Source organism: Zeus faber (genome assembly GCF_960531495.2).
Source record: "Zeus faber genome assembly, chromosome: 4".
Taxonomy (NCBI): Eukaryota; Metazoa; Chordata; class Actinopteri; order Zeiformes; family Zeidae; genus Zeus; species Zeus faber.
In genome coordinates, this window is record NC_137191.1 from 1,689,504 (window position 1) to 1,761,592 (window position 72,089).

The window sequence follows — 72,089 nt, forward strand, 5'->3', positions numbered from 1 at the left end:
CGCCACTACTGGTTGTGGTTGTGGCAGATCAAGTTGAAGCGGTGTGACTATCAAGTTGAGGCCGGTGTGACTTAATTTTTGCCATCATGTCACATACGTACTGCTGTGTCGGTTTTTCACCACAGAGCTGTAGATTGAATTGATCAGCTTGAGGATGGTATGGGTAGAAGATGGTAGGGGTAGAAGAGTTTGGTGTGATTCCTGCCTGCTCAGTGTGGTTCCCCTGGGAACTGCAAGGAATCAGTTCCTTCTTCGTCTGGATCGTCTGACGTCTTCCTCCTCTGAGGCGAAGAGTGACTGCCAGCTTTCCAAACTGCTCTGTCGTTGTTGCTCCTGGAGCCATGACCGCCATGTCACTATCTGATGGAAGGTTCATGGTGCCACGATTAAGGTCTCGGCGCCGCTTGTAAACAGTCACTCATTGGGGCAATCATTCTGGGCCACATAGTCAATGGCTGATTTAAACTGCTGCATGTATGGGTTGCACTTGTGAATGGTCTCTGTTGCTCTCGGCAAAAAGTGTTTATTCAGACTGCTGTTCGAGGTTTGGGTGCGACGGTACTGGAGCTCATGGGAAGGATCATTGAAGTGGGTACGACCCTGCTCTGAAAGGGGACCAGCAATGTAATTACAAACCTTACCTTGTATGCGCACCCCAGGATTGAAGCAAGATATAATTATCTCCATAACACCAATACTTGCCATTGCCAGCGTGTTGTTATACTGTTTGGCCTCTGATCAAGGAAAAGGTCCATAATAGTGCCTGGAGGCTAGTGGTGGTATTAAGCCAGTCTTGGGATTTGTGGGGTCATACCTAAGGTCAATGTTCCCTGAGTTGCAGCAGAATCCTTTCCTCCTCTTCTCATTTCATACAATGGCACCACAATGTGAACATTTTGGACCACTACAACAATTTGGTGTTTTAATAAATAATAAACAAATAGTAATTAAATAAACAAGCAATAGTCCATAATTTAAAGTTATCTCATATCCCACCTCTGTTTTGCTTAGTTGAAGGAAACAAAAATGTGTTCAATTGAAGTAAATTAGTCAACCTCATATCTCAATGTGTTTAATTGAAGTAAATCAGTCAACCATTATCTGAAGTATATGGTCCTTTTCTCTTTAAGTGATAACAGTATGTAGTTATGTTTTATCCAAAATACTTCATGAGAAAAGGGAAGGTAATGAAAAGAAAAATACAGAATAAAATAATTGAAAATAAAAAAAATTAATGGAAAATGAATTCTTCGCTGATTGGCAGTAATAGAGAGTGTCTGGTTATAGATATAATGAAAGGACCGGGCAACTGTAATTCTCAGTACTAAACGAAAGGTTTAATATCGTGTGTACACCAACTCTGATCACATGCAGGGCAGAAGGTATATTCTGCTGGTTGATCATGCCGAGGAGCATGCGCTCTGTTGGACAGCTGCTGGAAGCTCTGCAATGGCGCTTATCAGTTTCAAAACAATATTCTTCAATGGGAAGAAAAACTGTAGTGCAGGGTATGGTTAAGAAGAAAGGTAACGTTGTTGGGTCTTCCATTCTCCCTTTCCAGGCCGGTGTGAGGCGAAGTTGGAGTTAGTTAACACATCTGTAACGTCGCTGTGATCATATCCATACGATGGATGGGATTGGTTGGAGGATCTTTGGGCACGTAATCAGTTCATGGCAGGGGATCCGCGGGAAAGTCACACCTTTAATAGAAGAGGTGTGTGCGTGTGTGCGTGCGTGTGTTACCAATACAGAGGTTGTAGTGGCCTGCTGTGCCAGAGAGCGTTTTCAGCCTCGTTGTCTGCAGTGTGGTCTTTCATGTGTGTACTTGAATGTTCGTCGGGTTTAAACTTGCAAGAGGAGGGTATATTACTCTTCCTAGAGTTTGGGGTCAGTTAAGTGGTTTCACATCTGTCTGTTAATTGTCTTTATTGCTCTTTTGGTCTGTCAGCCGAGAAGGCCGGTTTGTGGGACCCCAGGGCACCCGTGTAGATCCACAGTGATTCATACATTTCTTATCCTTGCAAATGTGAGATGGGTTAATCCTTATACTGAACAGTATACTGAAAAGTCCAGTACAAAACAGTGAGGTCTTCCTCAGCGCCAGCCTGTAATCACTATGAAGCTCCTCTTAGAAGTCACTATCATCATACCACGTGAGGTGGTATGCTGGTGTACTTTCTGATGGCGCACCATTGCCAGGTGTTGACGTTGGAGTGACGTTGAAGGTCACTTGCCAAGGGCTCCACTCTTGCACAGGAGTGCCTGTGACATTGAAGGGCAGGATATGCATATTCATGGTAAGATATGCAAATTCATGAGGAATGTTTCCTTGGTGCGCCCGCAATGTGTGCGCCGTCCCCCCTCCCCCGTCCAAAATGCCTAGAACTGGAGCTGAGTCCTTGTAGCTTTTCTCTTTTTTTTCGAGCACCTGCATCTCTTAACGTTTCAGCACAGGCCTGCCTCTTGTCCTCATGTTAGCATTGCGTACATCATCGTTTGCCAGGCGACTGTCTCGTGCTCGGTCTTACTGAGCTGCATGTGTACAGAAGAAGATGAAATTATTGGCTTAAGTCATACACAGGGGAAAGACTTTTTGTGACTCAGTCGCAGCACCCTGAAGCCCCGCCCCCCACTGGCTCACATATTGGATGATGATGTAACAAATTGCCCCGCTTAGTGGACTCAAGATCAAGAGGTTTATTCGTCACATACATATACATACTTTCATACATGTATGCATTGAAATGTAAATGCGTTGTGAACACAATAGCTACCTAAAAATCTCGAATACTACAGAATAAAATAAAATATATAAAATAAAATAAAATAAAATGAGAACTCAAAGGTAATGCAGAGTGGGGGTACAAAATAGAATAAGGGTAATAGGCCTATGTTTGTGGGATAGAGTTATGTATATGGGATAGGCTATTTATGTATATACAGATACATGCACTAAAGTGGCATGTGAATAACGTGAGGTACTGTTTGTGAGATACAGCACAGTATACAACATTACGGCGCAGCAATACGGTAACACGGAACAACCCAGAACAGTGATACAGTATGCGGTACAGTATGCTACATACCGTACAGTAATGCAGTGGGGCCTATGTGTGTGGCTCGGTGAGGACCCCTGGTGAGGTCAGCATTGACAGTTCTAATGGTTTGCGGGAAGAAACTCTGTCTCAGTCTTGCCTGACCGCAGCAGCTGAAACAGTCCGTTTTTGGGGTGATGACGGGCTCTGCAGGGAGGGGAGTGTAGATCCAGTGGTACGTTCAGCTGAAAGGACCTCCCTCTACAGGGCCCTCCTGTCCTGAGCAGTACAGTTCTCAAAGCAGGCAGTGATGTTGCCTGCCAGGATGCTCTCCACTACTCCACAGTAAAAGGACTTGGGGATCCTCACCGAGACCCGGAATGTCCTGAACTGCCTGAGGTGGTAAAGACGCTGCCTTGCCTTTCTCACCAGAGCGTCTGTTTGTAAATCCTCTGTGATGTGGACTCCCAGGTACTTGAGGCTGCTCACCCTGTCGACAGAAGTGCCATTAATCAACAAAGGCGCTTGCGTCCTCGATTGTAATCCACGCCTAAAATGCACAATCAGCTCCTTGGTTTTGCTGACGTTCAGGTGGAAGCTGTTGTCCTGCAGGTCAGCCTCCTCCTCGTGGTAGGCCTTATCATTGCGGTGATCAGGCCCATGACAACGGTGTCGTCAGCAAACTTGATTATGGTGTTGGAGCTGGACCTGACCACACAGTCATGTGTGTACAAGGAGTACAGTAGGGGGCTGAGGACAAAGCCCTTAGTGGACTTGAATGATGTCATAAATCGCCCGCTTGTTTATGTTTATTTATTATAGGAGCTACTTAAGTTCGCATGGATGTTAACCAATGAGACTGCATTTATTGCGATCGAGAACACTTTTTCTGTGGTTTTAATGGTGTGTTGCCTGTTGCATTCCTCACTTGCACTGATGAAAGTCCCATGGATATATGGATATATTTTATTGTCGGCTTCCACCGACCTTGTCCTAACAGTTCAGTTAAAATGCATTTATGTAATGTAAGAGCTGTGTATCCATGAACCTCGACACATCCACTTTTCCTCCACCTCTCTCCCCTCTGACTCTTGAGTGTCAAACCAAACTGAGAAACGCCAATGCAGGGGAAAAAAATCAGCCGAGGCACAATTGTTTGTGCAACATTCCAAATAAATAACTGTCCGACTTTAGCCATCAATACATACATGGAAAACTAATCTCCAGGGGATCGTGTTTATGATTGGAGTCAATGTGTATGTAATGACAATGGTAAACACGTTAAGAACACATGCACACTTGGTCTGCCTCTAGACTGATCAGCCTTCTATGCTGTTTTATCTGATATGTTGGATTTAGCATTGTTTCTCAAATGGGGGTACTTGTGCACCTAGGGGTACTGCAGATGTACTCTGAAAATGTAAAAAACGTTTTAAAATATATTTGTTTTATATAATTTGTGTATGTGTTTAACAAAACACATATGACGCACAAACAGTACATCATTTATGTTGATTTTCTTTTTTTTTTTTTTTCTCCCACTGCAGTGATGGGGGGGGGTTACACTACTAAAAATGATTTTTGAGTTTGAGAAACACCGGTATCTAGCGATGGGCAAAGAATTTTGCGCAATACTTTATAGGGAGGTTTCATCGTAGGCCAACTGAGAACTGATAACATTTCCACTCATATTTCACGCTTATCCGCGAAAAGGGGGTGCTGTAGTGGGTGTGACCAACCACTGAACGGACTCAGGTAACACCACAAAACTTTGTAGAAAGGTTGGACATGGGCCAAGGAAAAAACTGATATAACTCTCCATCCAGATTCCTTGCGTACCCTTGGCATCATACACCAATTGGCCAAAAGGGGATGTGACGGTGGCTGGGCTTTGCAACACTTTATGGATTGCTTATTTGGTGCAGGTCTGCGCTCTGGTGAACGCCAATTTCTAGATTGTATTTGATATTTATATGAAACGTGTATGTATACTGACCATAAACGGTTGAAGCCTTTGACATTATAAACTCTTTGTTTAATGGCATGCCTCCAACGAAACATGGTACCAATAGGGTTGACTGCATAACCCTCTCACTTTGTCAGAGTGACTGACAAAATGTCCCAGACACTCACGGGGCTAATTTAGTTTTGTTCAATGTGGAAATCAAGCAAAAAAACTCCATTATTTCACAATTTTCCAACCCAGAAAAATCCCTCATTTTAATATAGGTAACAGTTAATTTCATTAGGGTGCCTGTCAATGGTGTCATATACCCTTTACCCTCTCTACTTCTATAACTTTCGAGGAAACACGTGATGATACAGCGGAACTTTTTTTGTAAAGTTTTTCTACTCCACTATTAGTTGTATTGCTCTACTATTTTTGATGGAGTACGATTATTTATTGCTGTTGGCATTGCGTTCATTTAGATTCAATTTTCAAACAATTATCACGCTACTCAGGACCTCATCAAATTCCTCATCAAATTCCATCTCTGTGTTATTGTTTTTGATGACCCCTGGCGGCAAAAAAGACATTGTGCCTTAAAGACCTCGTGGATCTGATTCCAACACTGAAGACCAGGAGTAGAGATAGGGCTTTTAGATTTACCCCGACATAACTTAGAACATATAAAAATCTTACCCAAGAGTTTCAAACGTCGGACATCGTCGGTAGAACACGCATGTGCTCCTCCAGTAGATGGTGGCCATGTTTCAGATCACCTATGTTTCTCATGTGCACAGTGTTTTCGGTGTCAAGTGAGTTTCACGGAAGCTCTTCTAAATATATTTGTAACATGTTCGAATAACATTGCGCAAATAAAAATAATAAACAAAGCCAAACTTTCATTGAGGTACACATATTAAAATTGTGTGAAACACTTCTCTACTTCTCTCCATCTATAGCTACAGTGCCTACTTCCATTTTCAGAGATGATTGAGTTTCTGTCCCACTGGCGCTATCCAGCTGGGTAGCACGCCATTTAGAATTAAACATGGCGGTTGAGTTGTGGTGGCGTTATTTATGGAGGTAAGCGGGGGAGTCTGACTGGAGCGGGGGAGTGAAATGAACTTGTGTATATTCGGCTTTGTGATACGTGAATGTTTGGATGAAGGAATCACTGGGTAGGACTCTCCAGTAGCGGGCGGGATCTGCACTGTCGAATAGACCTGCCAGTTGAGCTGGAGAGGGACAGCTCTTTCCAAAGGTGGAACGGACCGCAGGTGGAATTGGACATTGTGAAATGATCTGGAAAGTAGAGAAATGCTGGACGTGATGCTGAGTATTTACTGGGTAATTAGAGAACATGATCATAGCGTTTAACATGGCCTGCCGCACTTGGGTACGGCATCTGAAATGACAGAGTGGCTGTAAAAATACTGGCGGGGAGCCCAGGGATTGGCTCCTTCGTGGTTGTGGTTGGCTCTGATCGCATACCGGAGCCGATGAATTCCACATGCTGACAATTATGTAGTCTTCCTGACTGAACTTGCCATAAATCTCCATTTAAAAAACCTATGAATAAAACAATTGGACATCATCAGCCAGACTCATTACATTCTTCCACCTCTAGATGCTCTGCCGATCATCTGTCCTTCTCTTTCTCCTAGAGACGGCCTTCACATCCATACATTGACTTCCCACGACAGCTCCCTGCTCCGCCACCAAGACCAGGTCCTACAGCACCTGCCGCACCCCGCCTGCAACGCCGACTTGGCCGTGATGATCCAGGTAGAGAAGGATAAGGTTGACCACGAGGTGAACAGCTTCCCCAACGACAGCTACGAGGGGTCTGGGTCTGGCTGTAAGCCTCAGCTCCCTGGTGAGCTCCTCCAGCCACAGAAATTTGGATTTCCGATGTACGGAGTGGATGGATCAGACAACTAGTTTCCAAACCGAGACTACGCAGGGTGAAGGAGGCAGACTTGAAAAACAGCAGGGAAACATAGAGAAACTAGCCAAAAACATTGACTTGCATAAAAAGACATGAATTTGCCAAAACTCACACCAAAAACAGACATCTATTTTTTTTGCATTAGAAACGTGTTTTAATATTTAGCAAATTAATTACCTGTGCCATTTTGACACATTTTAAAAAATGTGTTTAAATTGCACATTAACCTTTATCTATTTCTAGATTTTCATTACAAACGAGGTTGGTCACTGTTTTCTGATATGTGAAAATTATGAGATGTTGGAGGTGATCTCACCTTTTTGACACCTTCAACTCTACGAATGTGATCCAATGTGGTCCATAGCAAGACAGCACATAATGGTCTCACTTGTTGTCTCTGAATTTTGATTATTTCTATATGCTTTAATTAGTGTGCTAGCTTCAGCAAGTCACACTACTATTCTCTTATTTACTTTTTTATTTATTTTTTCATTTTCTTCCGCCTGATTTTTGATATTCAGCTACTTCAACACTGTTTGAGCTATCAACGCTGTTCAAACATTAAAATGTTCAGCATACTCAGGAATAGTGCACTTTTTATCCAAATTTTTTAAAATGACTTTTACTTCACAAATTCAGTTTATTCAGGATCTGTTTGGCCCCATTCAAACAAACGAGTGTTTGGTTTCTAATGTGGTGGATGTTGGGGTTTAGAATATGCCCACACATTTGGTAAATTCAAACTGCTTTTACAAAGTGGTTATATAAACTGATGAAGTCAAACTGGTTATAAAACTTTTTAACCTTTCTAGTTCTTTGTTTTTATATAAAGTGTATTTGATGCCTTCTGATGTAAAGCATGTTGAATTTCTGTTTTGTTTGAAATTTGCTATATAAATAAAGTTTCCTTGCCTTTCATATTTTGTATGCCATTTTTTGTATGGGAGCTTATATGCTTCCGTTAATTGATGATGCTGTCATACTGTGCTTTCATTGAAACAACTCAACATGAACTAATAATAAAAACATTTAAACAATTTATTGAAGGGTTAGGGTGGATTGGTCATTGGCAGTGGCAGGTGTTGAGATCACATCGTATGTGACATTGCAGGTCACAATGATATGCAGCTGTTTTATCTTTTCCTTTGCAAAGTTCCACCCTGTTAAAGAAATAAAATAAAATACACATAAAAATGAACTGAGTATGAGTAGCCCATTTACGTGTTTCTTATACAAGAACTAAATACAAATTCAAGTTAAACAATGTAATGGGTGCATCAACAGAGTCGTGGCTCAGCAATCAAAAAGGCCGTCCAGGTGAAAGATTCCTGGGCCGCTATCTGGCTCACCGCTTCAGTCTTAATAAAGCAAAGTGTCCTCCAGAGCAGACCCTGAGAAACTGCTTGAAGCCCAGCCTTTTATCTTAAGTCTCAGCCTTGTAGAGTCTGGGTGTGGTGCTCTCCATTACGGCTGGAAGCAGCCAACGACTAGGGACATAGCAACCTTCTATTACTATACCCCTCAGCCCCTTACAATAACTCATTTATATTCATTTCTTATTTACAAAAACCCAATTGCCTGGCCAACTGATGGGAGCTGCATTCTCCAAAGAACAACTATTTTGGTTACTGCTACTATTGACCACGGCAAACATAATTGATATAATTGAATTTGTGGTTGCTTGAGGTTGGTTGTTACAATCTCAACTATAACTTTGGTAGTAAAATAGTAGGTGCATAAATATTTTACATGAATATATATTGCAGGCCATTATACTATTTATATTCCACCTCCTTGAGTGGTATGCACGATGGTGGGGTGGTGGAAAGCAATGTGGTCGGTTTTCCGTAGGGCGTGTGAAATGGCAGCCATGTGTCGTCCACATCCGGAGAGTCCATGTTCCGCTGTGTCGAGTTTGCAACTGTGGTAGGCCAGGATCGCACGCTCACCGTGTCAAGGCTGCCAGAGCACGGCGTTGACAATTCCGTGCTTTTCAGTAATGAAAAGACGAAGAGTAGCCTGGGGCGCACAGGTGTTCGGCCTTCCCCATGAGTTGTTTCAATCTTATGAACGCTTCCTTCGTTCCTTCGTAGTGTGGAGTTTCTGGTCAGCATTTCCCTTTGATGTTGACTCCAGGATCTTATCCACGTCTTCGTCCAACAGGAGCCACTCCTTCTTGTTGGCGGCAGGTCACTTCACACGACGCTATTCTGGCTTTCCGCTCTGTGGAAGGACTTGTGCTGCTTGGAGGTTCTGGGCACTGTGGGGTGACTCCGGGCCTGGCTCCTCCTCCGTCTGACCAGGTTCTGCAACCAGCACTCCAGAGCCTGTAGTACTGCCTGCTGCATCGGTGTGTTGCTGCACTCGTCTACCCCGTAGGCAGGCCATTTGTGTCTGGTGGATCTTCAGACCTCTCGGGTTTTTGCACACCTTGCTGCATATGCAGACTGTGCTCATTGTCAATTGTCCGTTTGCTTGGGTCGTTGTTTGAAGGTCTGTCCAATTGGGATTCTCCGATGATAGTATGTGAATACACCATGTGGTGCTACTTGGACACATCTTCAGTGACGTACCCGGGGTCATAGGGTGTTTCATGTCACAGGAATCATCTGGTTCTCATGGCACCTGTCAAGGGGTGGGAGATATTAGGCAGCTAGTCAACAGTAAGTTCTTGAAGTTGATGTGTTGGAGCAGGAAAAATGGGAAAGCGTAACCATATATAATGTTTATGTCTTTATGTCTTAACCAAAAATAAGGTCATGTCTTGTTTTTTGACAGACTCTAAATCTCTATAATATACTTTAAATTTCCTCAAAAACAATGAAATCCGAAATACTACTGTGACGAAAACACAACAGGAAGTTGTGTTTTATCTGGATAAAAAGCTCTGGGACGTTTACATTTGAATGAGTCATTTTTAATATTCAAGGTTTTATGATCTACCTGGAGTGGATTGCTTCGCCGTCCCCCATTTCCGCTGATGGCTGCTCATTGGTTGACGCACTTCCTGTCATGTATTGCCGTAAATCCATCATTTTCCCAGGGATTCGTTCCCCAGTCAGTCAGAATGCATATTGAAATCTAGGCTTAAGGGGGCCAATCTAAATACTGATGATGTCATTATTCTATCAATTACCTCATAATGACAAGTTAAAGCAAAACTATCGTCTCTTGCTCCTTAAAGAAGTTCTGTGTGTGTGTGTTTGGGGGTTATTTGTAGGAGCGGAGCACAGGGAGGCAAAGGAGCACAGTTCACGGGGGCCCCCATCACTGGCATGCTCATGGGATGGGGGCCCCGAGTAGCCCCTGGGCACTGGCAGCATCCTACACCACTGCATTGTGGGGATCCAAAGTCTGGATGGAGAGGCTGTCTCTAGAAAAGATAAAGAGAAGAACAGATTATTGGCAGAGCATCTAGAGGTGGAAGAATGTAATGATCCTGTCTGATGACATCTAATTGATTTATTTGGTTTTTTAATGAGTTGAACTGAAAAGCAAGTGCCTAATCTGTATAAAATACAGATTATATTCATATGCCATTCAAAATTAATGGCATATGAATATGGTATGTGTTGGGTTGAGATCATGCTTCTTTGCGTCCCATAACTAGAATATCAAGCTGCTTTCCTGTACTGTCTGACATATTTAGGATAATCGTTTAATTTCTCCCTGTGTGCAATATAATGCATGGCCACTGGAGGCAGTGAAGCATTTATTACGCACACACCCACACACAATAAAAGCGACTCCAACCACTGTGGCAGCAACAGCTACAGAAAACAACAACAGCAGCAACAGTAGCCACAGAAACAACAATGGCAGCAGCAACATTGACACAAGCAGCACAAACAGCTAAACAACATTAAAAACAAAAGCAGCAACGCACATGCAACGATGTCACCGGAACCGGAAGTGGTAGCTCTCACTGGAACCAGAAAGGTCACTCAGGTTAGAGACGGTTGAGTCGAGGTATAAGGTTATGTTAAGTTGAGGTAAGCGAGGGTTAAGTTAAGGTATAAGGTTACCAGCAGCAACGACAACACCAGTTATGGTATAAGGTTAGCGGCACCAACAACAGCACAAGCAGCAACGGCAACACCAGCAGCAGACAACAGCAGCAACAGCTGCAGTAACAGCAGCAGTAACAGTATCAGCAACAGCGCACAAGCCACGACGTCACCGGGACCAGAAGTGGTAGCTCTCACCGAAGCAGGAATCTCGTCTGTATTGAGTCAACAATGTGTTCTCAACCGATTTCAATGAGTCGTTTTTATATTCAAGGGTTTATGATCTACCTGGAGTAGATTGCTCCGCCGCCACCCAGAATGCATATTGAAATCAAGGCTTATAGGGAACCAATCTAAACGCTGATGATGTCATTATTCTATCGCCATTAGACTGTGCAGTCAACAATTACCTCATAATGACAAGAAAAAGCAAAACTATCGTCCATTTCTCCTTAAATAAGTTCCGTGTGTGTGTTTGTTTGGGGGTTAATTGTAGGAACTGAGCACAGAGCGGCAAAGGAGCACAGTTCACGGGGGCCCCATCGCTGGCGTGCCCATGGGATGGGGGCCCCTAGTGGCCCCTGGGCACTGACACTGTCCTACACCACTGCATGTTGAATTAACAAAGAAATGTGTGGTAACTGCTGTGTTGTTTGTAAACCAGAAAATACCTTTGTGAAACAGATAAGCATAATAGCGCACAACTGCAATGTGTGATATGTCAACTGTCTGTGATTTGAGAAATGTTGAAAATGTTTAACAGCTAAAAAGAGAGAAAAAAAGCGAAAATATATATAATCAGAAAATCATTTAGAAAAGTTTAACTAATGGTGGATCTTGTCGAGGAAAGATCTGACTCTTCCCCACTTTAGGGCCTAGGAGCCTGGCTAGACATTAGTATGTTAGCATAGGAACAACCTAGCGGCCTGGCTAGCATGAGCACATTAGCTCAAAGATTAGGTTAGTTATAAAAAACAACAAAAAAACAGATTTTAAGAATAAAACAGCCCCACAGTCAGAAGTGGCTAGAAGTAAAAAAAAAATAAAAAAATAAAAATCTTTTGAAACATGATACGCCCAAGATACCAAACAAAGAAGTAAGAGGAGACAGCCAAAGCCCTAGAAAGGGCCGTCCAGAGAAAACCAGTCTGCCATGCCACAATGATGCACCAAGGCGTGCCCCTTACTAGAAGTGCCCTAAAAGAGGCGGTCCAGCTCCACATCACCAAAGATCTACACAAAAAAGAGCAGAAGGAATGGCCTCAGCAAGTATCAGAGGGAATGGGTCAAGGCAGGGCTGTGGCCTGCAACCGGAATCCCCACTAGGGCCCAGCAAATGGATGTGTGGAATTTGGCTAAGATAGCAGCAAAGGCGGCAGACAAACGGTGCCAAGATGCTGGGAGAGATCGTAAAAGCAGAGAAAAGGAGAAAGAAAGGACGATCAAGCCCAGCAACTATATCAAACAGACCCTGACGGCCTACCATGATCTCTATGTGGAACACGGGATGGAGGAAACAACAGCGCCCCCACCCCTGCAGATGCCGGTACTGTCAACACCGGGAGAAAAGGAAAAGACGCAGCCACCAGAGGCGGACGACAAAGAACCTGTAGCAACTGTGCCCCCTCCATTATATGCCCCGCTATAGCCACCACTGCAGGAGGAGGAGACCAAAGACAAGGTGCTGCAATGCCAAGTTCTCACCATACCGGAGGGGCCCGTACAGGTGCAATATGGAGGAAGCATGAACGTTGATGACACAGGCAGCAGTGCCAGGCGAGCTGGGGAAGAACGGTACCGCCACCGAAAACAGCAGGAGGGAGAAAGGCCCCCACCCACCGAGGAGTCCGGAAACGAGGCCGAGCGTGACCCACCGGTGCCACCCCGCTCCCTTCCCCCACCGGAGCCCACCAAACTCATCAAACGGGAAAGAAAGGCGGAGAAACAAAAGAGACAGATTGACCAAAGATGAGAGGTGAAGGAAGGAGAATGGGTGTACAACAGTGGGCAGAGGGGTCCTAACTCCTATGTACACACCACCCAGAAGGAATCTGACAGACTCAGAAGACTCACAGACTGATGATGGCCACCAGGCCTCCAAGAAAAAGGCAACTAAAAGGGAAAGAGGCGTTGGACCCATGTCCCGCAGCCAAACTGGACATCTCACTGCCAACCCTGAGGGTGAGGACACCACAGCTATACTGGTGGAGACCCTGTGGGCAGTGAAGACCACTTTCAGCACGATCGCCCAAGCGGTACAAGAGGAAAGAGAAGGGCCCGGTGGGTCCGACGTCAAAACAAATAAACAACCAAACAGTACGCAAAACCAGACTGAGGGCACGACAAAAAAGGGGAAAAACAGGGGAGAAAACAGTGGAGTGTCTGAAGAAGAGGCGGGACCCTCCACAGAGAGCCTCGAGCGCCAAGCCGCAGTGCTCTTGGCAGGAAATCGACCAGGTAGACAGTTCCCTTTACTCAAAGCACCTGGAGGGGGTGGACGCAAGACATACGTCCCATGCAGTCAGCGGGACATGAGTGGGTTGGAAGGAAAACTACCACCCCTACAGGCAGGAGCTATCCAATGGGTGAGAAAGTTTGAAGCAATTACTGTACCGGACAAACTGGCTATAGGAGACATGAGAGCAGTTTTAGCAGCGGCCAAAGGATCAATAGCACTGCGTCAAATTGAAGAAGAGACGCGGACCAGCCATCTCCCTGATCGAGAGCCATTCGACCCGCACCCGCATCTGGGGAGCACTGAGAACCCTGAGAAGGCCTGTGCCCAAGACCAGGAGAAGAACCCCATGCCTACATGACCAGAGCGGCCAAATTATGGGAGGACCAGTACGGAGAAAACCCCCAGCACATCCCACTTGGCCTGGTGTTGTTCAAGAAAGCAGTCACCGACTGTCTCCCTACTGGAGTCCAAGATAAGTTAGAAGACATTGTGGAAGTGGGTCAAAAATCTGACCCAGAACCTCTGAACCTGGTCTCCACCACCATCCACTGGTCCAGACTACAACCCGGCCAATCCCCGGAGAATAGCCTATTCAGTGGATCATCATGCAAGGCCCATACGAAGACCCATTCAACCCCCTACACTGTACACTTCATGTCACAACTGTCACCACTGTCATGTCACCCTCCCCTATGATGGGTTGGGAAGAACAAAAAGAGGGTAAAATGGAAACCATTACAACAACAGACATCATCCTGGGAGAGGAAGGAGTGGCTGCTGTTGCCCTCCTCGCCCCGGAGCAACTCCTCTGGTATACCCGCGCCCCTGAAAGTGCCCCTCACATCACCCTGATGGTGGCCAGTGGACACAAGGTAAACAATTAGGCCCAATGGTCAAGAGAGCACTAGATGTCCAACAGTGGCTACCCACTGACAACCCCCTGCTGCACACAAATAAAAAAGACACCCTCTGGAGAATAAGTCACTCCAGCAGAGAAGTTGGACACAATGAATTGACCAGGGAGCGGGTCCAACCAGAAAAAACGGCCCCACCGGACCAAGAGGGACACCCCACACCTTGACAACCGGAGCCTATGATGTAGGACACACTGCCCAGCATTGCATCACCATCAAACTACAACCACAAGCCACACCAATTTGGAAACCACAGTACCCCCTGAAACAGGAGGCGGAAGCAGGAATCGCTGACACCATCGAAGGCCTGAATGGAACACCCCCTTACTACCAGTACAGAAGGTAGACTGCTGCGCCTGGCGCATGGTGCACGATCTCAGAGAGGTTAACCTCTGTGTACAGGCTCCACTAGAGAAAGTGCCAAACCCTCAGGTAGCACTCCATGCTATTACACCAGAGCATACATGGTTCTCAGTAGTGGACCTAGCGAATGCCTTCTTCGGCCTTCCACTAGCCGAAGAGTCTCGAGAGATCTTCGCCTTCACCTACAAGAAATGCCAGTACACATACACCTGGATGCCCCAAGGGTACCGAAGAACTCCCACCCTCTTCAACGAATGCCTGAAAAAGCATCTGGCCGGCCTGCCGCTCCCACAAGGAACAGTGCTCATTCAATACGTGGATGACATGCTACTTGGGGCCCCGGACATGGCTACCTGCCTGCAAGCCACAGAAGCTCTGCTGCAGCAAGTCGCCAGCAAAGGCTACAAGCTCAAACGGAGCAAACTGGCGCACTACAGGTGGTGCGCCAACAAGTCACCTTCCTCGGAAAGGTCCTAGGAGGGGACAGCCGTGAGATAAGCCAGGCGCACAAAGACTCTATCGCCACAATCCCCAAACCCATCAAAATGCAAATGCTTGCATTTCTGGGCCTCTCCAGGCTACAGTCACTCCTACATCCCCGACTGCACTGGCCGCACAGATGCGTTACGCAGGATAGTTGGTGCGGCTGGAAATCGCCAACTGAAAGCTCCCCTCGAATGGACACCGGCAGTAGAACATGCGTTCACTGACCTGAAAACCTCAATGGCCAATGCAATGGCCAATGCAATGGCCAATGCAATGGCGTTAGCCGCCCCAGACAACTCACAACCATTCCACCTGGATGTGTCAGAAAGGAAAGGATTCGTCTGCGCTGTGCTATGGCAGATGCACTCAACAGGGCGGAAAGTACTGACTTTCCACTGCTCCTCTCAGGACAACTCTGAGGAAGGACTACCCTCGTGTGGAGTATTGCCACAATGGCGCGGCTATTGCCGCAAAAGCTATCAACAAAATTGAATACATCACCACTCAACACCCACTGATTGTGCACACCTCCCACGGCATCAAGGCCTACATAAAAGCTCACAATTTCGCTCTCACAACTGCAAAAAGAGAAGCCCGCCTAGCGGCCATTCTGTCCAAACCCTACTTCTCGTTCACAACCACAGGAGTCAACATGACGGACGCACTGCCCACAGCGGGCAATGGAATTCCCCATGACTGTGTTCTTGTCATAAAAACAGCCCTGAAAGCGCGACCACACCTCCGAGTGGAACCCATCCCCGACCTAGACGTAACACTGTACACGGATGGCTGCTGTTACAGAACCCCAGATGGCATGAATGTGGCATCCTGGGCTCTGGTAGCCCAGGCTGCAGGAGGGCTATGTGTAACGTTTACATTTACATCTACATTTAGTCATTTAGCAGACGCTTTTATCCAAAGCGACTTACAAGGGAGAATAACATTCAAGCTACATTGCAACAGAAACATTAGTGTAACAATAAATAAATATTGCTAAGTAGTGCTAAGTAATTGTAAGTTAGGAGAGGAGATGCTCTCTGAAGAGCTGGGTCTTCAAGTGCTTCTTAAAGACAGAGAGGGAAGCCCTGCTCTGGTGGTTTTTGGCAGCTCGTTCCACCAACGTGGAACTACAAATGAGAATAGCCTCGATTGCTGTGATTTTGCAGCCGGCAGAGGCAGGCGACGCTCATTTGACGAACGCAGCATCCGGGGGGTAACATGTGCTTTTACAAGAGCATTTAAGTAAGTGGGAGCATTCCAAACAATCACTCTGTAGGCCAGCATCAGAGACTTGAACTTGATGCGAGCGGCTACAGGTAACCAGTGGAGCTCAATAAGCAGCGGAGTAACGTGTGCCCTCTTTGGCTGGTTGAGCACCAGTCGCACCGCCACATTCTGTATCATCTGCAGTGGCTACACCGCACAAGCCAGCAAGCCTGTTAAGAGAGCGTTGCAGTAGTCGAGGCAGGAAATCACCAAGGTTTGTATCAGCAGTTGTGTGGCATATTGGGTCAGGTATGGCCTTTTCTGATATTGAATAATGTGAAGCGGCACGACCGAGAGACGGCAGCAACATGGTCAGAGAATGTCAGTTGGTCATCGATAATGACACCTAGATTCCTTGCAGCTTTGGTAGGAGCAAGAGATAAAGAGTCGATTTCAATATCAATGTTGTAACAAAAGCAAGCGGAATTTTGCCCCAACCAGCCTCAGCACAAAAAGCAGAGCTACATGCCATGTGTGTGGCACTACAACAAGCAGAAGACAAAAAGGTCAACCTCCACACGGACTCCAACTATGTGTTTGCACTGGCTCAGCTGGATGCAACACAGATGGCGTAAAACATGCAGAATTGGTTTAGACACTGCTGCTTCACATTCACAAACCAAAGGACAAGGCTTGTACAAGCGTCGGATCAGAGATGTGCTAAGGAGCAGCTCTCTGAGTCAAACAGTTTATTTTTAGGGAGTCAGAGAACATATGGTCAGTTCGACGTCACAGATACAGAGATATACAGTCAGCTAGAACTCTCAGGTGCAGAAAATAATTTGTCAGGACAAGATAAGGCAAGCTTTGAGGATGGGGCAAGCTTTAAGGCAGGAACCCAAGGGAGGACACAATCTAAAAGAATTGAAAGAATTAACCCTGTGTGCAAAAACAAAAGTGTGTGACTGGAAGCTACATGAAGTAGTGTTCTTCATTATGTGTGAGGATTATGTTCATGTGATTACATGGATTTAGATATATTGTTACATGCGACTGATATGGGTTCATAAATAAATAAAAAAAATAACATAACATAACATAACATAACATAACACTAGACAGGATAAGATAAAATAAGATAAGATAAAATAAGATAAGATCAAATAGAATAAGATAAGATGAAATAAGATAAGATAAGATAGGATAACATAAGATAAGATAAAATAAGATAAGATAAGATAGGATAACATAAGATAAGATAAAATAAGATAAGATAAAATAAATTTAGATAAGATAGGATAACATTAAATAAGATGAAATAAGATATAATAAGATAAAATAAAATAAGATAAGATAAGATAAAATAAGATAATATAAAATAAGATAAAATAAGATAATATAAAATAAAATAAGATAGGATAACATTAGATAAGATAAGATAAAATAAGATGAGATAAAATAAAATAAATATTATAAGATAAGATAAGAGTCTTGGGCTCCAAGCTGCTGCATCACACAACACACTTGCCAACAACATCACAGTGTTCCTCCAGGCATGTGAATATCATTCAGATCATAGATCACACATCATGTTGAATCCAAAAACTTGCTTTAATTCACATGTTGAGTGTGAGACAGTAGTTCTTGAAGATAAGAAAAGGTAATAAAAAGTGGTTTCAAATCATAAAACCAGATATAATCAAACCAGATGATAAATAATGTGTCCCCAAAAAAAATCATATAATACTTGTTGATATTTAATATCTTGATGGAGGATGAAGGCCCGAGCAGCTCCAATCTCGGCTTGAGGGATCCACATCCGGCCCGTCGGACCATAACGTGGTCCGCTACATGACAATAATATATTAATAAATCCGGACAGCAATTTTTTTTTTAAATCTTCGAGAGCGAGCGGATTTCACAGCACCTTCGGACGGAACAGGGACCGCACCTTGTCGGCCTCCACCTCAGGCCTTGTGCCCAAGTTGTCCTTGGGATTCTCAAACACTATCACATTGATCGGGAAAAATCAAAGGTCGTTGGGTTCATTGTAGCTTTCTGAAAGTCATCAGCAGTACATCTTTTACTTGGTTCCATGTTGCAGTGGCTTTCATTGAATCCTCAAGGTTTGAGTTGAAAGTGGTAGAATGTCGTCGAATACTTTTGTCTCATTGCCTCCTTTAACATCTAAGTTCCTTTTGTATGGTTTTTAGTTCAACACGGTCCTTATTTTTTTAAATGCTTCCCTTTTTCCTGTTAACGCAGTCCCTTAGTCCTGAAGTACTGTATGGTTTATTGTTCAGGAACACAGTTATCTTCTTCAGCTTCTTTCTTCTTGTTTCTTCAGTGTTGCACTTGCAGGGGTATGCACAGTATGACATCGTGTTTATTATTTATTAAATATAGTCTCGTCTATTCTGGGAAAATCAACCGAGTTGGTGGTTCTATTTTTTTTATTTTAATCCATATAAATGAAAAGAAAGAAAGAATACCGCTGTACTTAAATATTTGCTGCCCCCTGTTGGCCGAGGGAAGCACTAACGTGAAGGTCACCGAGTTTGGGAGATATAAGGAAAGCCCTTCATAATTAAAGGCCTACCAGATACTATCACAACAACAACACTAATCATTATAATATTCATCACCCATATCATCGTCACCTTATCACCACCTCCCCCTTTCAAGAGGTAAACTTCACAAACGCTTCTTGGGCTTTCTTGAGCATCTCCAACCCGGTCACCAGCTGCTCCACCACTATGCGCATTCTGTTGGCAAACTCTGAGCGGAGCTTCTTCTTCACCTTGTTGAAATACATTCATCCCCAGGGCGAGGCCCTGCATCAGCCCTCATTGACGAACTCCAGGCACCGCTGGATCTCCGCCATTTTGTCCTCGTAGTCCTGGAAGATCTGCTTGATTTTCTTCTTGTCGTGTTTCTTGTTCACCTGGAAAACGCATTTTCCCACTCGTGTAAATGAATGTCATCCATGTTTGGTCCAAACCAATGATGTTGTGACAATAAATCAATCCACGTTTGCTCTGATTCACAACTCTCTTTTTGTCTGGTGTCACAATTAAAACATAGGTTTGTTGTTTTTCAACCCAGGCCTTAATGAAACACTGGTTCCCATCACGTTGGACTGTTCAGAGCACCACCTCGCTCGACATGTTATGACTGAGAAGCTGCAGCTTCCTGTGCTTCAGTGCAGCGGGGGGCAAACGTGACGTAGCATTTCTGTTTCCGAAACAGGAGACTCAGGATGGACGCATTTTATTTGGAATTACTTTCATTGCCACAGCACATCTAGAGCATAGCGTTGGCGACAGCGGGTTGCCGGCAGGAAGGGACGCAACTTCCTGTTTCTAGTCTCCGACGTTGGCACGGAGCTGATTTGTGGGAGTGCAGAAGAAAAAAAACCCGATAAGATGACTTTTCCAAAACTTTGTGTTGGGTGCATTTAAGCGGAGTGGTAAGGTTCTCGGCAGTTAAGCGTTCGGTGAGACTGTGCCGTGAAAAGCTATAAATTACGGGAACAAACATTTCATTTTAATGAGCCTGGGTTGAAAACTTTCCCTTTAAGCCATTGAGACATGTCTGGTCAGTGATGAAACTGGTACTGTGAACAGAAAAAATAAAACAGATTTAAAGTCACCGTGTTAGCGATGGCAGCCGAAGCCCCAGTAACGCCACCTGCCGTGACCACACCCACGCCCACTGCAGTGAGGGCCAGCGAGGCCCCAGCGGTGAACGGGGAGAAAATCAACCCTGCCACCACCGCCAGGCCCCCAATTGCACTTGTGGCCCCTCCGGTGATGCCAGCGATCTTTGTTCCCTTGGAAACCTGGGATTCAAGGAGTCGGGTTGAGGGGCCAAATCGAACAAGTACAACACGCTGTTTATTTCCATCTCCACTCGTTACCTTATCTAAGTTGTCGGCAACGGCGTTCAGCTCGAAGATGTGGCCCTGAAAGGTCACACCGTGCTCGGCCAACAGGAGGTGGAACACCTGGATGGCTTTATAGATGCGCTGGGCTTTATTGGTGATGTTCCTGAGGAGGCGTTACAATCTATCGGTCACCGTACTCAACCCGCTGCAGCTTGGAACACACATGTTGTGTAGATTGTGCACATCTCACCAGAGAGGCTGCAGCGGGTGAGACTGGGTTTCCCCCCCAATCAATGATAAATACATAAAGTGCCATAAAAATAAAAGATCAACTTACTTAGATTCCTCATTTTCTTGTAGTGAGAGGTCAATTGCCAGGTACTCCCAAGCTGGAAGTAAGAATTCCAATTCAATGATATCGTTTTAATAATCATAAAAAAAAAAAGTTAATACAGAAAAGGTCTCGTCTCCGACTCACATTCCACCCTCTTCCACCATTCCTTCAGATACTTGGCATGACTTGAAATGTTTTTTAATATGTAAATTGACCAACGTGGGAGCTTCATGTGATACCAGCATTGGGTTGTGACGGAGCTCGTCAGGCCCAAGCCTCCGCTGGTCCACGGGAGGAGGCAGCGGAGGAGGCGACGCCGCAGTGACGTACATTTCCTGTTGAACCACCGTCAGGCAGGAAATGACACGTTTGTGAATGTGAACGGGCCTTCTATCATTCCGTGGAGTCAATTATTTTGGTGGTTACCGTGTAAATATTCTCCTGTACCAAGACGTTGTCATAAAGATTTTCACAATCTTTGTCGTTTGTCATTCGTCTGACAGAGATCTGCTTGGAGAAAACAAAGAATTTGAGTCTTTTTTTTTTTAAGTCTCTGGTGTTTTTGTTCTTTATCAATTTGCTCATCTTTAGATTACCCACATCAAACCCTTTTTTATCTTCTACTTAAAAAAACGAAAAAAACAAAACATTCAATGCCATTCAATGTATTTGAAAGGCTGTGCTCCTCTCGCATGTGAACCAGACAATTCTGCAGCTCATGTTATATTTGCTCTGCAGAATACGTCTGGCCACCCTCCCGTCCAAACAGGTTTCCATCCCACCTTGCCAGGGTAGGAACCATCACAACCGTTTATCAAATATGGGGTGTGTTTAATACGATGACGATGCAGAGGAGAGCTGTCGAGGCACCTTACCAAGATGGCTGCCGCTGACGTTGAACGGCCACGATGGAAACAGTATTCAACCAACTGAACGGTTTATTTTCTTTAAAAGCTTCTGTTGTTAATTAATATGTGTTTGATGTACTTCCGACACAATTTGGTAAAACCTTAATTTACCAACTCACTCAGCTCTATAACACAGTTGGTTTCTCTGATTACCAATCAGGGCATTGAATGGTCCTACAAGCAATCATAGCATTGGATAGACCACATTCAAAAATAAAAAAGGAACCAAAAATAATCCCACCACCTCAAGCAACAAAGAAAATTAAAACAAAATAAATCCACCTAACGCAGATGAGATGATGGTTTGAACTTTAAATTGCATATCATTTTTATTATTTTTTAATTCTAGGTATATACACATATATATATATATATATATATATATATATATACACATATACATACATACACACACACACACACATACACATACATACACGTACACGTACACACACATACACATACACATACACATACATACACGTACACGTACACACACATACACATACACATACACATACACACAAAAAGTTAGGGATATTGGGCTTTCGGGTGAAATTTCAGGATGAACCTAAAATGCACTATAACCTTTACAGGTGAACCTAATTTGACCTTCTCTAAACTTTTGAATGCACATGTCCAACTGTTCAATGTTTCAGTATTTTTTGCACAACTTGCTGTTCTCTAACAAGGAGCTGAACGGCAAAATTCACAACAGGCGTTTGATCCATGAATTGACCAATACATTTCCTTATTTAAACAGTCCTCTTCATCATGCTGTTCACATTTTGACATCATGAGACCAAGACCACACCTTACAATTGATCAACAGGACCTCGCCTGGCGAGGCTTCAAACAGGATGTTCTCAGAGGGAAGTGGCCACTGAGCTTAGAGTGTCACAGTGTTATCAGCAGGTTGCAACAGAGATACAGAGACTGGAAGAGTCACAGAAAGCCATAGAAGTGGACGTCCTTTGGCCACATCCCACACTGATGAGCGCTTCATTGTGAACAGTGCCCTGCGGAGCCGGATGATGATGCCACTCAACTCCAGGCACATTTAAGGGAGGTGAGAAGCACCCAAGTGTCACGTCAGACCATCCGAAACCATTTACATCAGCGTGGTCTGCGTGCTAGACGACCTGCAAGGGTACCTGACCACCCACCAGGCACAGGCATCATTGTCTTGCACGGGCCAGGGAGCATTTAGGTTGACGAGGGACCAGTGGCCTCAGTGCTGTTCTCTGATGAAAGTCGATTCACATTGAGCAGAAATGATGGACGCCAACGATATTGGAGACGTCAACGAGAGAGCTATGCATCAGCCACTGTTGTCACCAGACGAGCCTTTGGTGGTGGTGGTGGTTACAGTGTGGGCAGGTGTGTCCAGTCAATACAGAAGTGCCCTACACTTTGTGAATGGTACAGTGACAAGTCCATACTACCTGAATAACATCATTCATCCAGTCATTGTGCCCCTGCACGAACAACACAGGCCTCATTTCATCTTCATGGACGACAATGCTCCAGCTCATGGAGGTGGCATCATTAGGGAACGGCTGCTGGAGACTGGGGCACCTCAAATGGAGTGGCCTGCACTTTCTCCAGACCTGAATCCCATAGAAAACCTATGGGATCAGCTGAGTGGCCGTGTAGAGGCTCGTAACTCTGTGCCCCAGTACCTCAATGACCTGAGGGCCCCCTTCAAGAAGAGTGGGGGGCCAGGCCTCAGCAGACAATAATTTGACTTGTGAACAGCATGCGACGTGGTTGTCAAGCTGTAATTGATGCTCAAGGGCACATGAAAAAATATCCTCATGATACAGTAATCTTTTCCAGGTAACAAGAGGATTCTACATGAACAAAGCAACACCAACGACGAGCAGGGCCCATGTTTCCCAGCGTGGCCTTGTCTTGCAGTTCGCTGCTGGATTTTGTTCCTCCTACACACAGTGTACTCTCACGAATTGGGGGAAAGTGGTCAGACTGGATGTTGCTGATGGATTTCCCCTCACCATCCGTCTTGTCTCCCTGCGCACCAGTGCTGGAGGCTTTTGGGAGGACGTGCACACAGCAGGAGGCTGGAGAGGCAGACGTGGACACAGCGTCATGTCCTTTCCACTGCTCTGGAGGACAACACCACACTTGATTGACATGAGACAACAGGACCCTAACCCTAAACCCTAAACCCTATACCCATATCCCAAAAGGCAGCAGCACAAATACCCAAAGCAAAACTCCTCCCTTCAATGAACCCAAATACCGAAACCAAAACTACGTCTCATTTCGGTGTGAAGAAATGTTCCATCCTAAACGACAGGTTGAGGATCCTGTTTTAGATGCTATCGTGGATTCCTCCCATTGCTCACTTGCAAACTTAAAAAGTTAACACTTGGATACAAAAAGAAAATAAAACCAACTAGTACATACCTGTTACAGATAAATGCAGTAGGCCTAGAGTAAGAATTTGCTTTGATATCCATGTTTAATTAAAAGTATAAAGTCCCTTAAAATTGCCTCACTGAACTCAAATATTCACCAATGAGCAAATGTTATTAGTAAGTGACATGGAGTCTGCAATCAGACAATACACGTTGCAGGATGAAAGGACCAAACAGAACGAAGGGGTCATGAAAATGTATCCTCAGATATGTGTGTTTTATCTTAAATGGACAAACAAGAGGGAATAAAGTGAAAAAATTGAAAAGGACTTTCCTCATAACTTAAATGCGTCATCTCATGTGATGATAGGGAATAAACAAGCGGGCCCTGGGGTCGCCACTCATTCAAAATGTCTCCCTTAAAAATTGCTTTTATGACTGAGGAATTTATGATTAGACTTTACCTGACATGTTCAACTATGACATCTATCCAAAGCGGCCTAAAGTCACCTGATGAGGGCTGCATATCACTTCAGCATGGATTTCTCCAAGGGGAATTTAAGCAGTATGTCTGTTCTTAATCTACTCAACAAAATGACAATTTGCAATAGAAAACATTTATATATATTAAAAACCAAATCCATTACAATCTCCTCCTCCTGACACAAACACGACTAAGACAATGCGCTGCAAATTGTTATCTCACGTTGTGAAACCCTTCCGAGCATTCTCACGACAGTCACTATGCACAGGCTGCAAGAATCAGGTTAAGCCACAATCAGCTTGTGGGAATTTACAAACTCAGATAAAACAAATACAATTCTCATCACCAACAGTATCACTTGAGTAAAAATGCCCAACTTTGCATATATTTTAGAACCTGTAGAGCGCATGGTCTTTCCAAAATTATATAACTCAATTAATTATTGAATAATTTTGTTGTAGATGTGGTGTATTAAATAACACAGCAAGCAAAACATTTTTAACTCTTACACATATGGGAGAAATTTACTAGTACATTTAAAAGAAATATGTTCATTATATTCTACCATTAAATAAGAAAGAACATTCGTTATCTTGCCCATGTGCTATATGAATGAAGTAAGTGTGTGTGAAACAAGGGTCAGCAAAGACATGAATAAGTGCTTTGTTGACTGTGGGCCATATGACATGGGAAGGTGTGTGAATGCAACCATCCCCTAATAAAATGTGGCCTGGACGAGTGTCGGGAGGTTTGTTGTTGTAACTGATGTCAAAGAATGCAGACAAATGGCTTCTTTGCACTATTGACCGTATAGGAGGAAGGAAGGGATCCTAATTGAGGAAACAGATGTACTTTCTCGACCAACAGAAAGAGGTTAAAAGAAGGAGTCCGTGAGCGGCTCGGGAGTTCTTTGCCAAACCAACTCAGATTCTGTTGTCACTTCTTGCAAGTGATAAAGTCTTATATCTTCAGACCTCGACTCTCTCGAACTTCTCTTCTTCAGTTTAATTGTTAGATGCGGTTTTCTCCATTACACACACTGGATTCAAGTTAGTCCCCTTACCTTTGCCATTCAAACCTCCTGACAGTATCAGAAAGAATATATATACAAAACAAAGAAAAAATCTTTTTCTTGCCACTGATGTACGCTCCTCTTAAAACATCTAGTTGTGAAACCCAGCAGAGCTCAGCACCTTTAAACACCAAAAGTCCTGACAAATATCAGAGTGATGAGGTCGAGCCTGTTATCACAGCGGAGCAACAGAAACTGCATAGTTGAGCTTTAACTCGCTCAGCAGCTTCATTCATTCCTTTCATTTTGCACAGGCAGGGCTCAAATGCTGGGATGCAACAGATCTCCATGGAGAAAGGTCTCGCGGGACCAGGGCTAGCTTAAGAATACTTTCCTCTCACATGCTGATGTTGCCATTGTTTCCACATTCCCAAACTTTTGGGGAACGGGGAAAGAGACAGAGGCATTGTAAGATGGAACTATCAGAGGTACGGAGCACGAAACTAAGTTGCGTCGGACAAACAGCGTTTTCGATTAAAAAGCCGAGGAATTTCAAAAGCAGCTGAACACAAACAGCAGACTCGTACTTAAAGTGCACAAACCATGATCTGAACGCAGCCTCCCCCCAAAATGTGCAGTAAAACATTTATTCGGACTGAGATATGAGAAGTGTGAATGTGTGACGAGGTCACTGCAGGTGATCTAACGACGATGAGTTTCGCATCCTTAACTTTTGGAACCAGCAGCAGCTGCCACAGTTCAGCCTCATCATCACCGGACAGGCACGATTCACACATTTTGCGTTTTTTTTGTACAGAAAATATCAATAGACAAACATGACAGCATGTGCATGTGCAGCACACCTCGTGCAACACTAACAGACACGAGGAAAAAAAAAAAAAAGAAAAAACATGAGACCTTATTCCCTCGTCTTGTGAATGGTTTCGTTTTCTTTTATACTTGTATATTTTATTCCCAGGATTTAGTAAAAAGGAACAGAGAAAGGTGAGGACAACAAAATGAATGCCGATACAAAAGTGTTTTGATCCAAATATCTAATCAAAGCATTTGATTTCAGGAGGCAAAATACTTCAGATGCCACGAGGAACTCTTCATATCGAAGGCTTTTGAGATATCCACATTCTAAGCAAACCAACTTGTCTCTTATAAAATGGTTGTGGATTCCCTGGAGGAAGCCATTCCTCTGGTTTGGGCGGGGTGATGGAGAGACGCCTCCATTTGGGGGGTTTGGGAGTGTCCAGCCAAACCCAGCAGAACCACGGCCTGGACCGGGAAATCCACCTTGTTGCTTTAGCTGCAATCCCTCCCACAGAGCCACAGTATCATCTAATCTGATCTTATCTTACTTCTCATCCTTTCCAAAATATTCCCTCTGGAACTTTTGGAACTCCTCCTCTGTGAACAACGATGAGGGCGCTGCTGGCTTCTTGGCCGGACGTTCCGGGTTATTCCTGGACAGCCTTCCCTTATTTTGGTGCAGGATCTGAGGGCGGCACGTGGAGAATAATTTACTGTGGGACTGGGCGGTAATTTGATGTGGTTTGTCTTAGATAAGCTAACAAACTACTTTAGTGATTTCCAGGGGGGAAATCTGAGGATAAAAAAAGCAGCTCAGATACAGTAAAACAGAATATGTACATTGATTTATAGTAAAAATATAAACAGACAATATACAAAGTAGAATTCACAAATCAAATCAATTCACTTTCAAATAAAAAAAGCTTCATCTTAAAATAGGAAAATCACTTAGACCAAAAAAGCTAATCACCTTCACTGTTACAGGACAGACCTGTGTTAGTGTCAGCTTGGTGTTAGATTTGGCTCAGACGCTGAACTGCAGAGGTATTAACTGTTATTTAATGCAGCAGACCCTGTCTGTACTCTATTCTATTGATGCGATTCTATTGAAACCATAAACTCATTTCAGTCCCCAGCGTCACGGACAGCTTCCCTCACCTTCATGGTAACGGCATCCTTGGCCTTGTAGCTGCTTCCCAGGAAGTACCTCAGATTGCTGCTCAGGTGGCTCTGCCTGTGCTTCTTCTTGAACTCCTCTGGGAAACAGATCCAGAGGTCAGTGAGCCTACGGCTGCACATCGGGACAGGAATCTTACCTGCTGCCATCAACAACGGCTCACAGTTACGTATGTTCCACTAAAAGGCAAAAGAGTATAGTGGTTCCTATGAAACAGCGCTCTACACATGTTGGGTATGACTTCTTAGCAAACAAAGATGGGGAAAGGATTTGGATTTGTACAACCAGTTGGCGAGCGTCTGATTGGAATACATCTCTTAAACCACAAAGGGCATAGATTTGACAATGATGGCTGTACAAGTTTACATGACAAAATGGAGATCTGCAGTTTAGTCAGCTGTGATTTTCGCAGTTTGAATCAACAAACAAGTGCGACCCTTATTCATTTCCCCTCACATTCATGGCCACCCAGAGGCTCTATAGAATTATGCTGCCAATGTCCAATGTTCTGTGCTGTCGTTCTTTCACCTCAATTTTCTTAAGGGGACGACTAAGGTACATATTCAATACAACTCATCGAATGTAAGTATGACCTTGAAGTGAACCACAAGACATCTTAATGCATTAGTTATGTATAAGACTTAAGCTACCGATGGCAGACTTGATCCTCTTGTCCTTAACGGAAGCTTTACTCTTGCCAGGACCCCGGCGCCCTTGTAGCAGTTTGACCTGCTTGGTGACCCCCTGTCGCCCAGTGCTGACAAGTGCCATTGCCTTGGCCTTGCTGGGGGTCTGGTGCTTCTTAGCTTGACCTTGTTTAGCTTTTTTAGCATCTGGAAGACAACAAGAAAAATAGAGGCCAAGCTTTATTCTTCGTGCAATGCGTTGTATAAATCAAATGTTTTAGCTTGGATACTTAAGTCCTCAACAAATTCTCGAGACTTAAATATTGTCTTAAAGTTTGTTAAAAGCAGGCTCAGTCATCGGCAGCCGTTTAATTTGATGTGCTCGTTTGATGGATAGAGATAGAAACTCAACTCACATCTGATCATATCTCTTGTGAGAATATCCATCACCCGCCCTAGTACAACTGATAGTATTTTGGTGTATCTCTGCCATAAGAGTACAAGGATTCGCTGATCTTCTGAATTCAGATACAGTAGTAGCTATCAGTAAGGAATTGTAAATTAGGCCATTTTAGGATTATGGTCTTTTGGAATCAAATATTTCAAAACTTTATTTCACACAACCACTCACCAATCACAGAACGTACTAAGTAGGAGGCCCTTTTAAAACACATTTCAACAGAATATATATTTATTTTTTTGACAAACCATCTGTCTTATTCACTTAGGTATTGCAGGCAAGAATCCTCTATTTGGACCAGCGCGGAGATCAGTATTTTCAGCGGTGGGCTTTACGATTTGACGACATTAGAAATGTCGACTCTGATGCGGAGGAAATTGACTAATTTTCGAAATAGATAAATAAACGACAAAATGTTTATGAATCCAAACTTGGGATTATTGGATGTGTTTTAAGGCCTAATAACTACAGAACGCCTGCAGACACATCCACGGCGGTGCTGTCCTGAATAAGAAGCTACTATTCCTCGGGTTTCTACCTTTAATATCATCGCTGAGCAGCTCCAGTCCTCTTCTGATGATCGACGCCGACATTCTGGGGCAGTGAGCTCGAGATAAAGTGTAAATTAAATACGTTTGTCCATTCACCCGCGATTTGAGTTGTCACGCAGACCATACAGCCGTGTGCGTCTGTCAACATCCATGTGAGCTGTGCGCCGCTAAAACTGTCCGTGCGGAACACAGCGGTCGAAGCCAATAGTTCCCAGAAGAAATTCCGTTGTGCAGAAACAAATAAAATAAACAAAACACGAATTTGTCTTTTTGGGTAATTTAACGATCAAACGAGGATAACAGTATAAACATATTTTAACCCTTATTTAAGATAAAATCGTATTTTATTACGGAGGGAGGGAAATGTACCGTTACAGCAGACTACAGAGTAAATGTATCTAAACAATACTGTATAAATATGTACACGTATAAAATATACACATGCGATACAAAAATAAGTAATAAAACACCCCAAGAAATATATAGAGTGTAGTTATTTTCAATGAAATGCAAATAGAACTCGGGGGGCCAAACTGCGGACGCGTCGTGGTACTTGCCCAAGCTGCGGCGCGGCGCGGAGAGCGGTTTCAAGACTCGGCACGTCCCGGGCGCGTCCTTCTTCGACACCGACCGGTGCTGCGACAGGACCTTCCCCTGGGTCACACGCCGCCGCCGGTGAGGCTCTTCGCGGAATACGTCGGTAACCGGGGGCGCCAGCGAGTTCGGGGAGTTCTCCGCGCCCCGGGTGTGGTGGATGTTCCGGGCGTTCGTTCCAGAACCCAGAGACAGTGAGTGGAGCTGAGGACCGAGGTCCAGAATACTCATGGATTAAATGTAATTAAGGTGTCATTCAATATGTATAAATATCTGCATCTTCAAGGGTGAAGCGGTAGTGACCACAAGACCAGCATTGCATTCCAAACTGACAAAAATGTCAAATTATGTGACCTATTGAGATAACTGAGAACTGATTAAGTATTTTGTTGACATGCAGGGTTTTTCATTGTCACACATTGGCTCTAAGATGATTAAGGAGTAAATATTTGTATTTGTCACATGCAGCCACACAAGTAGGGTGCAGTGAAATGATGAAGGGAAAACTCCGAAGGCTGTGCAAACTGCAAAGCAGGAAGAATTAAACTATGTAATTCAGAAAAAAATATATCGAAAAGTTGAAAGGATGCTTTTCAAGCTGGAATCGATCGAATCGTATTGATTGCACCATCAAGAGTATAAGTCGAATAATAAGTCGAACCTGTGAATTTTGTACAGACTTGTATTATGATTATGTCATAGGCACGATGACCGAGGTCACTCGAGGTTATTGTTCCTAAAGTGACCTATAGAGCTGATGTTTGGTGGTGACAGTGAGACATGCAGAGCCAAAGCAACTTTGTTCTTGTATTCATTCTGCAGTTTTCTATTATGCACTTATAATATAATTATATTGTATTGCTACAGATATGGAAACGTCACTGCGCAGCTTTTGAATTCAGCTCTATTCGTTTTTGGTCTAACAGGATCTATACCTGACCAAAAAAGTACTGTAAGCATGATATTGCGAATGAATGATTAAATGAATGAATTTTCTTTTTTTGGTTTCATACCGCATAAGTGGCCCTACCACACGGGATTACATTGTCGAAAACAAGTTATTATCCTGTAATAATATAGTACTGTAGGAATTTACAGTAACACAGTTTACAAAAATAATTCCAAGTTAGATAAACCCCATAACATAAAGCACTAAGCACACCAATGTTAAGTAATGTGAATCAAGCTCGCTCATCAACGCATTACAGTCTAAATCCGCTTCAGGACCAGACAAACACACAGACAGGTGTTTCGCCTGTTGCCACAGAAGAGGACCTTTTTTCCTGACGTCTCTTCTTCAGTCCGTTGGAGTTATACCACTGTCTCACAGGGAGCATGGCACTGTCTCCAACCCAAGCAGCAAGAGGGCGGAAGTGTGGATGTGCTTTAAACTGCAGTTCAGCTAATGGCCAATAGATGATACTTCAGAAAACCAGACTGAATGGAAAAAGAAGAAACTTGTCATTAGGAAAAGAAAAGTCAGTGCATTCGAGTTTTTACCCACAATACTTAGGGGTCTCAATAGCTAAGTTTGCGTGGTTGTGATTTTGAAACTTTAAACTTGAAACTTGGAAATGATCATTCCACAAAGGAGAAATGAAGGCTTGAAGTGAGGGATATTTAGGAGCGCAGATACGGATATGTTTCCCGTTCACTTTCGAGCAAGGTGAGCATGTTTCCTCCTTCCTCTGACTGTCTGGTGGTTTCACTCTCCACCTCAACTCACCAAGACTCCGCCCCGCTGCCATAATTTAGGAAGTTCTGGGTCTATTTCCTGCTGAGATGGCAGCGAGCGTAAACGCAAACTCAAGGCTTCAAACCATCTCCTCAAAAGCCAAGTTTACAGTCTATGGTGAAACCATGCAACAGAAAGGCGATGAACTCTGTTTTGACCTGACTCAATCCTCTCCTACTTCTGTTTTCTCATTACTTGACAGACACGGAGCCCGGCCACATCCCCGGCTCCATCAGCATGCTGCGAAATGACTAAATGTAAGCATGCCCTTTGACAGCTTCCTGTCTCCGTCCGGACACTTTCTTCTCCCCGGAGGACCTCCGCCGCCTATTTTCCCGGGCGGGCGTGGACCTCAGCCACCCCATCTGCGCGTCCTGCGGTTCAGCCGTATCGGCGTGCCACGTGGCGCTGGTGGCGCACGAGTGCGGGCACGAGGGCATGCTGATGTACGACGGCGGCTGGTCCGAGTGGTACACCCGCGCTGCACCGGAGCACATCATCGCCGAGGGCCGGGGGAAGCATGTGTGATCTGCCAAGGAGGACGACGACAGATACCAATGCTGAGGTAGACTTGCCACTAGAAAAAAAGAAAAAAAAGGGTGTCTGTTTGGAGGACGAGGAGAAACGGAGGGAAGGCGTTGGGATGCGTTTGGAGGGCCAAACGCTTCATTCATTGTTTGAAATTTTAACCAATGACCTGAAGTTCTTGTTCTTTTTATTATTATTATTATTATTATTATTATTATTATTATTATTACTATTATTATTATTATTTTGTGCAGGTTGACAGCTTTTAATTTAAGAACATTTTAGGTGGAAACATTATTTTGGTTCCTGTCATTTTCAACGTTCATTAAAAATTGCTGAATTATGAGTAATAGAATTTGAAGAGTTGCCTGAGTTTTTACAAATCTAAACCAAAGGAAACATGAGTCTACGAACAAGGTACAACATCTGATCTTAGAGCAGAGTCCATTTTAACCCACGAGCCAGTGTGTACACAGGTCCAACATTGGAATATGCACCACTGAACTAAGGGTTAATAATTTAAATGTTATAATGACGTTGTAAAGTGTAATGTTATGATAATAATTTCATCATTTCACTCCACATTTTGCAGATCACTCCACTGGCTCTTATAAAGGACTATAATCCCCCAAAACTGTATTTGCCTATAATACACTGCCATGCGCAATAATATTTAACCTGAGCCTCATGCAAAGCCATAAAAATACAGAAACATCCCGCCCCCCATTATATAATTAGTGAGGAGTAGTGAGTATGAATATTTTGTGAAAAATAAGATGAAAAAAAGAAGAGAAAAAAATGATGTGGCCCAAATTTTGCTGTGCCCCCTGCAATATCTTCAAGGACCCCTACGGGGCCGCAGATCCCAATTTGGTAACCCCTGCTCATATTATTCTACAACCAAATGTTGTAGTAGTTTACATTTACCTTTAATGTGTCATTTGTCGGAGAAAGACTCAAGCATCTAGTTCTTTATTCTCAACTGCACTGCATGTCAACAGGCCTGTGATTTGAAACAGAAAGCTTGCTGTCTCCACCAGGTGGGAGCGAAAGACGCAGCTAAAGTTTTTACCCACAGCAGTTGTAATTATAGCCAGTGGTCAAAAAAACTACTCAGTACTACTGCTAAAGTACTCAGACCATAATACCTGTAGTAAAAGTGAGAGAACCATATTGACATTTCTAAGTATATAAGTACTTGCTCTTAAATATACCTCAAGTATTATTATTACTTAAAGTTGGAACAAACTTTTAAATGGCGCCTTGTAGATCTATTATGAGTGAAGATTCAGCAATTGGATTGCATTTTTTTCCCCTGCCTCAGATTTGTTGAGAAACAGATTTGGGTGGAATGAGGAGGTGAAATCAGGGAAAGTTACGGAGTAAATACAACGAAACGTCATGCTCAAAGGCCATTGGGTCACTGAACTAGGGGCATCGCTGCTTTTTTACATTCAAAGCTGCACACACGGGAACAGCCATTTTGAAACACTTTGGCTTTGAGGAATGAGACAATGACTCAAATTAATAATCTGAGTGGTATATTCAGCAAAAAAAACAAGTTTTGGGGACCCCAGACACCTTATATTAACTTGTTGAAAAGGCGCAGCAGGTCCCCTACTTGCTCTTAAATGTACCTTTAGTATTATTATCCATCCATCCATCATCTATACCGCTTATCCTTGTGGGGTCGCTGGAGCCAATCCCAGCTGTCATTGGTCGAGAGGCGGGGTACACCCTGGACAGGTCTATGCCAGGGCCGACATACAGAAACAAGAAACAGTCTTTATTTGTCACACAACACACTACAACAACACATGCTTGCACACACACACTGGCTCTGGATGGTGGCCGGTGAAATGGTTCCTCTGCATTTGACCCATCCTGGCTTGTCCTTCCTCCGGGGCCACAGCCAGGAGCAGTAGGCAGCATACGTGGACGTGCCCGGGGACCAGGTGATAAGTGAAACCCCATGCTCACATGGGGTTTCCTCCACCTCACGTCAGTAAGGATCCCCACCAAAAACATGCACACATCATCGTCTGACCAGCAATGGACAATTATCACCTGGTCCCCGGGCGCGTCCACGTATGCTGCCCCTGCTCCTGGCTGTGGCCCCGGAGGAGGACAAGCCAGGATGGGTCAAAAGCAGAGAATCCATTTCACCGGCCACCATCAAAAAGCATGTGCATGTGTGTGTGTGTGCAAGCATGTGTTGTAGTGTGGTGTGTTGCGTGACTAATAAAGACTGTTTCTTTCTGTTTCTTCTTCACAAGCCACTTGTCCTATTTGGTTTTGATGAAGAGCAGCAGTCTCATAAGTTGCTCTCTTATTCCTTAACCTAATCATCTCGAACATTGTACCTCAACATAACAATCCCTAAACTTAACCATCTCGAAGCTTATACCCAAATTTAAATATCTCTAACTTTGTACCTCAACTCAACATCTCTAACCTGAGTGACTTTTCCGGTTCTGGTGAGAGCTACCACTTCCGGTTCCGGTGAGGTCTTTGCGTGTAGGTTGCTGTTGTTGCTCCTGCTGTTGTTTTGTTGTTGTTGCTGTTGGTGTTGATGTTGCTGCTGTTGTTGTAATTGTTTCTGTGGCTCCTGCTGCTATTTCTGTTGCTGTTGTTGTTGTTTCTGTTGTGATATTACAGTGAGAGGATCATAAGAAGGATGTGTTTCCGGAGAGAGAGAGAGTCAAAAGGATCTCCCTCCTGAGGTCTGATTGAAAACTTGACCCATAACTTAGGGACGCTAATTAAAGGCCATGACTGGATTAAGATGAGATGGTGCACACAGTTGAAATTTCCGTTTCCGGTGAGGGCTGCCACTTCCGGTTCCGGTGACGTCTTAGCTGTGCGTTACTTCGTTGAGATGACATGGTACACACTGTTGACATAATACAGATGAGGATATTTCTGATTCCGATGAGAGCTACCACTTCCGGTTCTGGTGACGTGTTCACTTGTGCGCTGTTGCTGTTGCTGCTACTGTTACTGCTGGTATTGTCGCTGCTGGTGTTGGCGTTGCTGCTGGTGCTGTTGTTGGTGCCCCTAACCTTATACCTTAACTGGTGTTGTCGTTGCTCCTAAACTTAAGCCTTGCTTACCTTATACCTTAACTTAACTTTACACCTCGACTTAACCAAATCCAACCTGAGTGACTTTTCCTGGTTCCGGTATGAGCTACCACTTCCGGTTCCGGTGAGGTCTTTGCGTGTGGGTTGCTGCTGTTGTTTTAAATGTCGATTTGCTGTTGTTGCTGCTGGTGTCGATGTTGCTGCTGCCGTTGTTGTTTCTGTGGCTGTTGTTGCTGCTGTTGTTGTTTTCTGTCTCTGTTGCTGTTGCTGCCACTGTGGATGGGGTCGCTTTTATTGTTGTATTTGTTGTTGCTTTTATTGTTGTATTTGTTGTTGCTTTTATTGTTGTTTTTGTTGTTGCTTTTATTGTTGTTTCTGTTGTTGCTTTTATTGTTGTCTTTGTTGTTGCTTTTGTTGTTGTTGTTGTTCCGGGGGCATTGTTTTGTAATGACCGCTGACAACTATGTTCTCTCTTTCTTTTTTGTATTTCTTTGTAAAGTGCATTGTGTTGCCCTTGTATGAAATGTGCTCTATAAATAAAGTGTGACTTGACTTGACTTGACTTGACTTTATGAGTTATCACAGGAAAAAATGGCCGCAGGCGCATGCATTTTACCTTTATCTTTTTTGGTTGGTTTTATTGACTCTTTGGGAATTCTGTGAAATGGCGCCATAAATAAAATACGCTGCGATGCATGGGATTGTAATCTGAGTTTCCTGGAAGGCGGAGGTCACAACTTGGGTGGTGACTCATACTCTTATTTGTGACCTTCAAAGTGGAGTGAACTTAAAACTCAAAAACGAAACTGTGCTCTTCATACGGTGTTTCAGTGCATGCCAAATAGCCCCAATACAAATTGACTCACGTAGTGACACTTTGTTGGCTGGTGGTGAGACATGCAGGCAAAAGAAAACATGAAGTGAATTTGAAGCCACTGAGGAACCTGTGAAATGTAGGACGAGTGGATCAGTCTGAGGCTTTTTTGTTGGTTGTTGAGGGCGTGGTGGAGAGATGTGCAACGTCACGAGACGGGGCTTCGAATCCCTGACCACGGAAGGACGGCGAGAGGTTCAGTTCTTAAAGCGCCATGAGAGACACCCCGGTCAGAGACGGTGTTATTATGAGGAGAACGGCATCCGACCTCACTGCATCCGAGCGCCTCAAACTCAAAGCTAAACGGGTTCATCAGACGTTTTCTGTATCATACAACTCAAAAAAAAGAGGCGTTTCTTTATTGATCAATCAAAGCATCCCATATCAAAGTAAAACAATATCCGACACAGGAGGGCGCTACATAATAATAAAATGAATTCTAGGAAACTGCTGAACCATAGCTATTATTTATGGCCCCAATTCCTTTCGCAACATCTTTTCAAAACTCCTAGAATTCTCTGGCTCAATTACCATATTGGGAGGAGACTTCAACTCAGCACCGGATCCAAGTTTATTCCACATAATAGAGAATGCAATGCATGGGAGTTGAACTTCTCAACCTGCAATGCAACTCTTTAATCATGAAGAACTGCTACAATCCCTCTGTCCTGTGGACGACCTGTGGGAGGACAAGAGCAGAGCTTCCTGTGAGGCAGAACCACCAACCCCCTTCCCTCTTTGGGAACAGGAGTACAGGACCTACATGTCCTCATTTGGTAGCACCTACAAGCAGTAGATAAACAAAATGAAAAATTATTAATTACAAAAACGAAATAAAAAAAATAATAATATATATATTTTTTTACCTCTTAAAAACCTTCAAAAATGCATCATCCCTGATCGATGTAAACTTTAGTTTGGTTGGGAACCGCTGACTTAAAGGATTCAAGTTGTTTCACCACAAAGGGTTTTGTTTCCCCCCCTTTTTAAAAACATAAAACTGGAAGTCTTTTGAAGAAGCTGTCACGGGGCTGTGGTTGCATTTCACAGTATCGCAACGAAAGGTGCATTGAGCGATTTTGGAACGCACACAGACAACTCAAACGTCAGAGGCAGTCACTTGTTCTGCTTTTTGGGATCACCTGTGGGTGTGGGAAGCCGTTCATTTCCAACGTGTGTGGAACTGTGCACGTGTGGAACTGTGCACGTGTGGTCGGGTGGCTTTCAGCCGGGTGGGTTTCGGCCAGGTTCTGGAGTGTGAGTCTGCGCGTCAAACCACACCTGGGTTTAAAGCTGGAACTGGGAGACACACCTGACCCTCTTATTTTTCTGCCACTGATCTAACATCACATCTGTTTTTTTGTGTCCTGGATGCAGCTGAGAGACATGAGGTGGGCGTGATCACTGAGCTGGGATCCAACCCCGGAGTTGAGGACCAGGCCCGTCGAACCGCTGGTCTCCAAATCGCGCCTCTAGGCAACCTTCTCGCCAACCCGCCCACCAGGGTCCCCTCTTTGCCGACGCAGTCCATCGCCGCTCGCGCTCACCCCCCCACACAGCGGCATGGCGACGCCCGGGGGGGCGATCGATAGAGTGTCATCTCCTCCTCCTCTTCCAGATCTGCACTGGCACATCCAACCAAGTCAGGACGGTGAGTGGTCAAGGTAGAACTATGATTTCTCAAAAGCGAAATAATTGCAACTTTTTTCGACTTGCTTGCGAGCGGCTGCTGCATTTCAGTGATGGAGGTAAAGGGCTTGGAGTGGCAACGGTGATGAGAGTGTTTAGAGTATAGATGGCCTTGATTTTTGAGGTTTGTTGAAGGTTTCGGTTAACGGTCCGAGGCAGCCGTCATGCACCGTCTTCTTCGGTCCTTCTTCCCCAGGTATCTTTTGCCTCTGTGACTACAACAACAGCATCACGTGCAGCTGGAACGCATCAAAGCTCTCTGACCGCACAGACTTCAGCGGAGACACATTGTGCACCCTCTACGCCAACAAAAGGGTCAAATCACGCCGGTTAAAGTCGCAACAACTGCAAGAACTAACCAGGTACAAAAAGACGGACACGGGGGTGGAATTAAACTCAAGGGCTTTCCCTAAGTGCAAATATAAGGAATTTGCTGCTTACTTGCAAAATTCACTTTCGGGAGACTGTACCCTTTTGCTCAACAATTTCCACACAAATGCATGACTTTTTACTCCAGCTCATTGATTTGCAATGCCTGAAAGTACAATTTATTTTGAAGTAAAAGTGCTCTTCATGCTTCACCTGGTAGAACGAGTGTCACGAGAAAGTGTCATGAAAGTACTTTGAGGCGTGAAAGCTGTGAGATAAAAGTAACGGCTGTTTTCCTTCAGGAAATACTCCAAATCCTGCGACCTGAAGCCCCTTGATTCCTCCCAACCAGCTGTGAGGGAATGCTCCCTGCTCTTCAAGGACGATGCCTATGTAAGATCAGACGTTATTAAAAAAAAAAAACCTCCTCACAGGAATAAGTGCAAGTAGATGTATACTGTATTTCAGACAAAGATATGATCCTGGTTACCATGACCAGATCACTGTTCCAATTATCATTATTGAGTCTTCATCATATTTTTCAGTTATTTCGGAACAATGACGAATGGTCCATTCGAGTTCACTGTGAGCCTCTGGAGCACAGTGTGCTCAACGTAACCTTCAGGCTCGCCGACCACAGTGAGTAACCAAAGCAGATCCTTAAAGGGGCAATAGACAGCTTTTGCGCCACTGGTGCTAGGGCAACCAGACGGCTTTATGTTTTCCTCAGAGCACCGCAAGGAATGATCAACAACACTTTGGAAATAAGGGTGGAGGAAGAAACGGGTTCACTGAAGAGGTCAATTGAACTTGTCACAATTTTAGTACATTTTTTATTTCTTTTGTGCCATCATTGACATACAGTATATACATAGACGCCACATTGACCGCTGCGGCCCGTTGCTTATGACATGTCGACGTCACTGCCATGTTGGACGGGCAACGCTAGTGTAAAGTCTTTTTTTGGGGATAAAAAGCACTGTAACGTTTACATTTCTCGTCCGATTTCAATGAGAGTTTATGATCTACCATTTCCTCTAATGGCTGCTCATTGGTTGACCCACTTCCTGTGATGTATTGCTGTAAATCAACCATTTTCCCAGGAGTTGGTACCCGGTGGCAGTCTGAATGCATAGTGATATGGAGGCTTATAGGGAACCAATCCAAACAGCGATGGCGTCATTATTCTATCGCCATTGCTCTGTGCAATCAGTATTTACTTTGTAATGATGAATTAAAGTATAAAAAGTTGTCTATTGCTCCTTTAACGAGCAACAGAATGGGCTCAAGAATTTGGCAATGAACAATGGCACTTGGACAGTCAAATAAGTGTATTTGTGTGTGTGTGTGTGTGTGTGTGTGTGTGTGTGTGTGTGTGTGTGTGTGTGTGTGTGTGTGTGTGTGTGTGTGTGTGTGTGTGTGTGTGTGTGTGATATTGCAGTAAAGTTGAATCCCCCTGGAAGGCCACGCATCAACTTGATATTATATATTCTATTGATATTGAATATTCTAATCCATCTTGAGTGGAGGCGTGAAGCTCAGCCGTGGCAGGTGTGTGTGTGTGCGCCAGTGCCTGTGTGTGTTTCTGTTTGTACGTCCAAGTCAATGTTCAAGGAGTGAGAGTCACTTATGTTCTCTGCGATGAAGCGCCCTGAGCCTCACTCTTGCCATTTGTTTGCATCAAATCCAGGAAAATATTTTTTTTTTTCAATGAAACCGCTTTGGAAGTGTTATCAGAGCAGAGCATGATGGCTGGACTGCAGACATGGACGATGGGGCTGATGGCCGTGGCCTTAACCCTCGTTCTAACACGAGCAGTGGCAGCTTCCTCTGGTTCCTCTGACGCTGTGAGGAAGGAAACCTCACCCCGACCTCTCGGGGCAGAAGCTGGAACTCTTCAAGCAAACGTTCTACATGTACGAGGGGAGGGTTGATACAGGCCCCTACGTGATAGGACGGGTAGGTCCTGTTTTTTCACTGATTCCGAGTGCTACACTTTAGCTTCCATCTGATACAGATACTGATCCATTCCACTCAACAGTATAGACATTAGGGTCGTTACAACACCATGATTTGTGACATATAATCCATATTTACATACAACAGATTTTCCTTCATCAGTAACTTAAATATCTTAAATATCGCTGTTTCAGGAAATCAGCAAATCAAGTCACTTCTTAAATATCTGGGTATTAATATTCATTTACATATTCATCCATCCATTCATTCATAACCTTTATGTAGATATGTGGAGGTACATATGTCTCTTGGTGTAGGGTCTTTGTCGTTGAGCTTGTTAAACTAGTATCAGTTCAACACTAAATCTAATACGATTCTAAAATATACCATCAATTTAAATACGAGCCAAACCATGTGCTGTCAGAAAAGGAGGGACACCACACACCTTTATGTGTTTACCTGTTCTTCTACTTCATTTGTTTTATTTTTGTCAGTGTGGTGGAGGTGGTGGCTTGAGCAGCCACACCTGGGGTTAAAACCTCGTCCACACACTCAGTCAAGATGGGAGCCACTTGGGTGGTGAGACTGCCACAGAGACACAGGCGACGGGGGGTTGAAAACACCACTTTACTGTAGAGATGAGGCGAGATGGAATTAGCCAGGAGCAGATGGAACACGTCATGACTCAGGGCTCCATCCTGACTGAGTGTGTGGACGGAGTTTTAAACCTGGTGCTCGTCAGCATCAGGTGTGGCTGCTCAAGCCACCACATCCACCACAGTCATGTTGTTTTTTTATTGTTTATTTCACTAATTATTGTTGTTGTTGTTAAATATTGTTCCCTCTTCATCGGTGTTGTTACTACTCTTTATTATTATTATTTTTTCATTATTGTCTTAATGTGTTTTCCTTGTGTAACAAAATAATTATGTCTTGTTATGCTTTGATAATGTGAGAGAGACAGACAGACAGGCAGACAGACAGACAGACAGAGAGAGAGGAGAGAGACAGACAGAGAGAGGGAGGAGAGAGAGACCGACAGAGAGAGAGAGAGAGGAGAGAGACAGACAGAGAGAGAGAGAGGAGAGAGACCGACAGAGAGAGAGAGGGGAGAGAGGCAGGGAGAAGGGAGAGAGAGATAGAGAGACAGAGAGACAGACAGGGAGACAGACAGACAGAGAGCGCTACAAGGGGTGAACTCTTCAGCTGCTTTTTCTTTCTTTCTCTTTTTCTTTCTTGGAAGCCTTCAACTCTTCACTATTTATTTCTATACACGTCATAGAGTCTCTTTCCCTCCTTCATTGTTTATATTGATTTTTGAAACGTTGGCCCTTACTCCCCAAAATCTTCTCCCTCCAAACTTCCCCAAACAAAGCAAAAAGCAAACTTACAATCCTAGTGTCTGTACAGACCATGTGTCTGTGCTTTTATTTGAATAGATCATTGACCACACGCACTCACTCCCTCCCCACCCACACCATCCATCAGATGCTGTCTCCACTGTGTGTGTGTGTGTGTGTGTGTGTGTGTGTGTGTGTGTGTGTGTGTGTGTGTGTGTGTGTGTGTGTGTGTGTGTGTGTGTGTGTGTGTGTGTGTGTGTGTGTGTTAGTTCCAGTTAGCAGGTAAAATATTCCTCTCTTTCTTATTTTCTAAATCCATTTTCATTTTCTTTTGGGGAGATGTTTCATATTAAGAATGTTAAAATGAATAAAGAATATTTATTGTCATGATGAAAACAGCCTGGCAGCCTACCTGTCAAGCTGTGGATTTCAAAGGCAGAGATCTCTCCCTCTGGCCTCAGAGAGTACTGTAGGTTTCCCTGAGGTTCTTCAGGGTCGTCAGCATCTGTGGCTGTCACTGCAACCACTTCAGATCCTGTTTTGGGAGAATTAAACAGTCAGGAAGAATTCAGTCACAGGACCGCTCCACCTGAATGTGGACAAGACACTGTGGAAAACTCCACCCAAGAGGATCCAGGAAAACATGTCAGCAAGAAAAGATCTGTATTTAATTGCATCGTTGGAAATAAAGGGGAAACAACAGAATCTTTAAAGGAAACTTTCCTATAATTCAAGATGATGAACGGCCTCCATATTGTGTTATTAATGTAAAGACATTTCAGAGCTTTAACACCTCACATGGAGGTGACTGAGCTTAACTGTTGTAGGAGAAATGCTTCATGGTTACATTCAATTGGCTATGGTTGGACTTTGAGTCTTTATGTGGAATAGGACAAATGAGCGAGCCAGCAGCGTTGCTGGTTAACAGCATGCTCACCAAGTGTAGACCTCTTCTTGATGGATCCACTGTATGTTGTTGGGAAGATGGGGACACTGCCGCTGGACAACACCAGGACAACTAACTCCGTAGAGTCCACCAGCGTGTTATCCCCGTCATACATCAGAGTCTTCAGGAGGTAGAAGCTCTTCTCCTTTTGGTTCAGAGTCTTGTGGACAAACAAACGTCCTTCGTCGTCCACAGTGAAGATGGAGTTGGCACCCTCACCTTCAAGGTGATATCTCTTCACCTTCTGGAGCCAGTCCTGCCAGATCTGTACAAAAAGAAAAATAATATGTCTCACTAGTTTTCTTTTCAATTATTGAATTTTATTTTCAATTCTATAAAAAGATTTTAGTATTTATATCAAACCTTCACGACGTAAACTTACTATAAATGATGGGTTGGGTCACATTTCACAAACCACATTTCAACAATAAAATCTGAGGAATCTCCACAATCTCAAGAATAAAGGTCAGTGAACAACTGGGATGACTGCAACACTCATCTCTGATGTCCTGATATTTGTGGCAGCTTGTGAGGAAGTGCCTCCTCGGCTGCAGTGGGAGCACAGCCTGGCTCTCTGGGTTGCCAGGTCTGACGGTGGCGGCCCTTTTCCACGGCCAGACTGTGTTCACTGAGTCTGTACATCTTCAAGATTTATCTTATTTACCGTGGTCAAATATTCTGCCGTGGTGTACTGTGTGTTTAGGGCCAAATAGCATTGAAGCTTATTTTGGCTTTTCCGTAGTTTCTTTCCAATATGTTTTATATTTCACTTTGTGTTGATTGATGCTCTTCTCATATTGTGCTGTATTGCTGTTCAGTTCGGTGTTACTGTATTTCTGTGCAGTACTGTTGTATCCTGTACTGTATACCTCCACACACACTATATTCACATGCACTTTACTGCACATATCTGTATATACAAATAACCTATCCCATATACATAACTCTATTCCCTTCACTTATATAATGTACCACCACTCTGCTTTACCTTTTTGAGTCCTATTTTATATTATTCTATTCACTAACTGCATTATGTTTTAGGAATGTACTTTCAGTTAGTCAGTTAGCTAGAAATTAGGTTAGCTATTATGTTTGGTTTTAGAACTTATTGTGCATAATCTCCGGGTGATTAGCAAAAACATTTCACTGCATATATGTATCAAAGTATGTTTATGTGACAAAATAAAACCTCTTGAATCTTGAATCTTCTCTATGTTCATCTTTTTGTTTTAGGGCTTTATAATGATAGGAGAGGGGGTTGTGAGTTTTTCGGTGTTTTTAGAATTGAATTGCTCTTTTCAATATAAATCTTTAGTGGGTATGGGCCTAATTCTTCCCTGCATGTGTTGTTTGGGGTTTTCCTCTGGACATGGAGGATGCTCTTACAGAATTCTGCATGCAGTGTTTCTATTTGGTGTTTGTCCCATTTTACAAAATGTGGGTTTGAAGGAGTCTCTCTCTCTCCAGGTGTAATCACATCCAGGTCTGATTCCCTGGACCGTGAAACCAGGAGCCAGTATGTGCTGGTGGTCCAGGCCCAGGACTTGCTTGGCCTCCCCGCAGGCCACACGGCCACCACCTCGGTCACCATCACCATCATTGACATCAACGACAACATCGCCTCCTTCACCAGACGTAAGGACTAGAGTACAAACTGAACATGACTTCATGGTATTCAATAAAGACCATTTGAGAAGTGGATTCAGGGCCGTCCAGGGACAGTATTAATAATATTGGAACTGAGGTGTTTGTGCTGCACTTTCTATTTCTACTTTAACACAACGTATTGATTTAAGTGAAACAAGCCAATTTAATTATGCTTATTCTTATTTATATAATATTAAACACATATTCATATATGTGACAACTATAAGGTGTTTAAATGAAAATTCTACTTCAAACTTCAAACAGAGACGTATGAGTTTCAGGTCCCAGAAAACCAGAAGCTGAATGAGACGATAGGTACTCTGACGCTGGAGGACAGAGACCAGATCCAGAACAAAGACCCCGTCTTCACCATCACGCCGCCCTTTAACAACATGTTTCAAGTCAAACTCAGCCCAGTCAAAGATGGGGACCTCATGCTCAGACAGGTGAGGTCAGCGGCAGGGAAGCTCAAAGCCATGAGGGCTGTCTTTGGATAGGGATGAAAGAATGAGATCAAGATGGAACCAACACATATTTGTTTAAATATAAGCAGCAACATCCACCTGTAGGAACTCTTTCTTCAAACCTTCTTTACCTGCTGGTATCTCCCCCACAACCAGTCCATAGGGCATCCTGGATTTCTATTGGTCCATTAGAAAAGTGAGGTTTCTGATAATGTACAAGAATTTGGGAAAGTTATCGAAAGCTTTCTCAGCCTATCAGCATCAGTTTCGCATTAAAAATGATGAAATAACCTCCAAGTGGTGCTGTTTTTTTGGAGGGTTACAGTCATCTATTTATGATCCCCACCCTCCCACTCAAGGTCCTGGACTATGAGACAAGGAGCAGCTACAGTTTCACTGTGCATGTGTGGGAGAACAACCTGGAGACCCCTGCTGATAATGCAGACACTGCCATCACCAGCGCCCAGGTGAGCTATCACAGGAATACAAACACATGTAAAGTCAATGTTATTTCTACAGGTACAGTCTCAAATGGTTTTCCAGGCCCACATTCAAAAGACAATTTGACTCACACTGGTTTTCAGCCTTTAAAAATAAGAACAGTTTCCAGTCTGTGTCTTCTCAACAGACATGTATTTACAATGTTGAAAACTTGTTGTAACTGAATTCTCTGCTGTTTTGAGACTGTGCCCATTTCATTTTTCTCTTGGTAGAGATGATGCTATAGGGGCGTGGTCTCCAGCTCTGTGCTATACCATTATCTTCACTGTGGTGATGCTCTTAGTCCTGGTCAGTGGAATCAAGGTGAAGATGGCTGTGTGTGTTTACAATAACAGGAAACGGTCATCGCCACTTTGTTGTCAACTGCAAACTAATAATTATGGAGAGTAGTTTGTTGACAAAAGTAAATCTCAACCGTTGGTGAGGTCACTGGAATGAGGTCTTGCAGTATAGAATTTGGAGCGTTGGTATTAGATACGGTCAATGGACGGCATCTGATATTACACTCTTTCTAGTCGATGGGACCAAAGTGCTTCACTAATTTGTCTAACCACACCTGATATGTGTGACGTAGTATGTACGTGTGTATTGGTAAGAATAGCTCTTCTGCAAAATCTCTCGTGAAATCAGGAGTGAAGTGTCGGATTGAAGATATTCTTCACATCCCTGTTCAATCATTAGTCTATTTGTGGTTGATAGCACTGAATCAACCTTAAAAGAGAAAATCATTCCCAACCTGCTATAGAGGAGCAGCTCATTGGCTGTAGACTGTGCTCACACAGGGACAGCTCTCAAGGTTTGATAAAACAAGCATAATGGAACAAAACATGCAAACTAAGTCAGCCAATCCTAAAAAATGTGATTCTAGGATTAAAGAATTAAGTGTTTGAGTGGTATTGAACCGACTCAATTTGACAGGTGAACATCAAGGTAATAGATGTGGACGAGCCCCCCATGTTTACCAGGCCTATCTACAAGTTTAGCGTGATGGAGGAAACCATGGAAACCAACATAGGGGCCATGAGGGCCAAAGATCCTGACAAGGCCAGTAAGAGCATAAGGTAGGACACACATTATATAGTATTTATATATAAATATATTCTACACTTGAAATTATAGAGAGAAAGTTATTAATTAGTTGTAATCCCTCCTCCTCCTCTAGGTATTCAATAGAAGACAAGGACTGTCCGATTGGAGTGAACCCCATCACAGGTCAGCTGTTCACTCTGAGGAAGCTGGACAGAAAGCTGGAGGCCACACACATCTTCCAAGTCAGAGCTCAGGAGGAGCCAGACGGTACACACACACACACACACACACACACACACACACACACACACACACACACACACACACACACACACACACACACACACACACACACACACACACATGTTCAGTAAGTATTACAGTTTTCCTGGTTCTGTGAAACGCAGCACAAGTTACAAAAAGCAGCCTTCTGCTTGATGACTATAAGTCACCGTTTGTCATTGGTATAAGTCACCGTGATGCTTGTGGTAATACAACTCTACTCTCAGAGGCTGATATATGATGTCTCAGTGTCGGTTACTTAGACTGTGATAGGAGGTCTGTACGGTGCTGTAATGGGGTCCACTCTGTTCTCCCCTCGCTGTGGGCCGGCCGCTGTCCAGGGCCATGGGACTTGGTCAGGTTGCTCGCGGGTTGTGTCGTGTATTTTTAGCTATTCCAATTTGTAGAGGTTCTATAAAACACGTCTTTCTAATGAAACAAGTTACAAAATTCCCAATTCGTCAATTATAAATATTTGACCAGCAAACATGCAGGGTTGTTTAAAAGACAGGAGGATTGCACTGTGTAGACAGCATCCTGGTTGCTCCATGAGATGAGCAACCAGGAGACGAGTGACGGGGGGGAGCCCATGCTGTGTTCAAGTCAATTCGGCAAATCGTTGTGTATCAGAGAACTTGGGAAACTGTAAAACACACCCAACATGACTGAACTGGACCCTGTGTCCTGCTGCCTGCAGCTATTTTTATTATTTATAATCTCCTTGGCATTTTTCCGGCTAAAAGTGTCTGGAATATGACAACCGCAGGACCCATGGACATGGTTGAGGTCTCGTTAGAACTGGGACATCGCAGATATCTCGTGGTTCAAGTTTCATGCACACGATCACATGCAGAGCAGCAATTAATGAAAAAAAGATGAAATTTGACCAGAAGTAACCGAACGTTCGCGCATCACAAACTTCAAGTCGGGTGGTGGAGCGAGATGAGTTTGTGGAGTGGATTTGTGACATCATCATCCAATTCATAATTGAATGTGCAGGTTGTGGTTACTAGCACACATCATGTGTGTTTGTAGTGACTACAAACTCATACCCAGTCACTACATAGTCACTACACTGTGTGACTACAAAGTGACCAAATCCACGCCGCACACAGGACACGGTCCAACTGGACATTCTCAATGGGAATCTGTACGTTCATAGTAAATAATATGATGACATCACAAAGCGTCTTACTGTAAATCTCATCTTGCTCATTTTAGAAAGAGATGTTTGACCTGTCAGTTAACCAAGACTAACTTAATATTTTCGGTTCAAAGTTGTTCCACTTTGGACTAATATTTATTGGGATGTGGATCGATGAAATATGGTTGAAATTTAAACCAGGAGATCATTTTAACATAGCAGTTTAAACGACACCTCAACCGTGTTTGTAGCTTATGCTGAAGTATGTGTTCCAGATAGTTTAGAATAATAAAACTCCGAATGTGGATGGATTTGAATGAAATTTCAACCACAATGTCTTTGTGACAGCACGGTTCAATTGTTTGCTTCGATTGTTATTATAAAAAGGTATAAAAACGGAGCGGTTGCATTTGTTGCATAGATGCCCATTGTGTCAAAGTGTTTTTTGCCCCTTTCCCACATGGGATGAAAGTCCTTAATCCACCGGCAATGTGAGCTGAATCCAAATGAAACACAAATAGTGTGTTTTTACAAATGAGCGGGTGGACAGGGGTGAGAGTTTAGGACGGGTTGAAAATGATCCCACTGATTTCATAACGTTGGCTTTGGGTTATTGCGTCCGGGGACGGGGGCCCTGTCAGCGGATGGAAGCAAGACCGTGCGGGAGGACCGTGGAGACGGGGAGTGAAGCGCTGGTCTAAAAACGATTCTGCTGCCTTGTCTCGAGTGATATTACCTCTCGTGCGAGCATTATGTTATGTATCCGTAACAGTCATCTACGTGGGAACAAACTTCATACGGAACTTTTCTGTAAAGGAGGCCGATGTGGGAATGACTACCTACTGCCTCGGCCGGATCATTGTTTATCCAGCCATGTTACAGATTCCATGTGGGAAAGGGGCTTTAGACTGTGTGACAATCCATGTGATGGTTCCTCCTCTTCAGGGTTGGAGTCCTTTGTCAAGGTAAACATTCTGGTTCAGGACGTCAATGATAACGCACCAGAACTCGTTTGGGACGAGGTCTTTGTCTGTGAGAATGACACGGCGGGAACGGTAAGATATGCATGATGTCACTAAGCAAGAGGCCTGGCTAGTCAGGTGTTGCTGTCTTTTCTTACAGTGTCTTGCATTTTGTCCCAACCTGGTTTTAAAACCTTTCATTTTACATCACTGCTGTCACATGGCAACATGGCAGCATGTTCAGGGACAGTAACTTGGATCATAGTGGAGTCAATGCAGGTTGCCTGATTTCGACTTCCTAGAAAATGTAGATACATAGATAGATGCTTTTTTGAAACCGAGTCTGTCTCTGCTTCTCAGGTAATCGGAAGGTTAAACGCCACTGACAAAGATGACCAGATTCCATTCTTTAGTTTCTCCCTCGTTCAACCTTCAACCACCTTCTCCATCACAACCAGTAAGTCCCTGTGGCGATTGGACAAATAGTTTATTCATCATTTGTTTTCCTTCAACACAGTAGAGAATGAAAGAAAGAAAGAAAGAAAGAAAGAAAGAAAGAAAGAAAGAAAGGCTTATGAATACATAAAATCTGTTAATTAACAAACCCTTTGAAAAAAAATAGTCTCATAACAAGGAAGCAGTTTCCTAATCTCAAATGATGACTTGGACAACTTCCAGTCTGGATTTTGGCCACACCACAGCACTGAGACAGCTCTTATTAAGGTTCTTAATCACATTCGTCTAAATCAGGAGTGTCTAAACCTTTTCCACGAGGGCAAGAAAAGGGAAATATGAAACCACCTGGGGGCCGCACTAAAAGTTATATCTACATTTTAAATTAAAATACATATATGATATAAGATGTCTATCTAATCATATTAACTAAACATTCAGAATCACCACAAAAACATCAACATGAGTGACCTGGATAAAGTAACCAACACAGTGCTACTCAAAGTGCAGGGCTCTTTCAAAAGCTTATATTCTGTCAGACTCAGAACTTCTCACAGTTTTACATTTATTATTATTACTAGAAAAAACAATTGTACTACGTCTGCTACGTCTCGCTGGGATAAATTGGTGACAATGCATCCCAGTAATCACATCTTTTTAAATTAGAACATTTTTATATATTTGACATTTTTGTCTTTATTTAAAAGCACAGTGTGGATTTACAGAAGAAGGGACAATGTGTTTTTCTAATTGGCGTGTACATTTCGGTACAGTACATTTCAGTCCTTGGGCCTTTTCTATTCAACCTTTACATGCAGCCATTAACCCCCTGGGGTGTGGGGGTAGGGGGGTTTGAGCAGCCACCTATCTTGGGTCTAGGTCATTGGGTCAAGGATCAGTGTGGCTGTTCGCCTGTTACTCGTCAGAGTAATCAACGAGCAAGAGGTAAAACCCCCTTTTCCTCAGACACACAGGAGAGGAACCTTTATCATGATATGTTGTCCATCTGCTCCAGGTGTGTTCCATGTTGCCCACTCGGTACAATAAACTGGTGTGTTTATTAGGAGGGCCGTTATGAGTGATGTTTAAATTGTGATCTATTTCAGAGAAACCAGACAACACAGCAGAGATCAGATTGAAGCACGGCCATTTCAGCCTGGATGACCCTACAGACTACATGCTGGAGGTGCGAGTTGAAGATGGAGGACGCCCCCCTCTGAGCAGTGTTGTTCAAGTGCCCATCAAGGTGTGTGTGTGTGTGTGTGTGTGTGTGTGTGTGTGTCATTTGTCTATGCAGCTTCACTCTGGCACTCTGCCAGTGTTTCCCCACCTCTACAATGACACGACACACCACTATCCCTTTAACCACTAAACATGTAAGAAGCATGTACAACTGCTTATTATTCAGGCCTAATAGTGATGCAAGCCTCACGAACGATTCGTTTGTAGGAAACATAAACCACTTGGAGTTGGAAGTCACTCTGGAAAGAGCGGACGAGAGATTGAATGTTCTACTCAAACTGAAAATAATGACTGAGGACTAAACTAATGTCCAAGGCGAAAAGGGCCCAGGAATTTGTCACAATTCATATTGAATGTGACTGATACTCTTTGCATTAAACCAAAATAAATAGTTTTGACAGAATTGAAAAGAAAATCAAAGTCTTGTGACCCCGTCGTTCTGACTGGACGATGTTGGATCTCACAACAGCGTAGTTAAGTACACGTACAAACCTCCGTAGAGTTGACTCCCCATGGGATTAAAAATGTTATAAAATGATTGCTGTTCCTGCTGCGTTTGTGCCGTAAAAATGACAATTTATGTCGCTATGTTTTTTGATATATTGAACATTTCATGTTCGTTATGTAATGTAACTGTTTTGATTAATTGAAGCTTGGAAATTGAAATAATTTCTATCATCAAAAAACTAGTTTACAAGTTAAATAAACCAGTTACATTGATTGATTGAAATATCAACTGGTGTCATTCTTCAGGTATGTCGGTGTGACGACAAGCGGATCCACGAGGAATGTAAAGTCACCTCGAAGATTGGAGTTGGTGTCATTGTGCTACCTGCCGTACTGGTCTGTCATTTGGCCATACTGGGTGGGTAACACATACACTTAAGACTGTTTGGGACATTGCACACATCACAGAGAAGTCACACAGAACCACGTTGAAGCCTTAAGCAGTCATGGCTAAGAAAACAACTGAAAGACCTCTGCCCACAATAAACATTGGAAATATTAGAAACAACAAATATTGTAAATTGCAAGCAAATAAGATGGCGGATGTTCAGAAGATGCCTCGCAGCAAGAGGGTTCCCGGTTCGAACCCGGGTTGGGGCCTTTCTGTGTGGAGTTTGCATGTTCTCCCTGTGCCTGCGTGGGTTTTCTCCGGGTACTCCGGTTTCCTCCCACATTCCAAAGACATGCAGGTTAGGTTAATCGGTGACTCTAAAATTGACTGTAGGTGTGAATGTGAGCGTGCATAGTGGTTTGTCTCTGTATGTCGGCCCTGGGATAGATCTGTCCAGGGTGTACCCTGCCTCTCGCCCAATGACAGCTGGGATTGGCTCCAGCCCCCCCCGCGACCCCACGAGGATAAGCAGTATAGATGATGGATGGATGTTCAGAAGATGTTCAGAAGGAAAAGGACACAACCAATAATAAATGCTAGAAATGTTTGTGAGTTTAAAGCAGTAAATGTAGAACAAGCACTAAACTCCATTTCTATGTTGCAGTTGCCACAATGCACCGAGACTATTAAGTGAAAGATCATCTCTTATGAACAATAACTGCTGAGCGGTCCTTTGACGGAGGCAGTAAATCGATCCTGAATTGCTCCACCTTGAGAAAACACATTTTGACAAGCTCCACCACAAAGTCTATGAGCACATTCAGAAGAATTCAGCGTCTTTGTACCTGAGTATATCTTATAGAGTGTCAATGCATGAATGTCAAGATGAGACTGTGCTAGAAAAAATACATCTCTCCTCTCACTCTCCTGTCACAGGGATGATCGTGATGTGGAGGTGCTACCTGAACTTTAAGTCCCTGACCAGGATGAACCACTACTGGGAGGATGGAGGAGAGATGAATAGCTGGAGGTGGAGAGATGAGCAGCTGTCAGCAGGTGGTGGACAACCAAGAGGATGGAGGAGAGATGGACATGGACAGGCATGTGGATGATGGAGGTAATGACCTGCTTATAGGAATGTCTTTATCTAGTGATGAGCACCGATACAGACCCTGGTGTTAGTAATTGGTCCAGTGTACCATAGTATATTCTCAATACAAAAATCCTAAATATGTCAGACAGTACAGGAAAGCAGCTTGATATTCTAGTTATGGGATGCAAAGAAGCATGATCTCAACCCAACACATTGATCTACTCTTGGAAGGATTGTCCGGTGTTTATTCAGAGCAACCTTGTGGTATTAGATGCTGTTAAAATACAGATTATATTCAAATGCCATTCGAAGGTGAGGCACTTGCTTTTTTAGTTCAACTCGTTAAAAAACCTCCAAAGAAAACAATTAGATGTCATCAACCAGGATCATTACTCTTCCACCTCTAGATGCTCTGCCAATCATTTGTTCTTCTCTTTCTCTCTTCTAGAGGCGGCCTCTCCATCCAGACCTTGACTCCCCACGACAGCTCCCTGCTCCGCCACCCAGACCACAGCCTGCACCACCTGTCGCACCCCGACTGCGATGCAGACTTGGCCGTGATGATCAAGGTAGAGAAGGACAAGGTTGACCACGAGGTGGATTTCAGCTTCCTGAAGGAGTGCGAGCCAAAGTTTAGAAACTTGGCCGAGATGTACATGTACGCATCGGACGAATCAGACTAGTTTCCAAACTGAGGCTACACAGGTTACAGGAGGCCGACTTGACACACGTACACACATACACACACAAACCCACACATACTGAAATGGACACACTGCCCAAAAGCATTCGTACATAAAAATAATGTTAATTTGCAAAATCACATCTCACACCAAAAACACACACATGCACAAAACAAAGACAACTACACTGGATGAACCACACACACAAATTGGAGCCATATCACATTTTGCCACATCACAGCACTTCTACAGTACATCACATAATATGCACTGAAATGTAATGACACGCGGTGATTGTGACAAATAACTAATTCAATCTTGAATCTTCTTCATGAAATTCCTTGAAGCCAGGGGTGAGCAAAGCTTTTTGTCAAAGATTGAACAACTAACAATTTTCACATTTGTTTTATCACAAACATGTTTTAACAGTCGTGCATATGAAGCTCATTAATTCCATTAACCAGTTCACGCATTCCAACAAATGTATTCAAATTGCACATTTACCTTATCTTTTAGTTTGTTTTTAGATTTTCATATTAAATGAGGTTAATCACAGTTTTATGACGTGTAAAATGCAGAATGGGATGTTGAAGGTGTTCAGGGTTGATCTCAGAGCACAAGTGCTCAACACGGTTCTTTTCACACCCAACACCTTCAAGTGATAATCTGAGATGGGTGCAGCCGACGAGGCCTGTTTGCAATCCAACCCATTATCTCTGTCATATTATGTTTTATCTTTCTATTATTTGCTTTCATATTTAAAGTGTGGTTATTCCTTATGTAAATCACTTTGAATTGCCCCTGTGTGTGAAATGTGCTTTACAGATAAGCTCGCCTTGCCTGATTTTCTTTTTATATCTTACAACTGGCTGTGTGGTATTGAAAGCCTGTATAACTTTTTTTTCCTTCTATATTTTGTGGAAGAAGCTTAATTGTGATATTTGATTTCAAGTGTTGTTCTGTAAATGTGAGGCAGGAGAAGGTCTTACATCGCTGATCAAGGGGCTACCCAACAAGAGCCATTGAAGAGTATTTCTGATTTTCCAGTCCCCACGTGGGAAAGCACTGATAAAACCATTGGTTTTCTTTAATAATACTTCTGTAGATGCATAATCAAGTATTTGTGTGAATAAAATTAACACTTTCATTTTGTTGGTGTCGTGTTTTCGTCACAGTAGTATTTAGGATTTCATTGTTTTTGAGGAAAGGAAGTATATTATAGAGATTTAGAGTGGGGTTTGTCAAAGCAAGGCATGACCTTATTATATAAAATAAAAGTTATAGTTGCCTTGTTATTTTATCTTTTTATGCCCACTACGCAGTTGTTGCCTGTCACGCCCCAGGAATTTCATTTTACCGAATGACCTTGTGTTGTACTGTCCACTTGACAAATAAAACACTTTGACCTTTATGGTTAAGACATAAACATTATATTTGCTTACTCGTTCACATTTCTCCTGCTTCCGACACATCAACTTCAAGAACTCACTGTGGACTTGCTGCCGAATATCTCCCACCCCTTGACAGGGGCCATTAGAAGCAGGTGGTTCATGTTATTCACTTGACCTGTCACTGGTTTAATGTTGTGTGTCTGGTTTAATGTTTGTATGTATGTACAGATATATAGATCCACACACAAATAGTTTTACTGTATGTGTTTCAGAAATGACCTCATACTTCTTAATTCACATTGTACATTTAAAATGACACAAGTTGTTACATTAATCCGAAATGAAATAAATACAATTTGAGGGAATAGATCGAAAAGTTGATCATTTGAATGTAGTTAAAGGCTTTTCTGTAGAAAATCCAAGAAAGCAGCAACAATGTAAGCGAAGAGACAAAATAAAACATAAAAGGTGGAGCACCACAGTATCAAACAACATCATAAATAGAGGCAAAACTATTTCGTTTTCACGCTTCATTACCAAGAGTTTGAACCATCGCTGTGAATTGAATGAGAAATTAACTCTGCATCTTAGTGTTTTGTATATAATGCACTGTTCCACCGCCAGAGCTCACTGGAGGACAGAATCCAAATACATTTAATACAGGAGATTAAATACCTGAAATATATTATTTTACATACTGAAGATTAAATACTTTAATTATGACATTAAACGTGGTGGAATCAATACGTTTAACATATCAAATAATTGTTTCTTTTGAACATCTCTATATTGTTGACTTTCCTTTTTATTTTTATGTTTGACATTTCACTGCATATATGTATGTCAGCGGTGCTCACACTTTTTCAGAATGCGAGCTACTTATTAAATGACCGAGTCAAAATGATCTACCTACTACAAAAATGCAAAACATATATTTATTTATAAATATATTGAGGATTCTTTATATCTACAATGTATGTTGATGTACATGCATAACCGCATGGGCCAATATTGCACAACACAACACAATTAACGATGTACATTTTTTGTCATTACCCGAGTTTACTCTGATGACTTGCACTGAATTGAATCAACCAGGGATGCATAGTCCGGACAGTAGCTGCTGACAGCCAGCCTCAAGCACACTTCCAAATGTTCATCACTCATGGTGGAACGGTACTTGGACTTAATGATCTTCATGTGGGAAAAGGCTGACTCACATAAATCAGTGGAGCCGAATAATGCAGTCAAGGAGGTAGCACATTTCCTCATGTTGGGGTACTTTACCTCTGTGAGTAAGTTCCACAACTGTCCATGAGCTCTGGACTTCAGCTCAATGTCGGCTTATAGTGTCAAAATCTCATCTTCCACTCCAGGAGAGTTCAGGTGAAACAGTGTTGCAATTTTTGATGCGAGTGAATCAACCTCAGCATCTTCCCGAAAAGGATAGCACATGGATGTAGCGACTGGCTCGAGCAAAGAAAAGTCTTGAAAGCGTTTGTCAAACTCTGACAGACAATTGTCAATCTGCTCTGTGTAGCGTGCAGTGTCAAGTTGCACACAGGCCTTCCCTTGCATCTCCAGCTCTGACGCCACGTTCTGGAAGTTTGCCAAATCATGGCGCTGCAGCTTTGAGGAGAGATGGTGCATCTTTCGTTTGAAAGCGTTAACTGAGCTGATCATATTGATCACTGTTTTGTCATTTCCTTGCAGCTCTAGATTAAGGTCATTCAACATGTTTGTCAGATCGGTTAAAAATGCCAAGTCTAACAGCCACTGACCGTCATTCAGTTTTGTGTATTCTGCATGTCCAGCTACACGGAAAAACTCCTAAATCTCCGGACAGAACTCTCGAAATCTTTGCAGGAATTTCCCTCGACTAAGCCATCTCACGTCAGTGTGTAGCAACAACTCAGAGTGGTCCCAGTCAGCCTTCTCCAGATGTGCACGAAATAACCGTCTTTGAAGAGATCTGGCGCGAATAGAACAGGCAATCGTTGCAACTTCCATGATTTCTTTCATGTTGAGCATTTTAGTGCATAACGCTTGGTGGTGGATTATGCAATGGTAATTTAGGAAGTGCGGGAAAGCATCGTCCTGCTTGCACTTGGCAATAAATCCATTCAAGCGGCCAACAATTGCGGTTTTCTTGATAAAGTTTTTGAACGACTGAAATATGTCCTCTCCTCGCGTCTGTTCTGTCATGGGCAGTACTGTTAATAGCTCTTCTTTTGTAGTGATATCACTAAACACCATATGAATGGAAATGCACATCTGGGCTGTGTCACTCACGTCTGTAGATTCGTTTAACTGCAGTGAGAAACACTCGCAATCTCCGATATATATCTCTGCCTTATTTTTAAAGTCTTGGAACAATGAGTCAGCTGCTTCAACGAATGCCTCTTTTCCCATCTCTCCGTGTTGGAAGGACTTCTTGTAATAAACGATGACGTGACTCACCCGGAACGATGCTTCGGTGGCGGCTTTCGCTTTTGAAGTTTGTTGTGTGAAAAATGACTGCTGTCCGGACAACTGGGATTTTAGTTCCTTCACCTTTCTCTTTCTCAGCTCGCTTTTCAGCGGAAAGTCAGTGTCGTATTTTCCATGAACAGTCCGAAAATGCCGCTCCACATTTCCCTTCTTTGGTATCGCGAATTACGTATGAAAGTGATACGTTTTTGTCTTCTTACGTGGTCCAGATCCCCCACTCAGTTTTATACCCTTTCTTAGGTTAAAGAGAAAAAACCGAGGCCTAAAAATTGGAGGTAACTCGCTGACTAGCTTGTTAGTTTTGTTGCACTTAGCGCCATTGTTTCTGATGCGCAGTGACCTAAGTGTCAGAAAAATTCAGATGTCATGTGACTGGCTGCCCTGTATATTCAATCAAGTGACGGGATGGATGATAGGCTGACGTCTATTTTTTTAATGTCGTGCGATCTACCAATACTACCTTTGCGATCGACTGGTAGATCGCAATCGACGCATTGAGCACCCCTGATGTATGTGAATTATAAAAATGCATCACATTAAATACACCAGAGGGCGCAGCGGGTCAGAATTGATATATTTCATGAACTTAAACGGGAAATTCAATCCATTAAATATTGCTGGATTCAATCGTGCTAAATTTCAAATACGATCAAACACGTTTGGGTAAAATACATTAGACAGAATACATACTTTCCGGAAAAAAAATAAACAATATAGTTTACTGATCCTTTTCTAGTATATAAGTACTTTAGGTTTATTTTTTATTTTTATAAATGAGGTCAAAGTTAATGTAACACAATATGTTTTACCAGACACTGTCAGCCCACTCAATATTATTTTGGAGAATATTAATATTCTCAATCAGGGGCCTTGGACAATTTTAGACAGTACGGTTCCTAAAAGTCACATCTAATATTGGTTAAAAAAAAAAAAAAAAAAAAAAAAACACGAGTGGGAGCGACGGAGCTGGAGAAAGGAGCTTCATGAAACTGACTTGAACGCACCAACATCACGCATCCCAGCGACCAGATCCCTGTCTCCTTGTCGGTCTCCCCTGCTTGTTGTCATCATTTAAGTCACATCATAGCTCAAGAAGAGGGAGGCTTGTCAGTTGCTGCTCTAACCCTCTGAGTTTGTGTGGAACGCAGAACCCAACACGCGATTCGGCTCCAGCAATAGACTTTTATTGGACGCGTGGCGGCACCTGGTGCTCCTGGATAACCGGAAGTCTCACTGACCCTTTCACCGTGTTACCCCGGAAGTCTAAAACTTATAAAGATAAAAGTGCCTGGTGCAAAAGTAAAAGTACTAGAGAACATATTTTGGCAAACTTCACTAATTATTTAAAACATCAAAGTCAAATGAGGTTCAGTGCATCAGTGGTGTCTATTTTCCTCCACACAACGTCTTCATGGCTTAACTACTGTATCTCTGCTAAAATCAGTGATGAAAAGCCACTTTGAAGCCTTGCATACGTGGTCTAGGCTGTGGTCTCTGTCTCGTCCAGGCTAATCAGCGGCTGGTTGTCAATGAGGAGTCCAATAGAGGTTTAACCACCATGGGTTTGAAAACAACATTTGAACAATGAATGAGTCTTTTATTCTGTTCTTATTATAATGGCGGTGCATATACTCACTATCAACAGCAAAGTGCTTTACAAGTCCTGGAAGTGTCCTTCATTAAAGTGTGGCTGAGGAGCCCCGCTCTTTATGTTGTAAAAGCCTTCTCACTCAGGACGATTCATGCGCCAATGTTTTACCGCTGACGTGTTTCATCTCAATCTAGCTGCATCGGTAGTTTTGTTAAAAGTATTGAATCATAATTATCCATAAATAATGTAATTCATGAATCGACGAATCGTGTAAAAATAACAAGAACATTCATCGTCAGGAGAACTACTTCTTTTGGCGTAATAACCATCTTTTTATTACTCCCCTGTGCAATATCATGCATGGCCACTAGAGGCAGCGAAGCCTGTTCAGTGACCGTGAGACTCCAAAACATCCACATAGTCATTATAAAGCTGTTCAAACCCAGCAACTACCATGTGTTCAAGAGATAATCCCACCGTTGTTTCTATTAATGGACGTAATCAAAGCATTACACACACACACACACACACACACACACACACACACACACACACACACACACACACACACACACACACACACACACACACACACACAGCAGAAGCCTTCCACCCTGCTGCCTCCTGGCCACATTTTTGGCATTGCATTTAATCCACAAACACCGTTAATAGCCACAAGCAGTTAAAATGAGATTATTATGGTCTGTAGAGACCTGGTGGTAACGGCACAGAGACCAAATTTAAAAAAAGGCAGCGCTGTTTATAAGGGGAGTCAAGCCCATACTTTCCATATATTTTGACATAATTATTATAATTATTATTACTGCCACGGCCTCTGTAGGTAGTGGAATGGGCAGCAGGCTGTGGTGGTTGTCAAAATGCACTCAAAAATGAACCTTGAATAATTTATCGTACAAATAAGGCCTTACAAACATTGACAAACGGTTTCATAATTCCTATTTAACTCAAAAGATATTGAAAAAAACGATACCAAAGGTTATATGGAATTGTGATCAAGTGGTCAAAACTGGCATTGAACCACAATGGCATCGGGCCTCAGGACCATGAACAGCTCTGCGGTCCGCCGCCTCGGGTGCAGTGACTTGGTACAATATATGGTAAAATATAATAAATCAGCTGTCATCAATTCTACATTGTAATATTGAGATTCAGTCAGAACTAGAATTTATTAAGTCAACTTTATAAATATAAACACATTTTATTTATACATCATTTATGCAATATGTTTCTGATTCTGATCACTTTTCTCATAAAGCTGACACAGGCAGCACATTAATATTTTGTGTTCCATGTATGACAGGATGAAATACCTTTAATGAAATAAAAATATGTTGAAAACAGCTGGATTTATTTGAAAACACAGAGGAAAAATACAGTTTAGCAAAGTGAAGGAAGGAAGGAAATAACATTTCAACATTTAGTGTTTCAACCAAGGGAGTAAATCAATCAAGATTCATTGCTGCGCACATCTTTAAATGTTAAAGGAGGAAAGTGAAGTTTGAAAGCAAGTGTTTGTCCCAGATTCCAGAGTTTGCCTCCACAATGACGTCCACATGCACAACACATGACTGAAAAATGTTATTTGACTGTAAAATAATGCACTGGTTGAATTTGAAGGAAAATTACCCATAAAAAATATAATTACAAAATATATAAATGTGTGGTGGCATGGAAAGACAATCAATTAGTGTGTTTTAAGAATAACTGATAAAAGCAGAATAAGCCCAGGAGCAGATGGGCAGCATGTCATGACAGGGCTCCTATCCTGTGTGTGTGTGTGTGTGTGTGTGTGTGTGTGTGGGTGTGTGTGTGTGTGTGTGTGTGTGTGTGTGTGTGTGTGTGTGTGTGTGTGTGTGTGTGTGTTTGTGTGAGCAACAGGTGTACAGCCACGCTGATCCTGGGTAACACATCTAGAGTCAGGACAGGTGTGGCTGCACAAACCACACCATTCACGCACCACATACACCAACACCAAACTGAGGCCAGGGAGAATCCAGCAAAAAAGCCCCCCCCCCCCACCAAGCAGAGAACAAAAAGAAAGAAAAATTCCTGGACTCAGACACAAGGTTCCCATACGTCAGAGCAACAAAATGTCCCCACACCACAGGAACCAGTCTAAATGCCGATGGTGTCATTATTCTATTGCCATCACACTGTGCAACCAACATTTACTCCTTAATGATGTCAGGGTTCACCCGGGTCCTACCAGCATCAGCCACTAGATGCCGCCAGTACTGCCTTTTCAAGGTTGCTCTGCTTCACCTATTTCTGTTCCTGATTACCCTGCCTCATAAGGTGATATGTTTGACCTGTGTCTCGTTTGGTCGTCCCTATTTAGACCCTGTCGTTTGTGTCCTCGGGTGCTCAGTCTTGAGTTTGTCTAACCTCATGACAACGCTCTTGTTCCAAGCTCCCGAGACTTCTTATTTGTTTTTGCCCAGTTTTTGTACTTGTTTTGAGTAAACCTCTATTTTTGCCACCTCGCCTCTGCCTTGTTCTCTGCACCTGGGTTCACTCAGCACACCCCCTAACAGCAAGACTGAGCCACAACATGGACCCAGCAGAGAGCCAGCCTCCAGAGGTGGAGAGCCTGCGGGTGGCCTTGACGAACCAAGGGGCTGCGATTGGCCGACACGAGCGGCTTCTCCAACAAGTCCTGGACAACCTGCAGTCGCTCGCCCAGGCCGTCCAGCAGAGCCAGGCACAGGCTCCACCTATGACCCCTGCGCCAGCGCTGCCTCCCATGGACCCGCGTCCTCCAGAGCACCACGACTGCCGGCGCCAGAGAGGTACGACGGTAACCCAGGGGGCTGTCGTGGCTTTCTGACACAATGCTCCCTGGCTTTCGAGCTCCAGCCGTCACAGTTCCCCACCCAGCGCTCACAGGTGGCATACGTGGTCACGCTACTCACCGGCAAAGCACTCTCCTGGGCCACAGCCATCTGGAATCGGCAAACCCCGGCCTGCTCCAGCTACCAGGCTTTTGCCGGAGAGATGCGCCGAGTGTTCGACCACTCAGTCAGTGGGAGGGAGGCGTCGACACGGCTACTCCGGCTCCGCCAGGGGGGACAGAGCGTGGCGGACTACGCCATCGCATTCCGCACCCTCGCCGTGGCGTCTGGATGGAACAGCGAGGCACTCATCGCGGTCTTCCAGGAGGGCCTCAATGAGGGGGTCAAGGACGAGCTGGCATCCCGGGAGGGGCAGGAGGACCTGGACACGCTCATCGATGCAGCGATTCGGGTGGACAACCGCCTCCGGGAGAGACAAAGGGAACGCGATTTCCCCGCTTCACCAACACCAGCGCGCAGAGCGGCTCTGGGGACGAGGCCTCCCGAGCATCTCCTGGCTATCCCGAGCTCGCCTCCAGCATCAAGGGAGGAGCCGATGCAAGTAGGCAGCACACGGCTCTCTCGGTCCGAACGTGACCGGCGGATGAGAGAGCGCTGCTGCTTGTACTGTGGGATCCCGGGGCATTTCCGTTCTTCCTGCCCTGAGCTCTCGGGAAAAGCCAACTCTCGTCCAGGGTAGGGAGAACTGTGACGAGGCCAACCTTCTCTCCCGAGCTCGAGGCGTCCAGGGTCCTGCTGGCTGCCTCCCTTGCCTGGGGAGATCAACATCACTCCCAAGCTATGGTGGATTCCGGCGCTGCAGGAAGCTTCCTGGATGTAGGGCTAGCAAAAGCCCTAAAGCTCCCTCTGGCACCTCTAGAGCATCCTCTCACGGTGACAGCCCTGGATGGAAGACCACTGGGTTCCGGTAGCGTGTGCCATCTCACCGCCCCCCTTTAGCTGTCACTGGAGGGAAAACATTCAGAGGTAATCCAGCTCCACCTCATCCACTCTCCTGAGTTTCCACTGGTCCTGGGCTACCCATGGCTAGCCCGTCACAACCCACATCTGGACTGGGCCTCCGGGCGTCTCACCGAATGGGGCCCTGCCTGCCACACCACCTGTCTTCGTTCTAGTCCGTCTTCTCACCCTCTCGAGTCTCCAGTCCGTGTCCAAGCTCGGGCCCCTTCCCAAGCCCCTGCCCACTCCGGAGTTCCTGTCCGTGTCCTGGCTCCAGTCCGTATTCAAGGTCCCATCCATCCCGAGTTTTCACGAGTGCCCCACGAGTATGCAGATCTGAGGGAGGTCTTCAGCAAGAGACGGGCCACCACGCTTCCTCCCCATCGGTCCTATGACTGCGCCATCGACCTTCTGCCTGGCACCTGCCCTCCTCGAGGACGTCTCTTCTCTCTCTCTGCCCCTGAGACTACAGCCATGGAGGAGTACATCCGGGGGGCGCTCACCTCAGGGTTCATCCGCCCTTCTACCTCCCCGGCGGGCGCAGGGTTTTTCTTCGTGGGTAAGAAGGATGGCGGCCTGCGTCCCTGCATTGATTACCGTGGTCTGAACAAGATCACGGTCAAGAATCGCTACCCCCTTCCTCTCATGTCCACATCTTTCGAGCAACTGCAAGGCGCCACCATCTTCACCAAACTCTATCTTTGAAACGCATACAATCTCGTCCGCGTCCGCGAGGGGGATGAGTGGAAGACCGCCTTCAACACACCTACCGGCCATTATGAATACCTGGTCATGCCTTTTGGATTGGCCAATGCTCCCACTGTCTTCCAGGCCTTTGTAAACGACGTCCTCCGTGAGTTTCTCAACCGCTCCGTGTTCGTCTACATCGATGACATCCTCATCTTCTCCAGGACCCTTCCCGAACACGTACAGCATGTGAGACAGGTCCTTCACCGCCTGCTCGCCAATGGCCTCTATGTGAAGCTGGAGAAGAGTGAGTTCCACGCCACCACCGTTCAGTTCCTGGGGTTCGTCATCACCGAGGGTCACGTCCAGATGGATCCTGCCAAGACTGAAGCCATCCGGGACTGGCCACCACCCACCTCGGTCAAACAGGTGCAGCGCTTCCTCGGGTTTGCCAATTTTTACAGGCGATTCATTCGGGGTTTTAGCACGGTGGCAGCTCCCCTCACCGCCCTCACTAGGACATCCACAGCCCGCTTCGCCTGGACTGCGGAGGCTGAGGGGGCGTTCAGGGCTCTCAAGATGCGGTTCACCGCTGCCCCTGTCCTGGCCACACCAGAGCCTACCCTACCCTTCGTGGTGGAGGTGGATGCTTCCGATGTGGGAGTGGGGGCCGTTTTGTCCCAAAGGACTCACGACAGGAAGCTCCATCCATGTGCTTTCTTCTCCCGTCGCCTCACCCCAGCGGAACGGAACTATGACATAGGGAACCGGGAGCTACTGGCAGTCAAACTGGCGTTGGAGGAGTGGCGGCACTGGCTGGAGGGGGCCCAACACCCATTTGTCATCTGGACCGACCACAAGAACCTGACATACATTCAGGAGGCCAAACGCCTCAACTCCCGTCAAGCCCGATGGGCCTTGTTCTTCAATCGGTTCAACTTCATCCTGTCATATCGTCCCGGGTCCAAGAACCTCAAGCCCGACGCTCTCTCCAGACAGTTCGACCCTCCGGAGCTGGTTGAACTCCCCGAGCCCATTCTCCAGAGCTCCCGCATCTTGGCTCCGGTCCGCTGGGGAATCGAGACGCAGGTCCGGCAGGCCCAAAGGAGGGAGGCGGATCCCGGCAACGGGCCCCCGGGTCACCTGTTTGTCCCGAAGGCTGTCCGATCACAAGTCCTGCAATGGGGGCATTATCCCGCCTCACTGGCCACCCAGGATCTCCAGGACCCTCAAGTTCCTCCGCAGGCGTTTTTGGTGGCCTACCATGGAGCAGGACGTCCGGTCCTTCGTCGCTGCCTGCACCATCTGCACCCAGAACAAGAACCCCCGGTCACGTCCCATTGGGCTGCTGCATCCCCTTCCCATCCCCAGTCGGCCCTGGTCACACCTCTCAGTGGACTTCATCACCGGCCTTCCACCGTCTCAGGGCCACACTGTCATCTTTGTCATTGTAGACCGGTTCTCCAAGGCTTGCCGTTTTATTCCTCTGCCCAAGCTCCCCTCAGCTCTGGAGACTGCTGAGCTCATGGTGCAGCACGTTTTCAGGGTGTTCGGCCTGCCCCTGGACGTGGTGTCAGACCGCGGTCCGCAGTTTGCATCCCGGTTCTGGAAAGCATTCCACCAGCTCCTCGGCGCCTCCGTCAGCCTGTCCTCCGGTTTCCACCCGCAATCCAATGGCCAGACGGAGCGGGTCAACCAGGACCTGGAGACAACACTGAGGTGCCTCGTGTCCTCCAACCCTGCCTCCTGGAGCGACCATCTAGTGTGGGCGGAATACGCTCACAACACTCTGCGCTGCTCTTCCACTGGCATGTCCCCGTTTGAGTGCCAGTTCGGGTACGTACCTCCTCTGTTTCAGGAGCAGGAGGCGGAGGTGGGAGTGCCGTCAGCCCAGCGGTTCTTCCAGCGGTGCCGACGGACCTGGCAGAGGGCTCGTCAGGCCCTGCTGAGGAAATCCCGGCAGCAGCAGATCCAGGCCAACCGACGGCGCAGACCAGCGCCTATGCTCCGTCCGGGCCAGAGGGTCTGGCTGTCCACCAGGGACCTTCCATTACGGGTGGAATCACGCAAGCTCGCGCCACGGTATGTTGGGCCCTTCAAGATCGTGCGGCGGGTCAATCCTGCCGCATACCGTCTTCTGCTCCCCAGGTCCATGAGGATAAACCCCACCTTCCACGTGTCGCGGCTCCGACCGGTGGTCACCAGCACCTTGGCGCCCACCACGAGGCCTCCTCCGGCGCCTCGCATCATCGACGGTCAGCCCGCCTACACGGTCCGCCGGCTCCTGGACTCCCGCTGGGTCCGCGGGGCCCTGCAATACCTGGTGGACTGGGAGGGTTACGGGCCGGAGGAGCGCTCCTGGGTTCCGGCCCGGGATATCCTGGACCCCTCTCTGATCCAGGATTTCCGCCGTCGCCACCCGACACTCCCTGGAGGAACACCCAGGGTTCACCCGGGTCCTACCAGCATCAGCCACTAGATGCCGCCAGTACTGCCTTTTCAGGGTTGCTCTGCTTCACCTATTTCTGTTCCTGATTACCCTGCCTCATAAGGTGAAATGTTTGACCTGTGTCTCGTTTGGTCGTCCCTATTTAGACCCTGTCGTTTGTGTCCTCGGGCGCTCAGTCTTGAGTTTGTCTAACCTCATGACAACGCTCTTGTTCTAAGCTCCCGAGACTTCTTATTTGTTTTTGCCCAGTTTTTTTACTTTTTTTGAGTAAACCTCTATTTTTGCCACCTCGCCTCTGCCTTGTTCTCTGCACCTGGGTTCACTCAGCACATCCCCTAACAAATGATGAGTGAAGGCAAAAAAGTTGTAACCTTTAACCTTTGATCAAATCCTGTCAGAAGTACGACAAACACATGTCCCTTGTCAGAAAAAGCTTTAAGTGCAATTGTTTTGTTCTTTTAGAGAAAAATTGCATCAATTTAGTGGAATTCCGTCTTGGGAGTGGATTCAACAGACCGTTCAACGTCTGCGGCAGCCATCTTGGTAAGGTGCCTTGACGGCTCTCCTCCGCATCGTCATCGTATCAAACACACCCCATAATAGATAAACCGTTGTGATGGTTCCTACCCTGGCGAGGTGGGATGGAAACCTGTTTGAATGGGAGGGTGGCCAGACGTATTCTGCAGAGTAAATATAACATGAGCTGCTGAATGGTCTGGATGTCCTGTGTATATATATATATATGTGTGTGTGTGTGTGTATGTGTGTGTGTATGTGTGTATGTGTGTGTGTGTGTGTGTGTGTATATATGTGTATGTATGTGTGTGTGTGTGTGTGTATGTATGTATGTGTGTGTGTATGTATGTATGTGTGTGTGTGTGTGTGTGTGTGTGTGTGTGTGTGTGTGTATATGAGAGCATTGACTGCTGAGGCTCGTTGCTGTGATACGTCAACATTGCCCCCATATGTGACCCACTGTACTTTAGGGTCATTTGAAGGCTTTCGCAAAAAAAAATATTTTTTCACATCATTTGAAAGTTGGGAATCAGAGCTTCCAAACAAGGTGTCACTTATGCAAATCAAGCAAATATTTTTAAAGCTATGACTTGTTAATGACAAGGGTGTGGCAAACTGTGATTCTGAGATAATCACCTTCAAAGTTTGACCCACACCAGGTTCATTCATCTCCCACAATGCAAATGAAGGTGGAGGACAAACAAAGCCTCATGGCTAATTAACATACTGCTGAATGGGCCAATCATGAACAGCTCAACAACACAACTCATCATTGTTTAAAAACAAAAGCTTTTATTTAACAGTCAGAATATACATGTTTTATAAAAGTGGAATTATTTGAGTTTAAAAGTACGGACAACACAACAAAATGTAGAGTCTTGTTAGAAATAATATGGCGCTTGTTGAAATAAAATGGCGCCTCCGGTTGGAAACAGTTCTTTGTGACCAGTCTCACACATGTTGTTTCCTCTACTTTTCAGATTGCGTGCATGTTGTTCATGTTGTTTTGCACGTGCGCCTCTGGTTGGGGTCACTTCTTTGTGATCCATATATCCTTTTGTGACCACTTGCGTAGATTAGACTATATAAGGATCCAGGGAAGAAAGATCGAGGCTCGTTCCAATTCCCACGAACGGAGCCTGCACTTTTTGATTGTACTTGACAATAAATCTGACGAACTCCTAAATTCGTGGTACGTCTGCTGATTGACGCTCCAACCCATCAACGAGCCAGTGGAAAACCTCGAAAGTAATTATCATACTTGAATTAACCAACAGAAGTTTAGTCATTGATTAAAACAGGTTAAGAAAGGTTTTCTACAAATGAACAACTTGGTGATCTTCAAAGGTTTTGATTTTTCTCCAACAATTAGTGACCCGACGGGATAGTAAGGAGTTTAAATCAGAGGTCATAACTACACATTAATAATAGTGTCAAAGACGACGACAATGACATAATTACAATTTGTTATAAACAAAAGAAAGTCACAAGGATATTGGAAGTTCCCTAGACAACATCCAGACCCGTCCAGACACCGAAAGGGCCCTCATAAAAAAGAGGTAAGCACAAACCTTTTTAACTGAACTGTGCATATTGACTATATCAAATTATCGATGTCTGGATAAGAAACATGATGTTTTAAATAAAAGGCAAAATCAAAACGGCATAAAATTAGAGGAACTGTGCTAAATTTTAGGTTTTTCTCTCCCCCTCCTTGGGATTTAATCGTCCCTCAACTGGTCCACTGCCCTCCTCCTGTTCGGCCCACAGCCTCCCAGCGCCACTAGATCATCTGCAGCCCCCCCCTTGAGCCAATTGCACACACCTGGGACCAATTACCTGCATTACTCTACACAGTATTCAGTCTCCAGCTTCCCAGTCATTCTTTGCCAGACCGTCAACTAGCTTACCTGAGTTGTACAGCTGCTGGTGCCATTCCAAGTTCCAAGTGCTTGTTTCAAGTCTCTAGTTTATGTTTCTTTGTTTTGTTTTCCCCTTACCTGCTTGTCTCCTCTCGTCGACCCAGTCTGTCCTTCCATCTCCAGCCAGCCCGATTAACCTGCTTGTCGACCAAGGCTGTCCGTCCTTCTCCATCCAGCCTGGTTCCCCGTCTCTCCACCCGGATCCTGGACCCCTCCTCCCCGGTCATCATCATCCCAGCCCTGCTCCATCCCTACCTGACCGGGTCCCCCTGGCCAGCTCCACCGTGTGGGCTAATAAACATCCTTCGTCTGCCTCCCTTCTCCCTGTGTCATGCGTTTGGGTCTCTCCTAGCTCTGGTCGTGATACCTCCTCTCTCTCTCGGCTCTCTTGCCTTTGGACAGTCTGTACAAGACTGTCATAGTTATATGACGACAGGTGTTGAATTGATTCAATAACCAGGTTCTTGAAACGCTCTGTTAGGAATTCATTGAAACGCTAGATTTTAGGAATTCAATAAACTAGGTTGTCATAATTTGATATGCGGACGGTTCCGGCGTTTCTAGAACAAAAAGCCCAGGCCGTTGCGTCATGTCACGTAAAGACAGGACTGTCATAGTTAGGTAAATGATTTAATAAACCAGGTTGTCATTATTAGGTAAATGACTGATAAATTACGCAATTACGCATCCCCATTATTTTTAGTAAATAAACCAAGCATTTAGGGGTTAAAGGCCCAATTCACGTGAATTTGGTTGCCGGCGTGTGTGTGTTTGTTGTAAAATAGTCTGCGCGTGTGTGATAAGAGATTTTGTGTGTATGTTTATGTCCAATATTGTGGGGAGGGTCCCTTTCTCGAAATTGCCAGAGTGTGTGTGGGATAACAGTGGGCTAGTGGTGAAATAGACCGACATGTATTAAAACTATTTGTGGGACTGGGATAGAACCCCCAGTAATCAGCTGCAGTTTTCCCTAAGAATCTGTAGAAGCTTGCCAATTAGGTCTCCAAATAGGGTATTGCGACCATACATTGTCTGTTGATCACGTGTATAAATTTTAAAACTTGTGGCAGTTAATACACATGTGGTGAGAAACATTTCTTGCCACTCAAGTGATAAATATATATTTTAAACATTTGATAAAACATATATGAGCCTTTTTTTAGGACTTTTGTACATTTGATCAGTAAGTTCGTAAAATATGACCATGGAAACATTCGGAGAAAAATGGGAAGTAATAAAGGGACTATATTTGAGCCAATTGACATCATTAAAAAATTAATTAGGGGACAAAAATATATTACCCCGCAAGATGATAAAGAGACAGAAGTGAAAGCATTGTGCGACACTATATAAACAAGCAGTTGATGATTTGTCCCGAGAGAAAAAAGATCACAAAGATAATTAAAGTTTAGTAGAAAGAAGGACTAAAACAGCCTGTGAAAATGCAAAAAAAAGAATGGCAATCTGTCACGGTTTACAACTCCGTGTAACGATGCCTGGACCCACGTGGGGGGATCCCACGAGAGCAGGAGTACAGATGTACCAAGGCCCATACGGTCCTCCTCCCCCACCGGCGATCTTGGGTCCTCCACCACAGCAGCCAACCTACCATGGAAGGGGACGGGGATTTAATTATAATCTGAACAGACGTAGTCATGAGGGATACGGTGGACGAGGGAGAGGGGGATTTGCCACCGACTCAACCACAGGGATGTTAATGGAGTAAATGAGACAGGGAACGGCTGACTGTCAAAGTTGGGTATACTGGGGCAGAGTATGCCCAGAGGCATTTGAAAAAAAGGGGGAATACTTTCCCTGTACACTAAATAGAAACCCTGGCTGCAGTCTTTTCAACCCTTCGTCCCACCGAAAGACCCATACCACATCACCCTAAACTACACCCGGACCCCAGATCTTGTTTTCCATGAAGCTTTCATTGCAAACTTCAAACCAACTGCTATGGTACACCCTATTTGATTACTCGCGATCAAACGTCTCGCTCGACCTCGCCGTCCCAGACTACACACTCTGTTTTATTTGAATGTTTCTGAAAAATAATTGGAAATGGTATAATAATAATAATAATAATAATTATAATAATGATGCGTCCTGATTTCTTGAGAGATTTTGCAAGAGAGCTATTCTTACCAATACACACGTACATACTATGTCACACATATCAGGTGTGGTTGGGCAAATGAATGAAGCACTTTGGTATCAGATGCCGTCCAATGACCATATCAAATACCAACGCTCCAATTTCTATACTGCAAGACCTCATTCCATTGAACTCACCAACGGTTTGATTTACTTTTGTCAACAAACTACTCTCCATAATTATTAGTTTGCAGTTGACAACAAAGTGGCGATGAGCGTTTCCTGTTATTGTAAACACACACGGCCATCTTCACCTTGATTCCACTGACCAGGACTAAGACCATGACCACAGTGAAGATAATGGTATAGCACAGAGCTGGAGACCATGCCCCTATAGCATCATCTCTACCAATAGAAAAATGAAATGGGCACAGTCTCAAAACAGCAGAGAATTCAGTTACAATAAGGTTTCAACATTGTAAATACATGTCTGTTGAGAAGACACAGACTGGAAACTGTTCTTATTTTTAAAGGCTGAAAACCAGTGTGAGTCAAACTGTCTTTTGAATGTGGGCCTGGAAAACCATTTGAGACTGTACCTGTAGAAATCACATTGACTTTACATGTGTCTGTATTCCTGTGATAGCTCACCTGGGCGCTGGTGATGGCACTGTCTGCATTATCAGCAGGGGTCTCCAGGTTGTTCTCCCACACATGCACAGTGAAACTGTAGCTGCTCCTTGTCTCATAGTCCAGGACCTTGAGTGGGAGGGTGGGGATTATAAATAGATGACTGTAACCCTCCAAAAAAACAGCACCACTTGGAGGTTATTTCATCAATTTTTCACGCTAAACTGATGCTGATAGGCTGAGAAAGCGTTCGATAAGTTACCCAAATACTTGTACATTGTCAGAAACCTCACTATTCCAATGGACCAATAGATATCCAGGATGCCCTATGGACTGGTTGTGGGGGAGATACCAGCAGGTGAAGAAGGTTTGAGGAAAGATTTCCTACAGGTGGATGTTGCTGCTTATTCTTTCATCCCTATCCAAAGACGGCCCTCATGGCTTTGAGCTTCCCTGCCGCTGACCTCACCTGTCTGAGCATGAGGTCCCCATCTTTGACTGGGCTGAGTTTGACTTGAAACATGTTGTTAAAGGGCGGCGTGATGGTGAAGACGGGGTCTTTGTTCTGGATCTGGTCTCTGTCCTCCAGCGTCAGAGTACCTATCGTCTCATTCAGCTTCTGGTTTTCTGGGACCTGAAACTCATACGTCTGTGTGTGTGTGTGTGTGTGTGTGTGTGTGCGTGCGTGTGTGTACGTGGCAATTCCCATGACTCAGGCTGAAATGTTTCAATTGCATATCAGTTTTTGGGAATAGGATGGTACAGTTATGTTACGTTGAGAAACAATGTTGCTTGTCTGAAGGTGCAACCAACCATGTGAACAGTCTGTTTGGAATGACTTGGAACCTCCACACCACCTGAAAACACAATTCTATGAGAACCAAGTCAGCGACATATGGGGTGTGTTGTTGTGGACCCTTGAATCTTTTATGGCAAACGTTAATTATCCCAACTACACACACACACACACACACACACACACACACACACACACACACACACACACACACACACACACACACATTGCCTAAGTCAGCAACTCCCCCATCCCCTCTGGTGCCATGCAGGCAGGTTGATAAGTTGTCTTGTGCATCATTTTTACTTTGAAAATTTAAAACAACAGTTCACGCCCTTTCAAAATGGCTCAATTTAATAAAATGTTTCACGTCCGCTGCTTGGCTCACATCTCCAGTCATTCCTCTGCCATTATGTTTGCACACAGACACTCTGGTGAGAAAGGCGAGGCAGCGTCTTTACCACCTCAGGCAGCTAAAGAAATTTGGGGTCTCGGTGAGGATCCTCAAGTCCTTCTACTGTGGAGCGGTGGAGAGCATCCTGACAGGCAACATCACTGCCTGCTTTGGGAACTGTACTGCTCAGGACAGGAGGGCCCTGCAGAGGGTGCTGCGTTCAGCTCAACATACCAATGGACCTCCCCGCTTTTGTGCATAATCTCCGGGTGTGTTGTAAAGGGATTTTGCTGCTTACATGTATGAAAGTATGTATATGTATGTGAAGAATGAATTAAAGCTCTACAAAAGTTGTATTTATTTATTGATATGGATTTATTATAAAAGCTTGTTCCTTACATTTGATGACATCAATGCAAATAACAATAAAAAGTAAACAAGTACATCACAGCATCAGTTTATGATTGTTAGCATGGAAGGTGTGGGAGTTTAAAAATAAAGGATAAAGGTGTAGTCCGTGTTTTAGTGCCTTTCTTATTTCATATTACTCCGCTCCACCGGAAGTCGTTTAGGTCAACAGAAGTGCTTTGACCCGGAACGACGTTATCACTAGAAGTGGTTTCTGCTGTATGATATAAAACCATTTTTTTAATCCATGATATTACTGCTTTCATACAAACAATTTTGAATCCTCCGAACAAAAAGGTCTGTGAAATGAAAGTAATGAGTTTGAAAGGAATGAAACACAGCACTTCCTAGAGGACAGTGGCTTTATTAACCAGACATTAGGAAAAGCTGCATAACGTCACCATCCAGTCAATTATAACTCTGCGGTAATTCATTTATTCATTCATTT

At 44.3% G+C, this 72,089-nt stretch overlaps 3 protein-coding genes and 1 pseudogene across 4 annotated transcripts; 2 read left to right on the forward strand and 2 right to left on the reverse strand.

Annotated features, from left to right (window-relative positions):
• Nucleotides 1-19,070: 19,070 nt before the first annotated feature.
• On the reverse strand, nt 19,071-24,345 carry LOC307229003 (apolipoprotein L domain-containing protein 1-like; the record flags this gene model as incomplete). Its single annotated transcript, XM_079998876.1, has 7 exons — nt 19,071-19,309; nt 20,018-20,206; nt 20,285-20,414; nt 20,589-20,640; nt 20,730-20,770; nt 23,481-23,619; nt 24,339-24,345. 7 exons carry the CDS (start codon nt 24,343-24,345, stop codon nt 19,205-19,207), a joined length of 663 nt encoding a protein of 220 aa, XP_079855002.1. The 3' UTR covers nt 19,071-19,204.
• A 1,955-nt stretch (nt 24,346-26,300) lies between these two features.
• Nucleotides 26,301-29,150, reverse strand: rps19bp1 (ribosomal protein S19 binding protein 1). Its single transcript, XM_079998433.1, has 4 exons — nt 28,991-29,150; nt 28,017-28,199; nt 27,348-27,445; nt 26,301-26,874 (listed from the first exon to the last, which is right to left on the reverse strand). The coding sequence occupies exons 1-4, from the start codon at nt 29,043-29,045 to the stop codon at nt 26,734-26,736; spliced, it is 477 nt and encodes a 158-aa protein (XP_079854559.1). The 5' UTR covers nt 29,046-29,150; the 3' UTR covers nt 26,301-26,733.
• A 245-nt stretch (nt 29,151-29,395) lies between these two features.
• On the forward strand, nt 29,396-37,308 carry LOC307229004 (3-mercaptopyruvate sulfurtransferase-like; annotated as a pseudogene). The gene is made up of 4 exons: nt 29,396-29,413; nt 29,521-29,791; nt 31,595-31,897; nt 37,195-37,308. The product of its transcript is annotated as a 3-mercaptopyruvate sulfurtransferase-like (transcript).
• A 3,206-nt stretch (nt 37,309-40,514) lies between these two features.
• LOC307229005 (cadherin-5-like) lies at nt 40,515-52,842 on the forward strand (the record flags this gene model as incomplete). The annotated part of the gene is made up of 12 exons (XM_079998877.1): nt 40,515-40,582; nt 43,604-43,755; nt 44,032-44,213; nt 44,591-44,698; nt 45,651-45,793; nt 45,895-46,028; nt 48,133-48,242; nt 48,510-48,606; nt 49,709-49,848; nt 50,598-50,709; nt 51,619-51,799; nt 52,224-52,842. The coding sequence occupies 11 exons, from the start codon at nt 40,515-40,517 to the stop codon at nt 51,792-51,794; spliced, it is 1,422 nt and encodes a 473-aa protein (XP_079855003.1). The 3' UTR covers nt 51,795-51,799; nt 52,224-52,842.
• Between the last annotated feature and the right edge of the window lie 19,247 nt (nt 52,843-72,089).

Coding starts and splice junctions, on each gene's coding strand:
- rps19bp1 (XM_079998433.1), bottom strand. CDS start 29,045: ATGTCGGCGTCGATCATCAGAAGAGGACTGGAGCTGCTCAGCGATGAT. Junction 28,200..28,990: donor GCTCAGCGATGATATTAAAG/GTAGAAACCCGA, acceptor GTTGTCTTCCAG/ATGCTAAAAAAGCTAAACAA. Junction 26,875..27,347: donor AGGATGCCGTTACCATGAAG/GTGAGGGAAGCT, acceptor TGCCGCCCTCAG/ATCCTGCACCAAAATAAGGG.